The sequence below is a fragment of the Coregonus clupeaformis genome, unplaced genomic scaffold (genome assembly GCF_020615455.1).
Source record: "Coregonus clupeaformis isolate EN_2021a unplaced genomic scaffold, ASM2061545v1 scaf0085, whole genome shotgun sequence".
Lineage (NCBI taxonomy): Eukaryota > Metazoa > Chordata > Actinopteri > Salmoniformes > Salmonidae > Coregonus > Coregonus clupeaformis.
Window position 1 is genome coordinate 278,311 of NW_025533540.1, and position 60,948 is coordinate 339,258.

A 60,948-nucleotide genomic window follows, 5' to 3' on the forward strand; every position below is an offset into this window, starting at 1 on the left:
TTGTCCTGTTGTAGGAGGAAATTGGCTCCATTCAAGCGCCGTCCACAGGGTATGGCATGGCGTTGCGAAATGGAGTGATAGCCTTCCTTCTTCAAGATCCCTTTTACCCTGTACAAATCTCCCACTTTACCACCACCAAAGCACCCCCAGACCATCACATTGCCTCCACCATGCTTGACAGATGGCATCAAGCACTCCTCCAGCATCTTTTCATTTGGTCTGTGTCTCACAAATGTTCTTTGTTATCCGAACACCTCAAACTTCGATTCGTCTGTCCATAACACTTTTTTCCAATCTTCCTCTGTCCAGTGTCTGTGTTCTGTTGCCCATCTTAATCTTTTCTTTTTATTGGCCAGTCTGCGATATGGCTTTTTCTTTGCAACTCTGCCTAGAAGGTCAGCATCCCGGAGTCGCCTCTTCACTGTTGACGTTGAGACTGGTGTTTTGCGGGTACTATTTAATGAAGCTGCCAGTTGAGGACCTGTGAGGCGCCTGTTTCTCAAACTAGACACTCTAATGTATTTGTCCTCTTGCTCAGTTGTGCACCGGGTCCTCCCACTCCTCTTTCTATTCTGGTTAGAGCCAGTTTGCGCTGTTCTGTGAAGGGAGTAGTACACAGCGTTGTACGAGATCTTCAGGTTCTTGGCAATTTCTCACATGGAATAGCCTTCATTTCTCAGAACAAGAATAGACTGACGAGTTTCAGAAGAAAGTTCTTTGTTTCTGGCCATTTTGAGCCTGTAATCGAACCCACAATTGCTGATGCTCCAGATACTCAACTAGTCTCAAGAAGGCCAGTTTTATTGCTTCTTTAATCAGCACAACAGTTTTCAGCTGTGCTAACATAATTGCAAAAGGGTTTTCTAATGATCACTTAGCCTTTTAAAATGATAAACTTGGATTAGCAAACACAACGTGCCATTGGAACACAGGACTGATGGTTGCTGATAATGGGCCTCTGTACGCCTATGTAGATATTCCATTAACAATCAGCCGTTTCCAGCTACAATAGCCATTTACAACATTAACAATGTCTACGCTGTATTTCTCATAAATTTGATGTTATTTTAATGGGAAAAAATGCTTTTCTTTCAAACAAGGACATTTCTAAGTGACCCCAAACTTTTGAACGGTAGTGTATATAAATGTATCTTCAAGTATAGCCTAAAAATAATATTTTCTTTCTTTCTTTTTTTTATGCGTGATTCACAAGAGATTTTCAGCAAACTTAACATGTGTAAATATTTGTATGAACATAAGATTCAAGAACTGAGACATAAACTGAACAAGTTCCACAGACATGTGACTAACAGAAATTCAATAATGTGTCCCTTAACAAAGGGGGGGGGTCAAAATCAAAAGTAACAGTCAGTATCTGGTGTGGCCACCAGCTGCATTAAGTACTGCAGTGCATCTCCTCCTCATGGACTGCACCAGGTTTGCCAGTTCTTGCTGTGAGATGTTACCCCACTCTTCCACCAATGCACCTGCAAGTTCCTGGACATTTCTGGGGGGAATGGCCTAGCCCTCACCCTCCGATCCAACAGGTCCCAGACGCGCTCAATGGGATTGAGATCCGGGCTCTTCGCTGGCCATGGCAGAACACTGACATTCCTGTCTTGCAGGAAATCATGCACAGAACGAGCAGTATGGCTGGTGGCATTGTCATGCTGGTGGGTCATGTGAGGATGAGCCTGCAGGAAGGGTACCACATGAGGGAGGAGGATGTCTTCCCTGTAACGCACAGCGTTGAGATTGAGATTGCCTGCAATGACAACAAGCTCAGTCCGATGATGCTGTGACACACCGCCCCAGACCATGACGGACCCTCCACCTCCAAATCGATCCCGCTCCAGAGTACAGGCCTCGATGTAACGCTCATTCCTTTGACGATCAACGCGAATCCGACCATCACCCCTGGTGAGACAAAACCGCGACTCGTCAGTGAAGAGCACTTTTTGCCAGTCCTGTCTGGTCCAGCGACGGTGGGTTTGTGCCCATAGGCAACGTTGTTGCCGGTGATGTCTGGTGAGGACCTGCCTTACAACAGGCCTACAAGCCCTCAGTCCAGCCTCTCTCAGCCTATTGCGGACAGTCTGAGCACTGATGGAGGGATTGTGCGTTCCTGGTGTAACTCGGGCAGTTGTTGTTGCCATCCTGTACCTGTCCCGCAGGTGTGATGTTCGGATGTACCGATCCTGTGCAGGTGTTGTTACACGTGGTCTGCCACTGCGAGGACGATCAGCTGTCCATCCTGTCTCCCTGTAGCGCTGTCTTAGGTGTCTCACAGTACAGACATTGCAATTTATTTCCCTGGCCACATCTGCAGTCCTCCTGCCTCCTTGCAGCATGCCTAAGGCACATTCACACAGATGAGCAGGGACCCTGGGTATCTTTCTTTTGGTGTTTTTCAGAGTCAGTAGAAAGGCCTCTTTAGTGTCCTAAGTTTTCATAACTGTGACCTTAACTGCCTACCGTCTGTAAGCTGTTAGTGTCTTAACGACCGTTCCATAGGTGCATGTTCATTAATTGTTTATGGTTCATTGAACAAGCATGGGAAACAGTGTTTAAACCCTTTACAAAGAAGATCTGTGAAGTTATTTAGATTTTTACGAATTATCTTTGAAAGCCAGTGTCCTGAAAAAGGGACGTTTCTTTTTGTGCTGAGTTTATATATACTGTATATATATCGTGAATCTCTGGTGCACAAGAGGTTTAGAACCTTATCAGTCAAACTAACACGTCTTCGTGTCTCTGCCAAGGTTCACAGCCTGATCCCGCGCCATTAATGGTTCTCCACAAGCGGTAATCAGTCTGGTAATTGCGAGGCTACTCGTCACGTGGATGGATCACCTAACCATCTCTGTTGCCCTCATTTAAATAGGGTGCACAGATCCTTCTGCTTCTGTTTGCCACGAAGTGGTGTGTTGTAGGCCTGATGTTGAACCCAGTCAGTTATATTAGTGCCGTGATCTGTTTATGAGGACAAATGGGGGTGAAATGTAACCGAGGTGGTTCCATGAACCTTTGCTGGAGGCTTGAAGACTTGCGTTACCTTCCTGAACTAATCCCTATGGGATGTATGTAAGTGGGCCAACACAGTCTTGTGACATGCAGGAGACCTGGTTCGAACCCAGTCAGTCACAAGAGCAATATTAAATAGGGAGTAGAAAGGCTATCCTTAGAAGGGCATTTCAACTATATTTTTATGGGGGCCAAATTTCAGTTTGTGACATTCCCTTCTAACGTGGCCTGTGATCATCACAGAGGGGAATAGAAAGCACATCCGTGCTCCAAAGAGTCTTACCTTTTAGGATTGTGGTCATAATAGCTTAGAACCAAAGCGCTTCAAACTTTTCAATTTTTGCATTAAACATGAAAACATGAACAAATATTACATTCAAATTCAATGTCCTTATACAAATTCAGAATTATGAAATTCTAATACAATTTCTGTTGGCACTGAAATCACTCCAAACCGCTTGCTGTGTGGTTGCAGAGAGAACAGTCTATGACTTGGGTGGCTGGAGTCTTTGACCATTTTTATGGCCTTCCTCTGACAGCCTGGTATAGAGGTCCTGGATGGCAGGAAGCTCGGCCCCAGTGATGTACTGGGCCGTACGCACTACCCTCTGTAGCGCCTTGCGGTCGGATGCCGAGCAGTTGCCATACCAGGCGGTGATGCAGCCAGTCAAGATGCTCTCGGTGGTGCAGCTGTAGAACCTTGAGGATCTGAGGGCCCATGCCAAATAGGGGGAATAGGTGTGGTCGTGCCCTCTTCAGAACTGTGTTGGTGTGTTTGGATCATGATTGCTCCTTAGTGATGTGGACCTCACCTCGTGTTTGGATCATGATTGCTCCTTAGTGATGTGGACCTCACCTCGTGTTTCAGCATGATCATGCACAGCCCCATGTCGCAAGGGTCTGTACGCAATTCCTGAAAATGTCCCAGTTCTTCCATGGCATGCATACTCACCAGACATGTCATCCCAAACATGCTCGATGGGTGCTCTGGATCGACGTGTACGACAGCGTGTTCCGGTTCCCACCAATTTCCAGCAACTTCACACAGCCATTTAAGAGTGGGACAACATTCCACAGGCCAAAATCAACAGCCTGATCAACTCTATGTGAAGGAGATGTGTCAAGCTGCATGAGGCAAATGGTGGTCACACCAGATACTGACTGGTTTTCTGATCCACGCCCCTACCTTTAAAAAAAAAAAAGGTACACTACATGACCAGTAGTATGTGTGGACACTTACTGGTCAAATGTCTCATTCCAAAATCATGGCCATTAATATGGAGTTGGTCCCCTCTTTGCTGCTATAACAGCCTCCACTCTTCTGGGAAGGCTTTCCACTAGATGTTGGAACATTGCTACGGGGACTTGCTTCCATTCAGCCACAGGAGCATTAGTGAGGTCGGGCACTGATGTTGGGCGATTAGGCCTGGCTCGCAGTCGGCTTTCCAATTTATCCAAAAGGTGTTAGATGGGGTTGAGGTCAGGGCTCAGTGCAGGCCAGTCAATTTATTCTACAGCGATCTCGACAAAACATTTCTATTTTTCAATTGACTGATTTCCTGAACTGTAACTTTGAAAGATTGTTGAAATGGTTGCGTTTTTATATTTTTGTTCAGTGTTTCCACTCATGTTGTGTCGCGTTTGTCTGTGTATGGCTGAGGGGGTCCAACACTTCCTCTGCAGACACCCTTAGCCCAGGGTGTGAATCCTTTCAGGAAGTGTGTGTGACGTGAAGGTGTGTGGAAGATCTCAATTGTTCTCTCTCGTCCCCTTCTCAAAACCCATTGGATTAGAAAGCCGGAGGCCTCTCCCCTCTGACCTTCTCCTCCAATGGGTTTTGAGGGGACGTGAAGACTGTAATTGAGATCGTCCCTGTGTGTGTAACAGGAGCATTCTGGGAAACCAAACGTGTTGAGAGGTGCAGTGCCTCCAGAAAGTATTCAGACCCCTTGACTTATTCCACATTTTGTGTTACAGCCTGAATTTAAAATGGATTCAATTGATTTTTTTTGTCTCACCCAGCTACACACAATACCCCATATAACAAATTGAAAACATGTTTTTAGTAATTTTTGCAAATGTATTGAAAAATGAAATGCAGAAATATCTCATTTACATAGGTATTCACACCCCATAGTCAATACTTTGTAGAGGCACCTTTGACATAGATTACAACTGTGAGTCTTTCTGGGTAAATCTCGACAAGCTTTCCACACCTGGATTGTGCAACATTTGCCCATTCTTTTCAAAATTCTTTAAGCTCTGTCAAATTGGTTGTTGATCATTGCTAGTCAACCATTTTCAGGTCTTGCCATAGATTTACAAGCCTATTTAAGTCAAAACTGTAACTCGGCCACTCAGGAACATTCACTGTCGTCTTGGTAAGCAACTCCAGTGTATATTTGGCCTTGTGTTTTAGGTTATTGTCCTGCTGAAAAGTGAATTAATCTCCCAGTGTCTGGTGGAAAAAAGACTGAACCAGGTTTTCTTCTAGGATTTTGCCTGTGCTTAGCTTCATTTTAAGTTTTCTATCCTGAAAAATTCCATAGTCCTTAATGATTACAAGCGTACCCATAACTATGCTTGAAAATATGGAGAGTGGTACTTAGCGATGTATTGGATTTGCCCCAAACATAACACTTTGTATTCAGGACAGGATGAGGTAGTCTTTAAAAATTCATGTTGAACACTATTATTGCGCACAGTGAATCCATGCAGCTTTATTATGTGACTTGTTAAGCAAATGTTTACTCCTGAACTTATTTAGGCTTGCCATAACAACAAAGGGGTTGAATACTTACTGACGCAAGACATTTTAAACTTTTCATTTCTAATTAATTTGTAAACATTTCTAAGAGCATCATCCACTTTGACATTATGTGTGTAGGCCAGTGTCTCAATCTCAATTGAATCCTTTTTAAATTCAGGCAGTAACACAACAAAATGTGTAAGTCAAGGAGTGTGAATGCTTTCTGAAGGTTCTGTAACTAGCATGTAGCATTATCAACATGAGAGATCGAGAGGGAGCTAGCTGGCAGACGTAGCTAGCATGTAGCACGTTTCATCTCCCTCCAGCTGTTTCATTGATCACCTGGTTTATGGGATCCGTAAAGAGGACAACTCTGAAGTTATTTGTCGTCCTGAGAATTGCTGGATGGACTACCAGGCTAAGGGTAGGTGCCTCTATCTACTCAGAGTGTAGAGTGAGCCTCAGTCTTCTTTGGCTACTGTGGACGCCAGAGGTTTACCTAAAGAGGCTATGGTTGTGAAGAATGGCTGTTCTGAGGAACGTTGGGAAGGCGTTGGAGGAGAGGAGCTGTGCCAGAATCTAAGTTGTCTAAACAAGACTTGATCATCTGCATCATAAATGATTGAGTGTGTGCCCCCCTACTCCACAGGTCTCCTACTAGGCTGTGTACCCCCCTACTCCACAGTGATCCTGTCACCACAGGTCTCCTACTAGGCTGTGTGTGTGCCCCTACTCCACAGTGATCCTGTCACCACAGGTCTCCTACTAGGCTGTGTGTGTGCCCCCTACTCCACAGTGATCCTGTCACCACAGGTCTCCTACTAGGCTGTGTGTGCCCCCTACTCCACAGTGATCCTGTCACCACAGGTCTCCTACTAGGCTGTGTGTGCCCCCCTACTCCACAGTGATCCTGTCACCACAGGTCTCCTACTAGGCTGTGTGTGTGTGTGCCCCTACTCCACAGTGATCCTGTCACCACAGGTCTCCTACTAGGCTGTGTGTGTGCCCCCCTACTCCACAGTGATCCTGTCACCACAGGTCTCCTACTAGGCTGTGTGTGCCCCCCTACTCCACAGTGATCCTGTCACCACAGGTCTCCTACTAGGCTGTGTGTGCCCCCCTACTCCACAGTGATCCTGTCACCACAGGTCTCCTACTAGGCTGTGTGCCCCCCTACTCCACAGTGATCCTGTCACCACAGGTCTCCTACTAGGCTGTGTGTGTGCCCCCCTACTCCACAGTGATCCTGTCACCACAGGTCTCCTACTAGGCTGTGTGTGTGTCCCCCTACTCCACAGTGATCCTGTCACCACAGGTCTCCTACTAGGCTGTGTGTGTGCCCCCCTACTCCACAGTGATCCTGTCACCACAGGTCTCCTACTAGGCTGTGTGTGCCCCCTACTCCACAGTGATCCTGTCACCACAGGTCTCCTACTAGGCTGTGTGTGTGTGTGCCCCTACTCCACAGTGATCCTGTCACCACAGGTCTCCTACTAGGCTGTGTGTGCCCCCCTACTCCACAGTGATCCTGTCACCACAGGTCTCCTACTAGGCTGTGTGTGCCCCCTACTCCACAGTGATCCTGTCACCACAGGTCTCCTACTAGGCTGTGTGTGCCCCCCTACTCCACAGTGATCCTGTCACACAGGTCTCCTACTAGGCTGTGTGTGCCCCCCTACTCCACAGTGATCCTGTCACCACAGGTCTCCTACTAGGCTGTGTGTGCCCCCCTACTCCACAGTGATCCTGTCACCACAGGTCTCCTACTAGGCTGTGTGTGTGCCCCCTACTCCACAGTGATCCTGTCACCACAGGTCTCCTACTAGGCTGTGTGTGCCCCCTACTCCACAGTGATCCTGTCACCACAGGTCTCCTACTAGGCTGTGTGTGCCCCCTACTCCACAGTGATCCTGTCACCACAGGTCTCCTACTAGGCTGTGTGTGCCCCCCTACTCCACAGTGATCCTGTCACCACAGGTCTCCTACTAGGCTGTGTGTGCCCCCTACTCCACAGTGATCCTGTCACCACAGGTCTCCTACTAGGCTGTGTGTGTGCCCCCTACTCCACAGTGATCCTGTCACCACAGGTCTCCTACTAGGCTGTGTGTGTGCCCCTACTCCACAGTGATCCTGTCACCACAGGTCTCCTACTAGGCTGTGTGTGCCCCCTACTCCACAGTGATCCTGTCACCACAGGTCTCCTACTAGGCTGTGTGTGCCCCCCTACTCCACAGTGATCCTGTCACCACAGGTCTCCTACTAGGCTGTGTGTGTGCCCCCCTACTCCACAGTGATCCTGTCACCACAGGTCTCCTACTAGGCTGTGTGTGCCCCCCTACTCCACAGTGATCCTGTCACCACAGGTCTCCTACTAGGCTGTGTGTGTGTGCCCCTACTCCACAGTGATCCTGTCACCACAGGTCTCCTACTAGGCTGTGTGTGTGTCCCCCTACTCCACAGTGATCCTGTCACCACAGGTCTCCTACTAGGCTGTGTGTGTGCCCCTACTCCACAGTGATCCTGTCACCACAGGTCTCCTACTAGGCTGTGTGTGCCCCCCTACTCCACAGTGATCCTGTCACCACAGGTCTCCTACTAGGCTGTGTGTGTGCCCCCCTACTCCACAGTGATCCTGTCACCACAGGTCTCCTACTAGGCTGTGTGTGTCTGCCCCCCTACTCCACAGTGATCCTGTCACCACAGGTCTCCTACTAGGCTGTGTGTGTGTGCCCCCCTACTCCACAGTGATCCTGTCACCACAGGTCTCCTACTAGGCTGTGTGTGTCCCCCTACTCCACAGTGATCCTGTCACCACAGGTCTCCTACTAGGCTGTGTGTGTGTCCCCCTACTCCACAGTGATCCTGTCACCACAGGTCTCCTACTAGGCTGTGTGTGTGCCCCTACTCCACAGTGATCCTGTCACCACAGGTCTCCTACTAGGCTGTGTGTGTGCCCCCCTACTCCACAGTGATCCTGTCACCACAGGTCTCCTACTAGGCTGTGTGTGCCCCCCTACTCCACAGGTCTCCTACTAGGCTGTGTGTGTCTGCCCCCTACTCCACAGTGATCCTGTCACCACAGGTCTCCTACTAGGCTGTGTGCCCCTACTCCACAGTGATCCTGTCACCACAGGTCTCCTACTAGGCAGCAGCGGGACACAGACTGTGTTTTATATACTGGATTGTACAGATATCTGATCTATCTAGCCTCCAGCCCAGCCCAGCGGGGATGTCAGTGTTGTGTGTTCCCTCCTCACCAGAGATCAGCTGAACAAATGACACTAGGCTTACATGTCCTGCCTTCAGATACATGCAGCACCTCTCCTCCCCACTCACTAGGTTGTGTAATCTCTGGTTTGAGAACATTTTAGCATCCAATTAATAAGTCCTCTGTGTCTAACTAACTGAAGTCCCCTCTATCTAAAACTGTGGGGAAGAAAAGTAATGTTGTCCTTGTCTCTCCATCCCACTCCCTTTATCAGTGTGTCTCAAACGGTGTGGAGGAGGAATATCACGTTGTCCTCTGAGTGGCCTGAAGACACTGCAGTACTGTTGTGGACGGACACTCCCCTTAACATACTCTAACTCTCCCTGCAGTCATTTATCAGACACTGGGCTCTCTGAAACAGACGCCTGCCAGCAGAAATCTCCTAATCAGGAGAGAACTGCTTCTCAGCTAAAACAGTCTTTTTTAGTTTAGAATCAAGTTACATTTGATCACACGCTTGGTAAATGTAATGATGTCATGTCATAGTATCGTGGGGACGAGGTTAGAGTTACGAGATAATTGTCTTGGTTCCACGGAGTCTACGTTCCGTTATGTCAAAGGAGATTACTGATGTTGATGATAGCATGATGGATGGACGGGATACTGACGTGGGGTAAAGGGGAATAACATCAGAATGGGAGTGCCCATTGACGATGGCCAGATGGGGTTGAAGAAATGTGTAACCAAGAGTATAAAAGATGTGAGATTTGTGTGTGTGTGTGGGCAGTTCAACTGACAATGGGGCAAGGCTATGTCCGTTTGTTAGATGAACCCACGAGCTCGTGATCAAATAAATACTTGGTATAAAATCTCCACAGAATGTCTAAGTAAATTCTTGCATCCTCACTTCTCAATACCAGAAACTCATCATAACAGTAAACAACAGGGGCTTCCTGACGGGCCGTTCCCAACCACGGAGAGAACAGGAGAAATAATAGAAAGATAATTACATGAGGAATAAATACACAATGAGTGACTAGTACAGAATGCACCAAAACTAGTACTAGTACAGGGTCAATGTTCTGTAGTTCCATATCTCATTTAGTGTTCTGTAGTTCCATATCTCATATAGTGTTCTGTAGTCCCATATCTCATATAGTGTTCTGTAGTTCCATATCTCATTTAGTGTTCTGTAGTTCAATATCTCATAGTGTTCTGTAGTTCCATATCTCATAGTGTTCTGCAGTTCCATAGTGTTCTGTAGTTCCATATCTCATATAGTGTTCTGTAGTTCCATATCTCATAGTGTTCTGCAGTTCCATATCTCATAGTGTTCTGTAGTTCCATATCTCATAGTGTTCTGTAGTTCCATATCTCATAGTGTTCTGTAGTTCCATAGTGTTCTGTAGTTCCATATCTCATAGTGTTCTGTAGTTCCATATCTCATAGTGTTCTGCAGTTCCATATCTCATAGTGTTCTGTAGTTCCATAGTGTTCTGTAGTTCCATATCTCATAGTGTTCTGTAGTTCCATAGTGTTCTGTAGTTCCATAGTGTTCTGTAGTTCCATAGTGTTCTGTAGTTCCATATAATAATAATAATAATATGCCATTTAGCAGACGCTTTTATCCAAAGCGACTTACAGTTATGCGTGCATACATATTTTTTTGTGTATGGGTGGTCCCGGGGATCGAACCCACTACCTTGGCGTTACAAGCGCCGTGCTCTACCAGTTGAGCTACAGAGGACCACACATATCTCATATAGTGTTCTGTAGTCCCATATCTCATAGTGTTCTGTAGTTCCATATCTCATATAGTGTTCTGTAGTTCCATAGTGTTCTGTAGTTCCATATCTCATAGTGTTCTGTAGTTCCATATCTCATAGTGTTCTGTAGTTCCATAGTGTTCTGTAGTTCCATATCTCATAGTGTTCTGTAGTCCCATATCTCATATAGTGTTCTGTAGTTCCATAGTGTTCTGTAGTCCCATATCTCATAGTGTTCTGTAGTCCCATATCTCATATAGTGTTCTGTAGTTCCATAGTGTTCTGTAGTTCCATATCTCATAGTGTTCTGTAGTTCCATATCTCATAGTGTTCTGTAGTTCCATAGTGTTCTGTAGTTCCATAGTGTTCTGTAGTTCCATATCTCATAGTGTTCTGTAGTCCCATATCTCATAGTGTTCTGTAGTCCCATATCTCATATAGTGTTCTGTAGTTCCATATCTCATATAGTGTTCTGTAGTTCCATAGTGTTCTGTAGTCCCATATCTCATAGTGTTCTGTAGTCCCATATCTCATAGTGTTCTGTAGTCCCATATCTCATATAGTGTTCTGTAGTTCCATAGTGTTCTGTAGTCCCATATCTCATAGTGTTCTGTAGTCCCATATCTCATATAGTGTTCTGTAGTTCCATAGTGTTCTGTAGTCCCATATCTCATAGTGTTCTGTAGTCCCATATCTCATATAGTGTTCTGTAGTTCCATAGTGTTCTGTAGTTCCATATCTCATAGTGTTCTGTAGTCCCATATCTCATATAGTGTTCTGTAGTTCCATAGTGTTCTGTAGTTCCATAGTGTTCTGTAGTCCCATATCTCATATAGTGTTCTGTAGTTCCATAGTGTTCTGTAGTTCCATATCTCATAGTGTTCTGTAGTCCCATATCTCATATAGTGTTCTGTAGTTCCATAGTGTTCTGTAGTTCCATAGTGTTCTGTAGTCCCATATCTCATATAGTGTTCTGTAGTTCCATAGTGTTCTGTAGTTCCATATCTCATAGTGTTCTGTAGTCCCATATCTCATATAGTGTTCTGTAGTTCCATAGTGTTCTGTAGTTCCATAGTGTTCTGTAGTTCCATATCTCATAGTGTTCTGTAGTCCCATATCTCATAGTGTTCTGTAGTCCCATATCTCATAGTGTTCTGTAGTCCCATATCTCATATAGTGTTCTGTAGTTCCATAGTGTTCTGTAGTTCCATATCTCATAGTGTTCTGTAGTCCCATATCTCATATAGTGTTCTGTAGTTCCATAGTGTTCTGTAGTTCCATAGTGTTCTGTAGTCCCATATCTCATATAGTGTTCTGTAGTTCCATAGTGTTCTGTAGTTCCATATCTCATAGTGTTCTGTAGTTCCATATCTCATAGTGTTCTGTAGTCCCATATCTCATATAGTGTTCTGTAGTTCCATAGTGTTCTGTAGTCCCATATCTCATAGTGTTCTGTAGTCCCATATCTCATATAGTGTTCTGTAGTTCCATAGTGTTCTGTAGTTCCATATCTCATAGTGTTCTGTAGTCCCATATCTCATAGTGTTCTGTAGTTCCATAGTGTTCTGTAGTCCCATATCTCATAGTGTTCTGTAGTCCCATATCTCATATAGTGTTCTGTAGTTCCATAGTGTTCTGTAGTTCCATATCTCATAGTGTTCTGTAGTCCCATATCTCATATAGTGTTCTGTAGTTCCATAGTGTTCTGTAGTTCCATAGTGTTCTGTAGTCCCATATCTCATATAGTGTTCTGTAGTTCCATAGTGTTCTGTAGTTCCATATCTCATAGTGTTCTGTAGTCCCATATCTCATAGTGTTCTGTAGTTCCATAGTGTTCTGTAGTCCCATATCTCATAGTGTTCTGTAGTCCCATATCTCATATAGTGTTCTGTAGTTCCATAGTGTTCTGTAGTTCCATATCTCATAGTGTTCTGTAGTCCCATATCTCATATAGTGTTCTGTAGTTCCATAGTGTTCTGTAGTTCCATAGTGTTCTGTAGTCCCATATCTCATATAGTGTTCTGTAGTTCCATAGTGTTCTGTAGTTCCATATCTCATAGTGTTCTGTAGTCCCATATCTCATAGTGTTCTGTAGTCCCATATCTCATAGTGTTCTGTAGTTCCATATCTCATATAGTGTTCTGTAGTTCCATATCTCATATAGTGTTCTTTAGTTCCATAGTGTTCTGTAGTCCCATATCTCATATAGTGTTCTGTAGTTCCATAGTGTTCTGTAGTTCCATAGTGTTCTGTAGTCCCATATCTCATATAGTGTTCTGTAGTTCCATAGTGTTCTGTAGTTCCATATCTCATAGTGTTCTGTAGTCCCATATCTCATAGTGTTCTGTAGTCCCATATCTCATAGTGTTCTGTAGTCCCATATCTCATAGTGTTCTGTAGTTCCATATCTCATATAGTGTTCTGTAGTTCCATAGTGTTCTGTAGTCCCATATCTCATAGTGTTCTGTAGTCCCATATCTCATAGTGTTCTGTAGTCCCATATCTCATATAGTGTTCTGTAGTTCCATAGTGTTCTGTAGTTCCATATCTCATAGTGTTCTGTAGTTCCATATCTCATAGTGTTCTGTAGTTCCATAGTGTTCTGTAGTTCCATAGTGTTCTGTAGTTCCATATCTCATAGTGTTCTGTAGTCCCATATCTCATAGTGTTCTGTAGTCCCATATCTCATAGTGTTCTGTAGTCCCATATCTCATATAGTGTTCTGTAGTTCCATAGTGTTCTGTAGTCCCATATCTCATAGTGTTCTGTAGTTCCATATCTCATAGTGTTCTGTAGTTCCATAGTGTTCTGTAGTTCCATATCTCATAGTGTTCTGTAGTTCCATAGTGTTCTGTAGTCCCATATCTCATAGTGTTCTGTAGTCCCATATCTCATAGTGTTCTGTAGTCCCATATCTCATAGTGTTCTGTAGTCCCATATCTCATAGTGTTCTGTAGTCCCATATCTCATAGTGTTCTGTAGTCCCATATCTCATAGTGTTCTGTAGTTCCATAGTGTTCTGTAGTTCCATATCTCATAGTGTTCTGTAGTTCCATATCTCATAGTGTTCTGTAGTTCCATAGTGTTCTGTAGTTCCATAGTGTTCTGTAGTCCCATATCTCATAGTGTTCTGTAGTCCCATATCTCATAGTGTTCTGTAGTTCCATATCTCATAGTGTTCTGTAGTCCCATATCTCATAGTGTTCTGTAGTCCCATATCTCATAGTGTTCTGTAGTTCCATAGTGTTCTGTAGTTCCATATCTCATAGTGTTCTGTAGTTCCATATCTCATAGTGTTCTGTAGTCCCATATCTCATAGTGTTCTGTAGTCCCATATCTCATAGTGTTCTGTAGTTCCATATCTCATAGTGTTCTGTAGTTCCATATCTCATAGTGTTCTGTAGTTCCATATCTCATATAGTGTTCTGTAGTTCCATATCTCATATAGTGTTCTGTAGTCCCATATCTCATAGTGTTCTGTAGTTCCATAGTGTTCTGTAGTTCCATATCTCATAGTGTTCTGTAGTCCCATATCTCATAGTGTTCTGTAGTTCCATAGTGTTCTGTAGTCCCATATCTCATAGTGTTCTTTAGTCCCATATCTCATAGTGTTCTGTAGTTCCATATCTCATAGTGTTCTGTAGTCCCATATCTCATATAGTGTTCTGTAGTTCCATAGTGTTCTGTAGTCCCATATCTCATAGTGTTCTGTAGTCCCATATCTCACGAGAATAGTGTTCTGTAGTCCATAGGTCTGTAGTCCCATATCTCATAGTTCATAGTGTTCTGTAGTCCCATATCTCATGATAGTGTTCCTGTAGTTCCATATCTCATAGTGTTCTGATTCCATAGTGTTCTTTAGTTCCATAGTGTTCTGTAGTCCCATATCTCATATAGTGTTCTGTAGTTCCATAGTGTTCTGTAGTTCCATAGTGTTCTGTAGTCCCATATCTCATATAGTGTTCTGTAGTTCCATAGTGTTCTGTAGTTCCATATCTCATAGTGTTCTGTAGTCCCATATCTCATAGTGTTCTGTAGTCCCATATCTCATAGTGTTCTGTAGTCCCATATCTCATAGTGTTCTGTAGTTCCATATCTCATATAGTGTTCTGTAGTTCCATAGTGTTCTGTAGTTCCATATCTCATAGTGTTCTGTAGTCCCATATCTCATATAGTGTTCTGTAGTCCCATATCTCATAGTGTTCTGTAGTCCCATATCTCATAGTGTTCTGTAGTCCCATATCTCATATAGTGTTCTGTAGTTCCATATCTCATATAGTGTTCTGTAGTTCCATAGTGTTCTGTAGTCCCATATCTCATATAGTGTTCTGTAGTCCCATATCTCATAGTGTTCTGTAGTCCCATATCTCATAGTGTTCTGTAGTCCCATATCTCATATAGTGTTCTGTAGTTCCATAGTGTTCTGTAGTTCCATATCTCATAGTGTTCTGTAGTTCCATATCTCATAGTGTTCTGTAGTTCCATAGTGTTCTGTAGTTCCATAGTGTTCTGTAGTTCCATATCTCATAGTGTTCTGTAGTCCCATATCTCATAGTGTTCTGTAGTCCCATATCTCATAGTGTTCTGTAGTCCCATATCTCATATAGTGTTCTGTAGTTCCATAGTGTTCTGTAGTCCCATATCTCATAGTGTTCTGTAGTTCCATATCTCATAGTGTTCTGTAGTTCCATAGTGTTCTGTAGTCCCATATCTCATAGTGTTCTGTAGTCCCATATCTCATAGTGTTCTGTAGTTCCATATCTCATAGTGTTCTGTAGTTCCATAGTGTTCTGTAGTCCCATATCTCATAGTGTTCTGTAGTCCCATATCTCATAGTGTTCTGTAGTTCCATATCTCATAGTGTTCTGTAGTTCCATATCTCATAGTGTTCTGTAGTTCCATATCTCATAGTGTTCTGTAGTCCCATATCTCATAGTGTTCTGTAGTCCCATATCTCATAGTGTTCTGTAGTTCCATATCTCATAGTGTTCTGTAGTTCCATATCTCATAGTGTTCTGTAGTTCCATATCTCATATAGTGTTCTGTAGTTCCATATCTCATATAGTGTTCTGTAGTCCCATATCTCATAGTGTTCTGTAGTTCCATAGTGTTCTGTAGTTCCATATCTCATAGTGTTCTGTAGTCCCATATCTCATAGTGTTCTGTAGTTCCATGGTGTTCTGTAGTCCCATATCTCATAGTGTTCTGTAGTCCCATATCTCATAGTGTTCTGTAGTTCCATATCTCATAGTGTTCTGTAGTTCCATATCTCATAGTGTTCTGTAGTTCCATATCTCATAGTGTTCTGCAGTTCCATATCTCATATAGTGTTCTGTAGTCCCATATCTCATAGTGTTCTGTAGTTCCATATCTCATAGTGTTCTGTAGTTCCATATCTCATAGTGTTCTGTAGTTCCATATCTCATAGTGTTCTGCAGTTCCATATCTCATATAGTGTTCTGTAGTCCCATATCTCATAGTGTTCTGTAGTTCCATATCTCATAGTGTTCTGTAGTTCCATATCTCATAGTGTTCTGTAGTTCCATATCTCATAGTGTTCTGCAGTTCCATATCTCATATAGTGTTCTGTAGTTCCATAGTGTTCTGTAGTTCCATATCTCATAGTGTTCTGTAGTTCCATAGTGTTCTGTAGTTCCATATCTCATAGTGTTCTGTAGTTCCATATCTCAGTGTTCTGTAGTTCCATAGTGTTCTGTAGTTCCATATCTCATAGTGTTCTGTAGTTCCATATCTCATTTAGTGTTCTGTAGTTCCATAGTGTTCTGTAGTCCCATATCTCATAGTGTTCTGTAGTTCCATATCTCATAGTGTTCTGCAGTTCCATATCTCATAGTGTTCTGTAGTCCCATATCTCATAGTGTTCTGTAGTTCCATATCTCATAGTGTTCTGTAGTTCCATATCTCATAGTGTTCTGTAGTTCCATATCTCATAGTGTTCTGTAGTTCCATATCTCATAGTGTTCTGTAGTTCCATATCTCATAGTGTTCTGTAGTTCCATATCTCATAGTGTTCTGTAGTCCCATATCTCATAGTGTTCTGTAGTCCCATATCTCATAGTGTTCTGTAGTCCCATATCTCATAGTGTTCTGTAGTTCCATATCTCATAGTGTTCTGTAGTCCCATATCTCATAGTGTTCTGTAGTCCCATATCTCATAGTGTTCTGTAGTCCCATATCTCAGTGTTCTGTAGTCCCATATCTCATAGTGTTCTGTAGTTCCATATCTCATAGTGTTCTGTAGTTCCATATCTCATAGTGTTCTGTAGTTCCATATCTCATAGTGTTCTGTAGTTCCATAGTGTTCTGTAGTCCCATAGTGTTCTGTAGTTCCATAGTGTTCTGTAGTTCCATAGTGTTCTGTAGTCCCATATCTCATAGTGTTCTGTAGTCCCATATCTCATAGTGTTCTGTAGTTCCATATCTCATAGTGTTCTGTAGTTCCATATCTCATAGTGTTCTGTAGTTCCATAGTGTTCTGTAGTCCCATATCTCATAGTGTTCTGTAGTCCCATATCTCATAGTGTTCTGTAGTCCCATATCTCATAGTGTTCTGTAGTTCCATATCTCATAGTGTTCTGTAGTTCCATAGTGTTCTGTAGTCCCATATCTCATAGTGTTCTGTAGTCCCATATCTCATAGTGTTCTGTAGTTCCATATCTCATAGTGTTCTGTAGTCCCATATCTCATAGTGTTCTGTAGTCCCATATCTCATAGTGTTCTGTAGTTCCATATCTCATAGTGTTCTGTAGTTCCATATCTCATAGTGTTCTGTAGTTCCATATCTCATATAGTGTTCTGTAGTCCCATATCTCATAGTGTTCTGTAGTTCCATAGTGTTCTGTAGTTCCATATCTCATAGTGTTCTGTAGTCCCATATCTCATAGTGTTCTGTAGTTCCATAGTGTTCTGTAGTCCCATATCTCATAGTGTTCTGTAGTCCCATATCTCATAGTGTTCTGTAGTTCCATATCTCATAGTGTTCTGTAGTTCCATATCTCATAGTGTTCTGTAGTTCCATATCTCATAGTGTTCTGCAGTTCCATATCTCATAGTGTTCTGTAGTTCCATAGTGTTCTGTAGTTCCATATCTCATAGTGTTCTGTAGTTCCATAGTGTTCTGTAGTTCCATATCTCATAGTGTTCTGTAGTTCCATATCTCAGTGTTCTGTAGTTCCATAGTGTTCTGTAGTTCCATATCTCATAGTGTTCTGTAGTCCCATATCTCATTTAGTGTTCTGTAGTTCCATAGTGTTCTGTAGTCCCATATCTCATAGTGTTCTGTAGTTCCATATCTCATAGTGTTCTGCAGTTCCATATCTCATAGTGTTCTGTAGTTCCATAGTGTTCTGTAGTTCCATATCTCATAGTGTTCTGTAGTTCCATATCTCAGTGTTCTGTAGTTCCATAGTGTTCTGTAGTTCCATATCTCATAGTGTTCTGTAGTCCCATATCTCATTTAGTGTTCTGTAGTTCCATAGTGTTCTGTAGTCCCATATCTCATAGTGTTCTGTAGTTCCATATCTCATAGTGTTCTGCAGTTCCATATCTCATAGTGTTCTGTAGTTCCATAGTGTTCTGTAGTTCCATATCTCATAGTGTTCTGTAGTTCCATATCTCAGTGTTCTGTAGTTCCATAGTGTTCTGTAGTTCCATATCTCATAGTGTTCTGTAGTTCCATATCTCATTTAGTGTTCTGTAGTTCCATAGTGTTCTGTAGTCCCATATCTCATAGTGTTCTGTAGTTCCATATCTCATAGTGTTCTGCAGTTCCATATCTCATAGTGTTCTGTAGTTCCATAGTGTTCTGTAGTTCCATATCTCATAGTGTTCTGTAGTTCCATAGTGTTCTGTAGTTCCATATCTCATAGTGTTCTGTAGTTCCATATCTCAGTGTTCTGTAGTTCCATAGTGTTCTGTAGTTCCATATCTCATAGTGTTCTGTAGTTCCATATCTCATAGTGTTCTGTAGTTCCATAGTGTTCTGTAGTTCCATATCTCATAGTGTTCTGTAGTTCCATATCTCATAGTGTTCTGTAGTTCCATAGTTCCATATCTCATATAGTGTTCTGTAGTTCCATATCTCCCATTGTTCTGTAGTTCCATAGTGTTCTGTAGTTCCATATCTCATATAGTGTTCTGTAGTTCCATATCTCTCAGTGTTCTGTAGTTCCATATCTCATATAGTGTTCTGTAGTTCCATATCTCATAGTGTTCTGTAGTTCCATAGTGTTCTGTAGTTCCATAGTTCCATATCTCATAGTGTTCTGTAGTTCCATATCTCATAGTGTTCTGTAGTCCCATATCTCATATAGTGTTCTGTAGTTCCATATCTCTCAGTGTTCTGTAGTTCCATAGTGTTCTGTAGTTCCATATCTCATATAGTGTTCTGTAGTTCCATATCTCATAGTGTTCTGCAGTTCCATATCTCATATAGTGTTCTGTAGTTCCATATCTCAGTGTTCTGTAGTTCCATAGTGTTCTGCTGTTCCATATCTCATATAGTGTTCTGTAGTTCCATATCTCATAGTGTTCTGCAGTTCCATATCTCATAGTGTTCTGTAGTCCCATATCTCATATAGTGTTCTGTAGTTCCATATCTCTCAGTGTTCTGTAGTTCCATAGTGTTCTGTAGTTCCATATCTCATATAGTGTTCTGTAGTTCCATATCTCATAGTGTTCTGGAGTTCCATATCTCATATAGTGTTCTGTAGTTCCATATCTCATAGTGTTCTGCGGTAGCGTATCTTGATGTGATTACTGGTACTGCAGCTTTGACTTGCTCTTTGATGAACACAACACGCAAGTGTCAGCTTGTTTCACCATGAAGTAATATAGTTATCTTGCTTCAGTGCTCTAATACTCCTTACTGTATATATTTGTCACCACCCACGTAGATGTTCCATGACATTAACTAGCCTATGTCCCAGAACACTTTTGTAAACTGTTTAGGTTTTTTCCATTGTTGTACGTTTTCTGTACAAAAGGAGGAAATGTCTTCTCTAACTGAAACAGTGAGCACACTTCCTTTGACCTACACAAGTGTCCAGTCTGTCCCTTACCCTGTCTCTGTTTGTCCAGTCTGTCCCTTACCCTGTCTCTGTTTGTCCAGTCTGTCTCTGTGTGTTCAGTCTCTGACCCACTCCCTCTCTCTTTCCAGGTAGTGTGTGGTGTCCAGAACCGATCCAGCCCTGTGGGCCATACGAGACCAGACCTGGAGAGCAGGCCCGGGCCGCCACCAGAGACCACCACCATGCCTTAACAGCCTGCGCCTGCTCCTCAACACCCTGTCCCCCCAGCCCCTCTCACCGTCCCCCTCCCTCCCTGTGGATGCCCCCCTGCCTGGTGGTGGTGGCGGAGGAGCCTCCTCTGGTGGGGAGATGAGAGGGGAGCGGGGGGGTTCTGGGTCTGAGAGGGACCTCCACTCAGCAGCCTCATCCATCAGCCTGCCCTCCATCAGGAAAACCCCCAAGAAGAGACGCCTCTCCCTGCGCTCGCTGTTCAGCCGGCGCCACCGTGGGGACCGAGACCCCAAGAGGAAATCCCAGGACTTACAGTGTGGCGGTGTGGACGGGATCGCCAGCGTGGAGAGCATCCATTCAGAGATATGTCATGGAGACAAGACCTCGACGCTCTCCGCCCCCGTTGTGGCCTCTTCCTCCTCTGAGCTCCTGGAGTGTCCTCTCTGTCTCCTCCGCCACGCCAGAGACCGTTTCCCAGACATCATGACCTGCCACCACCGCTCCTGTGCGGACTGCCTGCGCCAGTACTTGCGGATAGAGATCAGTGAGTCGCGCGTCAACATCAGCTGTCCAGAGTGCTCTGAGCGGTTCAACCCCCACGACATCCACATCATCCTGGGAGACCAGCCCCTCATGGAGAAGTATGAGGAGTTCATGTTGAGGCGGTGGCTGGTGGCTGACCCTGACTGCCGCTGGTGCCCCGCCCCCGACTGCGGGTAAGAGACACACCCCTCAGGGGAATAGGCAGTTTATACAGTTTAAAAAACATTACAATACATTCACAGATTTCACAACACACTGTGTGCCCTCAGGCCCCTACTCCACTACCACATATCTACAGTACAAAATCCATGTGTGCGTGTGTGTAGAGGACGTGTCTTATCATGTGTTTGTGTGTCTGTGCCTGTGTGTGTCTCTTCACAGTCCCCGCTGTTCCATAAGGTGTATTTTTATCTTTTTTTAAAAATGTGATTCTACTGCTTGCATCAGTTACCTGATGTGGAATAGAGTTCCATGTAGTCATGGCTCTATGCAGTACTGTGCGCCTCCCATAGTGTGTTCTGGACTTGGGGACTGTGAAGAGACCTCTGGTGGCATGTCTTGTGGGGTATGCATGGGTGACCGAGCTGTGCGCCAGTAGTTCAAACAGACAGCTTGGTGCATTCACCATGTCAATATCTCTCACAAATACAAGTAGTGATGAAGTCAATCTCTCCTTCACTTTGAGCCATTAGAGATTGACAACTAAATCTTGTTATAAATAATGTGGAAATTGAGCAAGTTGAGGTGACTAAACTGCTTGGCGTAACCCTAGATTAATGTTTACTCTCGGTGTACATCCAAGGGCCAGCCGTGCTGCCCTGTTCTGAGCCAACTGCAATTTTCCCAAGTCCCTCTTTGTGGCACCTGACCTCACGACTGAACAGTAGTCCCTCTTTGTGGCACCTGACCTCACGACTGAACAGTAGTCCCTCTTTGTGGCACCTGACCACACGACTGAACAGTAGTCCCTCTTTGTGGCACCTGACCACACTACTGAACAGTAGTCCAGGTGCGACAAAACTAGAGCCTGTTGGACCTGCCTTGATAGTGTTGTTAAGAAGGCAGAGCAGTTCTTTATTATGGACAGACTTCTCCCCATCTTAGCTACTGTTGTATCAATGTTTTGACCATGACAGTTTACAATCCAGGGTTACTCCAAGCAATTTAATCTCCTCAACTTGCTCAATTTCCACATTATTCATTACAAGATTTAGTTGAGGTTTAGTGAATGATTTGTCCCAAATACAATGCTTTTAGTTTTTGAAATATTTAGGACTAACTTATTCCTTGCCACCCATTCTGAAACTAACTGCAGCTCTTTGTTAAGTGTTGCAGTCATTTCAGTCACTGTAGTAGCTGGCGTGTATAGTGTTGAGTCATCCGCATACATAGACACACAGGCTTTACTCAAAGCCAGTGGCATGTCATTAGTAAAGATGGAAAAAAGTAAGGGGCCTAGACAGCTGCCCTGGGGAATTCCTGATTCTACCTGGATTATGTTGGAGAGGCTTCCATTAAAGAACACCCTCTGTGTTCTGTTAGACAGGTAACTCTTTATCCACAATATAGCAGGGGGTGTAAAGCCATAACACATACGTTTTTCCAGCAGCAGACTATGATCGATAATGTCAAATGCCGCACTGAAGTCTAACAAAACAGCCCCCACAATCTTTTTATCATCAATTTCTCTCAGCCAATTATCAGTCATTTGTGTAAGTGCTGTGCTTGTTGAATGTCCTTCTCTATAATCATGCTGAAAGTCTGTCAGTTTGTTTACTGTGAAATAGCATTGTATCTGGTCAAACACCATTGTTTCCAATAGTTTACTAAGGGTTGGTAACAGGCTGATTGGTCGGCTATTTGAGCCAGTAAAGGGGACTTTACTATTCCTAGGTAGTGGAATGACTTTTGCTTCCCTCCAAGCCTGGGGGCCACACTTTCTAGTAGGCTTCAATTGAAGTGGCAATATCGTCCACTATTATCCCCAGTCATTTTCCATCCAAGTTGCTAGACCCCGGTGGCTTGTCATTGTTGATAGACAACAATCATTTTTACACCTCTTCCACACTCACTTTACGGAATTCAAAATGACAATTCTTGTGTATTGGCCACATGCGCTGAATACAACAGGTGCAGACATTACAGTGAAATGCTTACTTACAGCCCTTAACCAACAGTGCATTTACTTGGATGTGTAGTGTCAGTGTTTGTTGCTAATTTTGCCAATGAAAAAATCATGAAAGTAGTTGGCAATATCAGTGGGTTTTGTGATGAATGAGCCACCTGATTCAATGAATGATGGAGCTGAGTTTGCCTTTTCCCCCAAAATGTCATTTAAGGTGCTCCAAAGCTTTTTACTATCATTCTTTATGTAATTTATCCTTGTTTCATAGTGTAGTTTCTTCTTCTTTTTATTCAGTTTAGTCACATGATTTCTCAATTTGCAGTACGTTTGCCAATCGGTTGTGCAGCCAGACTTATTTGCCATCTCTTTTGCCTCATCCCTCTCAACCATACCATTTTTCAGCTCCTCATTACACAACACAGACCAACAAATATTCTTCACATCAACAACATAGGAATCACTACAAAACGTATTGTATGACCTCCTATACACTATATTAGGCCCAGCCTTTGGAACTTTGGTTTTCCTAGATATGGCTACTATATTGTGAGCACTATACAGTTGAAGTCGGAAGTTTACATACACCATAGCCAAATACATTTAAACTCTGTTTTTCACAATTCCTGACATTTAATCCTAGTAGAAATTCCCTGTCTTAGGTCAGTTAGGATCACCACTTTATTTTAAGAATGGGAAATGTCAGAATAATAGTAGAGAGAATGATTTATTTCAGATTTTATTTCTTTCATCACATTCCCAATGGGTCAGAAGTTTACATACACTCAATTAGTATTTGGTAGCATTGCCTTTAAATTGTTTAACTTGGGTCAAACGTTTCGGGTAGCCTTCCACAAGCTTCCCACAATAAGTTAGGTGAATTTTGGCCCATTCCTTCTGACAGAGCTGGTGTAACTGAGTCAGGTTTGTAGGCCTCCTTGCTTGCACACGCTTTTTCAGTTCTGCCCACAAATGTTCTATAGGATTGAGGTCAGGGCTTTGTGATGGCCACTCAAATACCTTGACTTTGTTGTCCTTAAGCCATTTTGCCACATCTTTGGAAGTATGCTTGGGATCATTGTCCATTTGGAAGACCCATTTGCGACCAAGCTTTAACTTTTGACTGATGTCTTGAGATGTTGCTTCAATATATCCACATAATTTTCCTTCCTCGTGATGCCATCTATTTTGTGAAGTGCACCAGTCCCTCCTGCAGCAAAGCACCCCCACAGCATGATGCTGCCATCCCCGTTCTTCACGGTTGGGATGGTGTTCTTCAGCTTGCAAGCTTTCCCCTTTTTCCTCCAAACATAACGATGGTCATTATGGCCAAACAGTTCTATTTCTGTACAATCAGACAAAAAGTACGATCTTTGTCCCCATGTGCAGTTGCAAACCGTAGTCTGTCTTTTTTATGGCGGTTTTGGAGCAGTGGCTTCTTCCTTGCTGAGCGGCCTTTCAGGTTATGTCGATATAGGACTCGTTTTACTGTGGATATAGATACTTTTGTACCTGTTTCCTCCAGCATTTTCATAAGGTCCTTTGCTGTTGTTCTGGGATTGATTTGCACTTTTTGCACCAAAGTACGTTCATCTCTAGGAGACAGAACGCGTCTCCTTCCTGAGCGGTATGACGGCTGCGTGGTCCCATGGTGTTTATACTTGCGTACTATTGTTTGTACAGGTGAACGTGGTACCTTCAGGCATTTGGAAATTGCTCCAAAGGATGAACCAGACTTGTGGAGGTCTACAACTTATTTTTCTGAGGTCTTAGCTGATTCCTTTTGATTTTCCCATGATGTCAAGCAAAGAGGCACTGAATTTGAAGGTAGGCCTTGAAATACATCCACAGGTACACCTCCAATTGACTCAAATGATGTCAATTAGCCTATCAGAAGCTTCTAAAGCATGACATCATTTTCTGGAATTTTCCAAGCTGTTTAAAGGCACAGTCAACTTAGTGTATGTAAACTTCTGACACACTGGAAATGTGATCTGTCTGTAAACAATTGTTGGAAAAATTACTTGTCATGCACAAAGTAGATGTCCTAACCGACTTGCCAAAACTTTAGTTTAACAAGAAATGTGTGGAGTGGTTGAAAAACGAATTTTAATGACTCCGATTTCAACTGTATCCAATGGATGTTGTCATCTCCCGTCTGGATTACTGCAACTCGCTGTTGGCTGGGCTCCCTGTCTGTGCCATTAAACCCCTACAACTCATCCAGAACGCTGCAGCCCGTCTGGTGTTCAACCTTCCCAAGTTCTCTCACGTCACCCCGCTCCTCCGCACACTCCACTGGCTTCCAGTTGAAGCTCGTATCTGCTACAAGACCATGGTGCTTGCCTATGGAGCTGTGAGGGGAACGGCACCTCCTTACCTTCAGGTTCTGATCAGTCCCTACACCCAAACGAGGGCATTGCGTTCTTCCACCTCTGGCCTGCTGGTCCCCCTACCTCTGCGGAAGCACAGTTCCCGCTCAGCCCATATTAGTGTACTGCCTGCCCAGCCCTATCCTATCAGACGGTAGGCCAGGTCTAGTTAGTCTGCCCAGCCCTATCCTATCAGACGGTAGGCCAGGTCTGCCCAGCCCTATCCTGTCAGACGGTAGGCCAGGTCTGCCCAGCCCTATCCTATCAGACGGTAGGCCAGGTCTAGTTAGTCTGCCCAGCCCTATCCTATCAGACGGTAGGCCAGGTCTGCCCAGCCCTATCCTATCAGACGGTAGGCCAGGTGTAGTTAGTCTGCCCAGCCCTATCCCGTCAGACGCTACTCCCATGTTATCACTGAGTTTCTAAACCCAGAGGCGCAACATCGCGAGACTTCCGCGAATGCCTGTGAAACAGACCGAGCAGGACCAGGCTAGGGTTTGAGAAGTCATTGAGAGAAGTGAAAAATTATTTGTTGTTGATTTTCTCGAAGTCTAAAGGCACAACCTAGATTCGAGCCAATGTCTTAAAGCTGCAATATGTCACTTTTTAGGCGACCCGAACAAATTCATCTAGAAATGGCAGTTATACACTGAGTGTACAAAACTATTTCCATGGCATAGACTGACCAGGTGAATCCAGGTGAAAGCTATGATCCCTTATTGATGTCACTTGTTAAATCTACTTCAATTAGTGTTGATGCTGAGGAGACAAGTTAAAGAAGGATTTGTAAGTCTTGAGAAAATTGAGACATGGATTGTGTATGTGTGCCATTCAGCGGGTGAATGGGCAAGACAAAATATTTAAGTGCCTTTTGAAGGTGTTATGGTAGTAGGTGAAAGGCGCACCGGTGTGTCAAGAACGGCAACGCTGCTGGATTTTTTACGCTTAACAGTTTCCCGTGTGTATCAAGAATGGTCCACCACCCCACAGGACAGGCAGCCAACTTGACACAACTGTGGGAAGCATTGGAGTCCACATGGACCAGCATCCCTGTGGAGCGCGTTTCAACACCTTGTTGAGTCCATGCCCCGACGATTTGAGGCTGTTCTGAGGGCAAAAGGGGGTGTCACTCAATATTAGGAAGGTTGAAAGCAAGTCTAAGAAGCGGTAGATCTGTTCTGTGTGCTATTTCTATGCTTCCCGTTCTTAAGTTTAGTTTTTGCATCTTTTAGGTTTTGTACACCAGCTGAAAATACAATATTTTTTGTTATGGAAAAGCTATTTCACAGCGGTTTAGATGGTACACTGATTCTCTAAACTATACTTGCTTGTTTTGTCACATAAACTGAAATTAGGGTAACTATTCCAATTTTAGCAGCCAGGAAATGGAGCGATTTCTACATATTGCACGTTAGAGCAGATGATATTGTTAGATATTACTGCACTGTCGGAGCTAGAAGCACAAGCATTTCGCTACACCCGCTATAACATCTGCTAAACACGTGTATGTGACAAATAAAATTAGATTTAATTTGACATGTTTTTACTCCAACCTCATGAAAGTGACAAACTGACACATTTTCATTTTCGTCAAAGTCAACTTTATATGGAAGGAGTGCATTTGATTTGACTGCCTGCACATGCACAGTTCGGCTCGAGACGACCGTTCGACCCGATGATGTGTTTCTGGGCATGAGCTTAGCTAGCCACTGTCGCCATGTCATCGCCTACAAGCGTGATCTGGGATTTTTATTGGAGAAGCAGTCTCTGCCTATATTCATACTGTACTGTCTATTGGAGAAGCAGTCTCTGCCTATATTCATACTGTACTGTCTATTGGAGAAGCAGTCTCTGCCTATATTCATACTGTAGTGTCTATTGGAGAAGCAGTCTCTGCCTATATTCATACTGTACTGTCTATTGGAGAAGCAGTCTCTGCCTATATTCATACTGTAGTGTCTATTGGAGAAGCAGTCTCTGCCTATATTCATACTGTAGTGTCTATTGGAGAAGCAGTCTCTGCCTATATTCATACTGTACTGTCTATTGGAGAAGCAGTCTCTGCCTATATTCATACTGTAGTGTCTATTGGAGAAGCAGTCTCTGCCTATATTCATACTGTACTGTCTATTGGAGAAGCAGTCTCTGCCTATATTCATACTGTAGTGTCTATTGGAGAAGCAGTCTCTGCCTATATTCATACTGTAGTGTCTATTGGAGAAGCAGTCTCTGCCTATATTCATACTGTACTGTCTATTGGAGAAGCAGTCTCTGCCTATATTCATACTGTAGTGTCTATTGGAGAAGCAGTCTCTGCCTATATTCATACTGTAGTGTCTATTGGAGAAGCAGTCTCTGCCTATATTCATACTGTAGTGTCTATTGGAGAAGCAGTCTCTGCCTATATTCATACTGTAGTGTCTATTGGAGAAGCAGTCTCTGCCTATATTCATACTGTACTGTCTATTGGAGAAGCAGTCTCTGCCTATATTCATACTGTAGTGTCTATTGGAGAAGCAGTCTCTGCCTATATTCATACTGTAGTGTCTATTGGAGAAGCAGTCTCTGCCTATATTCATACTGTAGTGTCTATTGGAGAAGCAGTCTCTGCCTATATTCATACTGTACTGTCTATTGGAGAAGCAGTCTCTGCCTATATTCATACTGTAGTGTCTATTGGAGAAGCAGTCTCTGCCTATATTCATACTGTACTGTCTATTGGAGAAGCAGTCTCTGCCTATATTCATACTGTAGTGTCTATTGGAGAAGCAGTCTCTGCCTATATTCATACTGTAGTGTCTATTGGAGAAGCAGTCTCTGCCTATATTCATACTGTACTGTCTATTGGAGAAGCAGTCTCTGCCTATATTCATACTGTAGTGTCTATTGGAGAAGCAGTCTCTGCCTATATTCATACTGTACTGTCTTATTGGAGAAGCAGTCTCTGCCTATATTCATACTGTAGTGTCTATTGGAGAAGCAGTCTCTGCCTATATTCATACTGTAGTGTCTATTGGAGAAGCAGTCTCTGCCTATATTCATACTGTAGTGTCTATTGGAGAAGCAGTCTCTGCCTATATTCATACTGTAGTGTCTATTGGAGAAGCAGTCTCTGCCTATATTCATACTGTAGTGTCTATTGGAGAAGCAGTCTCTGCCTATATTCATACTGTAGTGTCTATTGGAGAAGCAGTCTCTGCCTATATTCATACTGTAGTGTCTATTGGAGAAGCAGTCTCTGCCTATATTCATACTGTAGTGTCTATTGGAGAAGCAGTCTCTGCCTATATTCATACTGTAGTGTCTATTGGAGAAGCAGTCTCTGCCTATATTCATACTGTAGTGTCTTTGATGTTATTGTTTAAGCTTTGTGCTACATCCCTCCCTGGGCCTCAACTCTCACCTGTGTGTGGCTGGACTAGGGTTGGGGCGATTTTACGATTGGATCGTCTGTCGACAATGTTTGACAGCCATCGTCGATAGTGACCACATCGTGATGTCACAATGGTTTAGCATATTTGAAATGGACTGCTCTGCCGGAGTCAACGGTGCACACAGCAGGGCGACATGCCACATGGCCTATTCCCTATTGGCCTACATGTTCAATCAAATCAAATCAAATGTTATTGGCCACATGCGCCGAATACAACAGGTGCAGACATTACAGTGAAATGCTTACTTACAGACCTTAACCAACAGTGCATTTATTTTTAATAAAAAAGTAGAATAAAACAAAAAAGTGTTGAGAAAAAAAGAGCAGCAGTAAAATAAAATAACAGTAGAGAGGCTATATACAGGGGGGTACCGGTACAGAGTCAATGGGAAATAACAGTAGGGAGGCTATATATACAGGGGGGTACCGGGGCAGAGTCAATGGGAAATAACAGTAGGGAGGCTATATACAGGGGGGTACCGGGCAGAGTCAATGGGAAATAACAGTAGGGAGGCTATATATACAGGGGGGGTACGGGGCAGAGTCAATGGGAAATAACAGTAGGGAGGCTATATATACAGGGGGTACGGGGCAGAGTCAATGGTAAATAACAGTAGGGAGGCTATATATACAGGGGGTACCGGGGCAGAGTCAATGGGAAATAACAGTAGGGAGGCTATATATACAGGGGGTACTGGGGCAGAGTCAATGGGAAATAACAGTAGGGAGGCATATATACAGGGGGGTACGGGGCAGAGTCAATGGGAAATAACAGTAGGGAGGCTATATATACAGGGGGGTACCGGTGCAGAGTCAATGGGAAATAACAGTAGGGAGGCTATATATACAGGGGGTACCGTGCAGAGTCAATGGGAAATAACAGTAGGGAGGCTATATATACAGGGGGGTACCGGTGCAGTCAATGGGAAATAACAGTAGGGAGGCTATATATACAGGGGGGTACCGGGGCAGAGTCAATGGGAAATAACAGTAGGGAGGCTATATATACAGGGGGGTACCGGTGCAGAGTCAATGTGCGGGGGCACCGGGTAGTTGAGGTAGTTGAAGTAATATGTACATGTGGGTAGAGTTAAAGTGACTATGCATAAATAATTAACAGAGTAGCAGCAGCGTAAAAAGATATGGTGGGGGGGGCAGTGCAAATAGTCCGGGTAGCCATGATTAGCTGTTCAGGAGTCTTATGGCTTGGGGGTAGAAGCTGTTGAGAAGTCTTTTGGACCTAGACTTGGCACTCCGGTACCGCTTGCCGTGCGGTAGCAGAGAGAACAGTCTATGACTAGGGTGGCTGGAGTCTTTGACAATTTTGAGGGCCTTCCTCTGACACTGCCTGGTATAGAGGTCCTGGATGGCAGGAAGCTTGGCCCCAGTGATGTACTGGGTCGTACGCACTACCCTCTGTAGTGCCTTGCAGTCGGAGGCCAAGCAGTTGCCATACCAGGCGGTGATGCAACCAGTCAGAATGCTCTCTCTGGTGCAGCTGTATAATATTTTGAGGATCTGAGGACCCATGCCAAATCTTTTCAGTCTCCTGAGGGGGAATAGGCTTTGTCATGCCCTCTTCACGACTGTCTTGGTGTGTTTGGACCATGATAGTTTGTTGGTGATTTGGACACCAAGGAACTTGAAGCTCTCAACCTGTTCCACTACAGCCCCGTCGAAGAGAATGGGGACGTGCTCAGTCGTCTTTTTTTTCCTGTAGTCCACAATCATCTCCTTTGTCTTGGTCACATTGAGGGAGAGGTTGTTATCCTGGCACCACATGGCCAGGTCTCTGACCTCCTCCCTATAGGCTGTCTCATCGTTGTCGGTGATCAGGCCTACCACTGTTGTGTCGTCGGCAAACTTAATGATGGTGTTGGAGTCGTGCCTGGCCATGCAGTCATGGGTGAACAGGGAGTACAGGAGGGGACTGAGCACGCACCCCTGAGGGGCCCCCGTGTTGAGGATCAGCGTGGCAGATGTGTTGTTACCTACCCTTACCACCTGGGGGCGGCCCGTCAGGAAGTCCAGGATCCAGTTGCAGAGGGAGGTGTTTAGTCCCAGGGTCCTTAGCTTAGCGATGAGCTTTGAGGGCACTATGGTGTTGAACGCTGAGCTGTAGTCAATTAACAGAATTCTCATGTACTTACGGTGTTCCTTTTGCCCAGGTGGGAAAGGGCAGTTTGAATTGCAATAGAGATTATGGGGATCTTCTTGAAACATGTAGGTATTACAGACTGGGTCAGGAAGAGGTTGAAAATGTCAGTGAAGACACTTGCCAGTTGGTCAGCGCATGCTCTGAGAACACGTCCTGGTAATCCGTCTGGGCCTGCGGCCTTGTGAATGTTAACCTGTTTAAAGGTCTTACTCATGTTGGCTACGGAGAGCGTAATCACACAGTTGTCCGGAACAGCCGGTGCTCTCATGCATAGTTCAGTGTTGCCAACCTCGAAGCGCGCATAGAAGGTATTTAGCTCGTTTGGTAGGCTCGTGTCACTGGGTAGGTCCCTTTTGTCATCTGTGATAGTTTGCCTGCCACATCCGACAAGTGTTAGAGCCGGTGTAGTAATCTTGGTCCTGTATTGACGCTTTGCCGGTTTGATGGTTCGTTGGAGGGCGTAGCGGGAGTTCTTTGAAAGCGGCAGCTCTACCCTTTAAGATTAGTGTCTCGCTCCTTGAATGTAGCAGCTCTACCCTTTAGCTCAGTGCGGATGTTGCCTGTAATCCATGGCTTCTGGTTGGGATATGTACGTACGGCCACTGTGGGGACGACATCATCGATGCACTTATTAATGAAGCTGGGGACTGATGTGGTAAACTCCTCAATGTTATCAGATGACTACCGGAAACGTATTCAGTCTGTGCTAGAGAAACAATCCCGTAGTTTAGCATTCGCTTCATCGAACCACATCCATATTGAGCGTGTCACTGATACTTCCTTTTTTAGTTTTTGCTTGTAAGCTGGAATCAGGAGGATAGAGTTATGGTCAGATTTGCTGAATGGAGGGCGAGGGAGAGCTTTGTATACTTCTCTGTGTGTGGAGTAAAGGTGGTCTAGAGTTTTTTTCACCTCTAGTTGCCTAGGTGACATGCTGGTAGAAATTAGGTAAAACGGATTTCAGTTTTCCTGCTTTAAAATCACCGGCCACTAGGAGTGCCGCCTCTAGGTGAGCATTGTCTTGTTTGCTTATGGCCCTGTACAGCTCGCTGAGTGCGGTCTTAGTGCCAGCATAGGTTTGTAGTGGAAAATGGACATCTACGAAACACATTGATGAAAACTCGCTCAGGAAATCCCAGGACATATTTGCAATAATACTTTAATAAGCTCACATAGTCGCTGTCACAAACAATTTCCCAGTGAGCAATCAATTTTTGTACTTACAGCATTCATAAAATGTATTAATTCATCAGGTTTTTGACATTTGTGACCGACCGCCTCGATTCGGTCTTATGTAGCAATATTTGAAATGGTGTTTTTTACATTAGATAAAAGTAGAGACTCAGAGCTAGAAAATGATATATCATACACTGCAGTTGAGGAACAATGGGAAAGTAATTCTGCTTTGAACGTTTTTAAACTTGTAACCCCACTTTTGAGAAAATGGCCCTTGAATGTTTTGGTACCTACTGGAGAGCTCTTCTTTGTCTACATCCATTCAGTCGTTCTCGATGGCTAACGTTATATCTTTCAAAAATGGCGCGGTAGAAAGGACTGTCTACACATACTGAACGGATCACGTTATAGACAGAAGCACGCTACATGGCAGACCGATCCAAACTTCCAGCCCATCCATTATCTCAGCTAATCATGGCTAGCGGGAAGGTTCCTGTCTTTTTCTGTTGCTAAACCAACTAGGCTCGTAATTTATTTATTAGTCTTTATGGATGGAATACAAGTTTGTTATTAAGGCACATAAAAGTTCACATTAAATGGATTATGCAGAGAGGGAAAATCGAGCTATTTAGTAACTAATCACTGTGTGACTGCAATACACACACCACTCGAGAGCCCTCTCATCCAGTGCCATAAAACGCTGATCCGGTCAGATCTGTGGGTGATGGTGATGTTATGGAGGATGGCATGGAGGATGGCATGGAGGATGGCATGGTCACTACTCAGACCCAGTTATAACCCTCCTTTAAATAATGATCATATCTATGCAAATTCAGACATTCATCAGAAATTCAGACATTCACGCCTAAGTGGCGTGCTGGCAGAATAGCAACGGAAGATGAACTGCTAAGTATTGAACTCATCATGGGTGTCTCTCAAATGGCAGAACAAAAGCCTGCACATACATACAGTAGCTTTCTGGTTCCACACCTATCTAAACCGCTCAGATCTCTAGTAGCTTTCTGGTTCCACACCTATCTAAACCGCTCAGATCTCCAGTAGCTTTCTGGTTCCACACCTATCTAAACCGCTCAGATCTCTAGTAGCTTTCTGGTTCCACACCTATCTAAACCGCTCAGATCTCTAGTAGCTTTCTGATTCCACACCTATCTAAACCGCTCAGATCTCTAGTAGCTTTCTGGTTCCACACCTATCTAAACCGCTCAGATCTCTAGTAGCTTTCTGGTTCCACACCTATCCAAACCGCTCAGATCTCTAGTAGCTTTCTGGTTCCACACCTATCTAAACCGCTCAGATCTCTAGTAGCTTTCTGGTTCCACACCTATCTAAACCGCTCAGATCTCTAGTAGCTTTCTGGTTCCACACCTATCTAAACCACTCAGATCTCTAGTAGCTTTCTGGTTCCACACCTATCTAAACCGCTCAGATCTCTAGTAGCTTTCTGGTTCCACACCTATCTAAACCGCTCAGATCTCTAGTAGCTTTCTGGTTCCACACCTATCTAAACCGCTCAGATCTCTAGTAGCTTTCTGGTTCCACACCTATCTAAACCGCTCAGATCTCTAGTAGCTTTCTGGTTCCACACCTATCTAAACCGCTCAGATCTCTAGTAGCTTTCTGGTTCCACAACTATCTAAACCGCTCAGATCTCTAGTAGCTTTCTGGTTCCACACCTATCCAAACCGCTCAGATCTCTAGTAGCTTTCTGGTTCCACACCTATCTAAACCGCTCAGATCTCTAGTAGCTTTCTGGTTCCACACCTATCTAAACCGCTCAGATCTCTAGTAGCTTTCTGGTTCCACACCTATCTAAACCGCTCAGATCTCTAGTAGCTTTCTGGTTCCACACCTATCTAAACCGGCTCAGATCTCTAGTAGCTTTCTGGTTCCACACCTATCTAAACCGCTCAGATCTCTAGTAGCTTTCTGGTTCCACACCTATCTAAACCGCTCAGATCTCTAGTAGCTTTCTGGTTCCACACCTATCTAAACCGCTCAGATCTCTAGTAGCTTTCTGGTTCCACACCTATCTAAACCGCTCAGATCTCTAGTAGCTTTCTGGTTCCACACCTATCTAAACCGCTCAGATCTCTAGTAGCTTTCTGGTTCCACACCTATCTAAACCGCTCAGATCTCTAGTAGCTTTCTGGTTCCACACCTATCTAAACCGCTCAGATCTCTAGTAGCTTTCTGGTTCCACACCTATCCAAACCGCTCAGATCTCTAGTAGCTTTCTGGTTCCACACCTATCCAAACCGCTCAGATCTCTAGTAGCTTTCTGGTTCCACACCTATCTAAACCGCTCAGATCTCTAGTAGCTTTCTGGTTCCACACCTATCCAAACCGCTCAGATCTCTAGTAGCTTTCTGGTTCCACACCTATCCAAACCGCTCAGATCTCTAGTAGCTTTCTGGTTCCACACCTATCCAAACCGCTCAGATCTCTAGTAGCTTTCTGGTTCCACACCTATCTAAACCGCTCAGATCTCTAGTAGCTTTCTGGTTCCACACCTATCTAAACCGCTCAGATCTCTAGTAGCTTTCTGGTTCCACACCTATCTAAACCGCTCAGATCTCTAGTAGCTTTCTGGTTCCACACCTATCTAAACCGCTCAGATCTCTAGTAGCTTTCTGGTTCCACACCTATCTAAACCGCTCAGATCTCTAGTAGCTTTCTGGTTCCACACCTATCTAAACCGCTCAGATCTCTAGTAGCTTTCTGGTTCCACACCTATCTAAACCGCTCAGATCTCTAGTAGCTTTCTGGTTCCACACCTATCTAAACCGCTCAGATCTCTAGTAGCTTTCTGGTTCCACACCTATCTAAACCGCTCAGATCTCTAGTAGCTTTCTGGTTCCACACCTATCTAAACCGCTCAGATCTCTAGTAGCTTTCTGGTTCCACACCTATCTAAACCGCTCAGATCTCTAGTAGCTTTCTGGTTCCACACCTATCTAAACCGCTCAGATCTCTAGTAGCTTTCTGGTTCCACACCTATCCAAACCGCTCAGATCTCTAGTAGCTTTCTGGTTCCACACCTATCCAAACCGCTCAGATCTCTAGTAGCTTTCTGGTTCCACACCTATCCAAACCGCTCAGATCTCTAGTAGCTTTCTGGTTCCACACCTATCCAAACCGCTCAGATCTCTAGTAGCTTTCTGGTTCCACACCTATCTAAACCGCTCAGATCTCTAGTAGCTTTCTGGTTCCACACCTATCTAAACCGCTCAGATCTCTAGTAGCTTTCTGGTTCCACACCTATCTAAACCGCTCAGATCTCTAGTAGCTTTCTGGTTCCACACCTATCTAAACCGCTCAGATCTCTAGTAGCTTTCTGGTTCCACACCTATCTAAACCGCTCAGATCTCTAGTAGCTTTCTGGTTCCACACCTATCTAAACCGCTCAGATCTCTAGTAGCTTTCTGGTTCCACACCTATCTAAACCGCTCAGATCTCTAGTAGCTTTCTGGTTCCACACCTATCTAAACCGCTCAGATCTCCACAAGTGTGTAGGGCTTGACGTGTTATTGGCTGTGGGTGTGATGAGCATGTCTGACCATTCAGGGGGATTTCTTCCTCTACTTGTGCTTCCATAGAGCTTCCATTTTGTCCATTGCCCCCTGGTGTCCTTCTGTAGTACTGCTTCCAACGGGGACTAACGGCAGCCATTTTTGTTTTTTGTTCACCTTTCCCCAGGTATGCAGTCATTGCCTTTGGCTGTGCCAGCTGTCCTAAGATCACGTGTGGGCGTGAGGGGTGCGGCACAGAGTTCTGCTACCACTGTAAGCAGCTGTGGCACCCCAACCAGACGTGTGACGCCGCCCGGCAGCAGAGAGCCCAGAGCCTGAGGCTGCGCACCTTCCGCTCCTCGTCTCTCAACTACAGCCAGGAGAGTGGCGCTGCAGGTAACACTCAGTCACTCACGGCTCCATCTGTTCATCAGTTCACACAGAGGAGGATGAATCTGATCTGTCCGTTCCTTCTCTCTCACCGTCACCAGCTGATGACATCAAGCCGTGTCCGCGCTGTGCTGCTTACATCATCAAGATGAACGACGGTAGCTGTAACCACATGACCTGTGCTGTGTGCGGCTGTGAGTTCTGCTGGCTCTGCATGAAGGAGATCTCTGACCTGCACTACCTGAGGTGAGAAAACAAACCCCTTACTGTTCTTCTTGTCTTTCTTTAACTAACACTGTCTTGTTTTACTTCTACTGATTGAGGAACGTTTTACTTGTAATGACTGTAGTGACTGTGGTTGTCTTACCTACCTTAGTTGACTGTGATATGTGGTTGTCTTACCTACCTTAGTTGACTGTAAGTCACTCTGGATCAGAGCGTTTGATAAATCAAATCAAATCAAATGTTATTTGTCACATGCGCCGAATACAACAGGTGTAGACCTTAAAGTGAAATGCTTACTTACAAGCCCTTAACCAACAATGCAGTTTTAAGTAAAAAATAATTAAAGAGCAGCAGTAAAATAACAGTAGCGAGGCTATATACAGGGGGTACCGGTACAGAGTCAATGTGCGGGGGCACCGGCTAGTTGAGGTAATATGTACATGTGGGTAGAGTTAAAGTGACCATGCATAAATCATTAACAGAGTAGCAGCAGCGTAAAAGGATGGGGTGGGGGGGGCAGTGCAAATAGTCCGGGTAGCCATGATTAGCTGTTCAGGAGTCTTATGGCTTGGAGGTAGAAGCTGTTAAGAAGCCTTTTGGACCTAGACTTGGCGCTCCGGTACCGCTTGCCATGCGGTAGCAGAGAGATCAGTCTATGACTAGGGTGGCTGGAGTCTTTGACAATTTTTAGTGCCTTCCTCTGACACCGCCTGGTATAGAGGTCCTGGATGATCAGCGTGGCAGATGTGTTGTTACCTACCCTTACCACCTGGGGGCGGCCCGTCAGGAAGTCCAGGATCCAGTTGCAGAGGGAGGTGTTTAGTCCCAGGATCCTTAGCTTAGTGATGAGCTTAGAGGGCACTATGGTGTTGAATGCTGAGCTGTAGTCAATGAATAGCATTCTCACGTAGGTGTTCCTCTTGTCCAGGTGGGAAAGGGCAGTGTGGAGTGCAATAGAGATTGCATCATCTGTGGATCTGTTGGGGCGGTATGCAAATTGGAGTGGGTCTAGGGTTTCTGGGATAATGGTGTTGATGTGAGCCATAACCAGCCTTTCAAAGCACTTCATGGCTACAGACGTGAGTGCTATGGGTCGGTAGTCATTTAGGCAGGTTATCTTAGTGTTCTTGGGCACAGGGACTATGGTGGTCTGCTTGAAACATGTTGGTATTACAGACTCAGTCAGGGACATGTTGAAAATGTCAGTGAAGACACTTGCCAGTTGGTCAGCACATGCTCGGAGTACACGTCCTGGTAATCCGTCTGGCCCTGCGGACTTGTGAATGTTGACTTGCTGAAAAGTCTTACTCACATCGGCTACAGAGAGCGTGATCACATAGTCATCCAGAACAGCTGATGCTCTCATGCGTGCTTCAGTGTTGCTTGCCTCGAAGCGAGCATAGAAGTGGTTTAGCTCGTCTGGTAGGCTCGTGTCACTGGGCAGCTCGCGGCTGTGCTTCCCTTTGTAGTCTGTAATAGTTTTGAAACCCTGCCACATCCGACGAGCGTCGGAGCCGGTGTAGTAGGATTCCATCTTAGTCCTGTATTGACTCTTTGCCTGTTTGATGGTTCATCGGAGGGCATAGCGGGATTTCTTATAAGCGTCCGGGTTAGAGTCCCGCTCCTTGAAAGCGGCAGCTCTACCCTTTAGCTGAGCGCGGATGTTGCCTGTAATCCATGGCTTCTGGTTGGGGTATGTACGTACGGTCACTGTGGGGACGACATCATCGATGCACTTATTGATGAAGCCAGTGACTGATGTGGTGTACTCCTCAATGCTATCTGAAGAATCCCTGAACATATTCCTGTCTGTGCTAGCAAAACAGTCCTGTAGCTTAGCATCTGCTTCATCTGACCACTTCCTTATTGACCGAGTCACTGGTGCTTCCTGCTTTATGACCAATGTTAAAGAGCCACTGAACACAACGATTGGCACGTATGCTTTTCTGTTGCTCATTAGAAAAAACAGATTTCAGTCTTGGAGGTGTGTTTCCTGACCGATTCTGTGTTTGGTTAATGGTGTTTGGTTAATGATGTTTGGCCCCATGACACTGAACCCGTTTTACTTCCTCAAAATCCCCAGAATGAATCTAAGATGACTGAAGAAATCTGTAAGAAATGTTGACGTTTTTGTCGGATGTTTTAGTTGAGTAGTTTGACATCTAACTAAGGTGTTTGATGCAGTATTTCTCAACATGTTGTCTTCTGGAAACAAAGATCTGCTCACTGGCTGCTATTGGATAGAGAGCAATCACAGCAGCTGTTCGCCCTATGTTAGTGGGCAAATGGACATTGTCAAATCAAAACCCAACCTTCATTGACCTATTGTGACGCAGGGATCTTCCAAACTCAGCTTTAGACCAGACCGACTTTATGACCCAAAATTATCCGATTTACATTTTGGAGTCAGTTTTGACACTAGACTGTTTCTGTCTCATATCGATGCCACAAAGGGATTCATTACTTTTTAAAGGCAGTCGCTCTTTAATGTAAATACATAAAACACATTGCTTTTTTCATTGAGGGTAAGGGGTTATGATTGGTTTGCACACATTGCTTTTCTAATCTGCTCTGACAGTGAAAGTGAAGTAACAAAATCTCTCCCCTCCAGCCCATCAGGCTGCACCTTCTGGGGTAAGAAGCCGTGGAGCAGGAAGAAGAAGATCCTGTGGCAGCTGGGCACGCTGGTGGGCGCTCCGGTGGGCATCGCTCTGATCGCTGGCATCGCCATCCCCGCCATGATCATAGGCATCCCTGTCTACGTGGGGAGAAAGGTGAGGTAACCCTAACACAGGACGCAGGAAACCACTGACACACACAGCTCCAAACGGTTAAATGAATCTGCTTGTACTAGAAGCACATAGAAAACAGAGGGAAACAGGGAGGTATTTCATACAGCCACTGCTGTTGCTGCCAATGCTACTGCTGCTTTAAAGATACATTATTGGACTTATAAATTAATTATATACAGTGCCTTCAGAAAGTATTCACACCCCTTAACCTTTTGTTGTTGTTACAGCCTGGATTAAATAGATGTTTTTGTCTCATCCATCTACACACAATACCCCATAATGGCAACGTGAAAACATGTTTTTAGAATTTTTTTGCCAATTATATTGAAAATTAAAATACATAAGTATTTACTCCTCTAGAATGACCTTTGGCAGTGATTTATAGATGTGAATCTTTCTGGGTAAGTCTATAAGAGCTTTGTAGGCCTTATTTATAAATATTGCGTAATACTACTTAAGAAAGGAATTTAAAATGGCCGTATGCATAGAAAAAGTGTCCTAGGAGCGTCATAGACACACCGGTAGGAGATAACCATACACACACCGGGAGGAGATAACCATACACACACCGGTAGGAGATAACCATACACACACCGGGAGGAGATAACCATACACACACCGGGAGGAGATAACCATACACACACCGGGGGGAGATAACCATACACACACCGGGGGGAGATAACCATACACACACCGGGGGGAGATAACCATACACACACCGGGAGGAGATAACCATACACACACCGGGAGGAGATAACCATACACACACCGGGAGGAGATAACCATACACACACCGGGAGGGAGATAACCATACACACACCGGGAGGAGATAACCATACACACACCGGGAGGAGATAACCATACACACACCGGGAGGAGATAACCATACACACACCGGGAGGAGATAACCATACACACACCGGGAGGAGATAACCATACACACACCGGGAGGAGAGAACCATAGACACACCGGGAGGAGAGAACCATAGACACACCGGGAGGAGAGAACCATACACACACCGGGAGGAGATAGCCATACACACACCGGGAGGAGGTAACCATACACACACCGGGAGGAGATAACCATACACACACCGGGAGGAGATAACCATACACACACCGGGAGGAGAGAACCATACACACACCGGGAGGAGAGAACCATACACACACCGGGAGGAGAGAACCATACACACACCGGGAGGAGAGAACCATACACACACCGGGGGGAGATAACCATACACACACCGGGAGGAGAGAACCATACACACACCGGGAGGAGATAACCATACACACACCGGGGGGAGATAACCATACACACACCGGGGGGAGATAACCATACACACACCGGGAGGAGATAACCATACACACACCGGGAGGAGATAACCATACACACACCGGGAGGAGATAACCATTGAAATACCAGTTGTTCTCAGTGCTCATGCACGACCTTGGCTATTTGCATTTCGAAACGCCCCTAATTAACTATATATGGTCAAAATCACCCTTTAAATCCCGTTGGGATTACCATTACCATACCATTAAATACAAAAAAAGCAAAGACTTCTTTATTTTAAAAAAATAAACTGAAATAAAGGTGCTAGTGTCAGAAACCAAAATATTTTATTTGTCTCGCTCAGTTGTGGTTTGACCAGTAAAAATAAAACCAAAGCTACAGAGAGAGGACCATTAGGACAATTCAAGTTGCTTTAACAATGAGAAATATACTTCAAATGAGTAGACAACTCACCAATAAGCCATCCATCCTCAACAGCTCCCCCTGTAGGACAACATGATGTTCTGCAGAATGAACGAGTCGTGACCTGGTCGCCCGAGTCGTGACCTGGTTGCCAACTGGTCGCCCGAGTCGTGACCTGGTCGCCACCTGGTCGCCCGAGTCGTGACCTGGTCGCCACCTGGTCGCCACCTGGTCACAACATGCAGCAGTGTTTTGATCATCAGACAACCTATCACCTGCACATTAAGAGCCTTTTCTGTTCACATAGTTGAACTTGTTTTGGGATGGTGCTTTTATGGTGATGTGGGTGCCGTCTGTTGCTCCGTTTATGTTTGGGAACCCATTGATGACATGGCAAAGAAACCCCTCTTGACTTCAACCTGTTGTGCGATGGTTTATGGAAATTGTATGTTAGTTTGTTTTACTGATGATTGCATCCAAAACATTGGCTCATCGAGGGCTGTGAGATGCCAGTCGGCAAGCTCCCGTTGAAAAGTGCTCGTTGCCGAAAACCCGAGGGTTGATAGCACTTGGATGTGCACCGGAATGGCATGCGTTTGCCTTTTTTAAAGTAGGTCTCAAATCCTCGCAAAGAGCCTATAAGATTGGTTTTTGGGAAACGATATCTAATGATATCGTTCTGCAAAAAAAAAAAAACACCTGTCTCTAAAAACGTGCTCTCTGCGAAATGCAGCGTGTGCCAAATTTTCCAACCGAGCAAGATCAGCCATCTCTCATTGGATTTCCCACCATCTCGGTCTTTTATAGTATTTACCTCTTAATTTAACAAAGTACTTTCTATGGATTATTATTTTAACAACTGATGTGGTCAAATTCTGTCAAGAGACTGTAGGCTGCATGAACTCACAAGGGAAATCCAATGAAATAGAACAATTATTCAATTACTCTCACAATTTCAGAAATGTCTAACATATTTCCCCCGTTCTATGCTTGACAAGCAGTTCCCTGATTCCGCTACTCTGTGCAGATGCATGGTCATGGCTATATAAAGTTACTCTCATATTGAGAAATATCAAACTTTGCGTGGAAATGATCCCCCAGATGTGTGCTGGTTGATGAATGAGGCCCCTGGATTGTATTTGCACGTCTTCCTCCCTATTTTAAAATTCTTCAAGCTCTGTCAAGTTGGTTGTTGATCATTACTAGACAGCCATTTTCAAACCGATTTTAAGTCAAAACTGTAACTAGGCCACGCAGGAACACTCAATGTCGTCTTGGTCAGCAACTCCAGTGTAGATTTGGCGTTGTGTTTTAGGTTATTGTCCTGCTGAAAGGTGAATTCATCTCCCAGTGTCTGGTGGAAAGTAGACTGAACCAGGTTTTCCTTTAGGATTTTGCCTGTGCTCAGCTCCATTCCGTTTCTTTTTTATCCTGAAAAACTCCCCAGTCCTTAACAATTACAATTACAAGCATACTCATAACGTGATGCAGCCACCACCATGCTTGAAAATATGGAGAGTGGTACTCAGTGATGCGTTGTATTGGATTTGCCTCAAACATAACGCTTTTTGAACTCAGGACAAAAAGTGAATTGCTTTGCCACATTTCTTGCAGTATTACTTTAGTGCCTTGTTGCAAACAGGATGCATGTTTTTGAATATTTGTATTCTGTACGGGCTTCCTTCTTTTCACTCTGTCATTTAGGTTCGTATTGTGGAGTAACTACAATGTTGTTGATCCATCCTCAGTTTTCTCCTATCACAGCCATTAAACTCTGTAACTGTTTTAAAGTCACCATTGGCCTCATGGTGAAATCCCTGATTCGTTTCCTTCCTCTCCGGCAACTGAGTTAGGAAGGACGCCTGTATCTTTGTAGTGACTGGGTGTATTGATACACCATCCAATGTGTAATAACTTCACTATGCTCAAAGGGATATTCAATGGCAGCCTTTTTATTTATTTTACCCATCTACCAATAGGTGCCCTTTGCAAAGCATTGGAAAATCTCCCTGGTCTTTGTGGTTGAATCCGTTTGAAAATAAGCAAAGAGAAACGACAGTCCATCATTACTTTAAGACATCAAGGCCAGTCAATACGGAACATTTCAAGAACTTTGAAAGTTTCTTCAAGTGCAGTCGCAAAAACCATCAAGCGCTATGATGAAACTGGCTCTAATGAGGACCGCCACAGGAATGGAAGACCCAGAGTTACCTCTGCTGTGGAGTATAAGTTCATTAGAGTTACCAGCCTCAGAAATTGCAGCCCAAATAAATGCTTCAGAGTTCAAGTAACAGACACATCTCAACATCAACTGTTCAGAGGAGACTGTGTGAATCAGGCCTTCATGGTCGAATTGCTGCAAAGAAACCACTACTAAAGGACACCAATAATAAGAAGAGACTTGCTTGGGCCAAGAAACACAAGCAATGGACATTAAACTGGTGTCCAAATTGGAGATTTTTGGTTCCAACCGCTGTGTCTTTGTGAGACGCAGAGTAGGTGAACGGAAGATCTCTGCATGTGTGGTTCCCACCGTGAAGCATGGAGGAGGAGGTGTGATGGTGCTATGCTGGTGACACTGTCAATGATTTATTTAGAATTCAAGGCACTCTTAACCAGCATGGCTACCACAGCATTCTGCAGCGATACGCCATCCCATCTGGTTCTGGCTTAGTGGGACTATCATTTGTTTTTCAACAGGACAATGACACAATACACACCTCCAGGCTGTGTAAGGCTATTTTACAAAGAAGTAGAATTATGGAGTGCTGCATCAGATGACCTGGCCTCCACAATCCCCCGACCTCAATCAAATTGAGATGGTTTGGGATGAATCGGACCACAGAGTGAAGGAAAAGCAGCCAACAAGTGCTCAGCATATGTGGGAACTCCTTCAAGACTGTTGGAAAAGCATTCCAGGTGAAGCTGGTTGAGAGAATGCCAAGAGTGTGCAAATCTGTCATCAAGGCAAAGGGTGGCTATTTGAAGAATCTCAAATATAAAATATATTTTTTGATTTGTTTAACACTTTTTTGGTTACTACATGATTCCATATGTGTTATTTCATAGTTTTGATGTCTTCACTATTATTCTACAATGTAGACTAAAGAAAAACCCTGGAATGTGTTCTAAAACATTTGACCGGTAGTGTATGTTGATCTTTTGACCGGTAGTGTATGTTGATCTTTTGACCGGTAGTGTATGTTGATCTTTTGACCGGTAGTGTATGTTGATCTTTTGACCGGTAGTGTGTGTTGATCTTTTGACCGGTAGTGTATGTTGATCTTTTGACCGGTAGTGTATGTTGATCTTTTGACCGGTAGTGTATGTTGATCTTGCCTTCTGTTGGGAAGTCAAAACTGCTCATCAGCCTCGCTACGTTGTCCTCATGAAGGCGTGATCTGGAGGCAGTCTTTACTCTGTTTTGGAGAAAGAATCCCCTCTCGGAGGGCACACTGGAAACGGATAATCAACACAATCTTACCCAGTCGGGGAACACTTAGCTGAAGTCTTTTATGAAGTCCTCCCCTCTTTAACGTGAGTAAAAATAGAAACACAACACTAATGTCCAGCAGCTTGAGGATTTAATATCATATTCTCACCCAACAATAATGTCCAGCAGCTTGAGGATTTATCATATGAAGAATATTTCACTTTGAAGTTGGAGCACATCACTGCTATTTCATCAATGAATAAAAAGCCTTATTTTGCATTGGGTTTCTTTTTCTGACAGTTTGGCCGGCAACAATTGTATTTATCAGCGAAAAAACTGCATTTACCAGCTAACAAAACCCTGCAACCAACATGGATGCATGACATGTTGGCAACATATGATTAGATAGAATTACCATCCACTGTCTAACTTCAGCTGTTTGAGCACTAGTTCCTAGCCGTTACTTGGAAGTAGGAACTTAGTTGTTCAGTAAAATCAGGGTCATCCTTAATGAGGCTTGGAGTTTGGTTTGTGTATCTGGGGGCTACAGCAGTCTGTAATCTCCCTGTGTTAAAGTCTGTAATCTCCCTGTGTTAAAGTCTGTAATCTCCCTGTGTTAAAGTCTGTAATCTCCCTGTGTTAAAGTCTGTAATCTCCCTGTGTTAAAGTCTGTAATCTCCCTGTGTTAAAGTCTGTAATCTCCCTGTGTTAAAGTCTGTAATCTCCCTGTGTTAAAGTCTGTAATCTCCCTGTGTTAAAGTCTGTAATCTCCCTGTGTTAAAGTCTGTAATCTCCCTGTGTTAAAGTCTGTAATCTCCCTGTGTTAAAGTCTGTAATCTCCCTGTGTTAAAGTCTGTAATCTCCCTGTGTTAAAGTCTGTAATCTCCCTGTGTTAAAGTCTGTAATCTCCCTGTGTTAAAGTCTGTAATCTCCCTGTGTTCAAGTCTGTAATCTCCCTGTGTTAAAGTCTGTAATCTCCCTGTGTTCAAGTCTGTAATCTCCCTGTGTTAAAGTCTGTAATCTCCCTGTGTTAAAGTCTGTAATCTCCTGTGTTAAAGTCTGTAATCTCCTGTGTTAAAGTCTGTAATCTCCCTGTGTTAAAGTCTGTAATCTCCCTGTGTTAAAGTCTGTAATCTCCCTGTGTTAAAGTCTGTAATCTCCCTGTGTTAAAGTCTGTAATCTCCCTGTGTTAAAGTCTGTAATCTCCCTGTGTTAAAGTCTGTGACATCTCTGTTACTAACATCCCTCTCCTCTTCCCTCCCTCCCTCCCTCCCTCCCTCCCTCCCTCCCTCCCTCCCTCCCTCCCTCCCTCCCTCTCCTCTCCTCTCCTCTCCTCTCCCTCCCTCCCTCCCTCCCCTCTCCTCTCCTCTCCCTCCCTCCCTCCCTCCTCTCCCTCCCTCCCTCCCTCTCCTCTTCCTCTTACTCTTCCCTCTCCTCCTCTTCCTTCCTCCTCCTCTTCCTCCCCCCTCTTCTCTCAGATTCACAATCGCTATGAAGGAAAGGACATGTCCAAACACAAGAGGAACTTGGTGATAGCGGGCGGCGTGACCTTGTCTGTCATTGTCTCCCCCGTGGTAGCGGCAGTTACTGTTGGTAAGTCCCTCCCCCTAGTTCACTTATCATATCTAGAGGTTAGTTGGGTAGTTGATTAGTGAGTTAGTTACAACAAGACAAGCCATCTTCCATATCCTCTGTCACCCCCAGGGGGAAGTTCTATGATGTTCTTGTCACAATGACTGTTTTAGAAATGCTTTGTCCAATTTATTTAATACTTCATTCAGATCCACCATTAGCAGTTACTATAGCAGCATCTTCTTCTGTGGTTTTTCTGATTGTGTGTCTGTCTCCAGGCATCGGCGTGCCCATCATGCTGGCGTACGTCTACGGGGTGGTGCCCATCTCTCTGTGTCGCAGCGGGGGGTGTGGCGTCTCCGCCGGTAACGGGAAAGGGGTCCGCATCGAGTTTGATGATGAGAATGAGATGACCGTTGGGAGTGTGGCGGCTGCAACCGGTGAGTCATCATCATCATCAACACTCCTCTGTCTGAAACCTCTGCACTAGCCTGGTGACACATCTGTTTGTGCTGTAGAGCCAACTGGTCATGTACTGTATGCTCTTTGTCATGTCTGGCAAAACGGCACAAACAGATCTGGCACCAGGCAACCTCGTCATCTCCTGACTGTCCTGTCTGTTGTTGAGCTGGGTTGACTCCATCTGGCACCAGGCAACCTCGTCATCTCCTGACTGTCCTGTCTGTTGTTGAGCTGGGTTGACTCCATCTGGCACCAGGCAACCTCGTCATCTCCTGACTGTCCTGTCTGTTGTTGAGCTGGGTTGACTCCATCTGGCACCAGGCAACCTCGTCATCTCCTGACTGTCCTGTCTGTTGTTGAGCTGGGTTGACTCCATCTGGCCCACTGACTCACACACACCTGCCTTACTCTTCCCCTGTGTCTAGGCTAACAGCTGACTGATTGGCTTGTGTCGACTCCTCTCTCTCTCTCTCTCTCTCTCTCTCTCTCTCTCTCTCTCTCTGTCTCTGTCTCTGTCTCTGTCTCTGTCTCTCTCTCTCTCTCTCTCTCTCTCTCTCTCTGTCTCTGTCTCTGTCTCTGTCTCTGTCTCTCTCTCTCTCTCTCTCTCTCTCTCTCTCTCTCTCTCTCTCTCTCTCTCTGTCTCTGTCTCTGTCTCTGTCTCTGTCTCTGTCTCTGTCTCTGTCTCTGTCTCTGTCTCTCTCTCTCTCTCTGTCTCTGTCTCTGTCTCTGTCTCTGTCTCTGTCTCTGTCTCTCTCTCTGCATTTCTGCCAACACCATGGGACTGTTCTATTTGTCATTTTACACAATCTCCTCCACCACTCATCTCCACCACTCTCTTCCTCCTCCACCTCCACCTCCACTCTCCTCCACCACCACTCTCCTCCACCTCCACCACCACTCTCCTCCACCTCCACCACCACTCTCCTCCACCTCCACTCTCCTCCTCCTCCTCCACCACCACTCTCCTCCACCTCCACCTCCACTCTCCTCCTCCTCCACCACTCTCCTCCACCTCCACTCTCCTCCACCTCCACTTTCCTCCACCTCCACTCTCCTCCACCTCCACTCTCCTCCTCCTCCTCCACCACTCTCCTCCACCTCCACTCTCCTCCACCTCCACTCTCCTCCACCTCCACTCTCCTCCTCCTCCACCACTCTCCTCCACCTCCACTCTCCTCCACCTCCACTCTCCTCCACCTCCACTCTCCTCCACCTCCACTTTCCTCCACCTCCACTCTCCTCCACCACCACTCTCCTCCACCACCACCTCCACCACCACTTTCCTCCACCACCACTCTCCTCCACCTCCACTCTCCTCCACCTCCACCACCACTCTCCTCCACCACCACCACTCTCCTCCGCCTCCACTCTCCTCCACTCTCCTCCACCTCCACTCTCCTCCACTCTCCTCCACTCACCTCCACTCTCCTCCTCCTCCACTCTCCTCCACCACCACTCTCCTCCTCCTCCTCCACTCTCCTCCTCCTCCTCCACTCTCCTCCACTCTCCTCCACTCTCCTCCACTCTCCTCCACTCTCCTCCACCTCCACTCATCTCCACCACCACTCTCCTCCTCCTCCACCACCACTCTCCTCCTCCTCCACCACCACTCTCCTCCTCCTCCACCACCACTCTCCTCCTCCTCCTCCACCACCACTCTCCTCCTCCTCCACCACCACTCTCCTCCTCCTCCACCACCACTCTCCTCCTCCTCCACCACCACTCTCCTCCTCCTCCACCACCACTCTCCTCCACCTCCTCTACCACCACTCTCCTCCACCTCCTCCACCACCACTCTCCTCCTCCTCCACCACCACTCTCCTCCTCCTCCTCCTCCTCCACCACCACTCTCCTCCTCCTCCTCCACCACCACTCTCCTCCTCCTCCTCCACCACCACCTCCTCCTCCTCCTCCACCACCACTCTCCTCCTCCTCCACCACCACTCTCCTCCTCCTCCACCACCACTCTCCTCCTCCTCCACCACCACTCTCCTCCTCCTCCACCACCACTCTCCTCCTCCTCCACCACCACTCTCCTCCACCTCCTCTACCACCACTCTCCTCCACCTCCTCCACCACCACTCTCCTCCTCCTCCACCACCACTCTCCTCCACCTCCTCCACCACTCTCCTCCTCCTCCTCCCCACCACTCTCCTCCTCCTCCTCCACCACCACTCTCCTCCTCCTCCACCACCACCACTCTCCTCCTCCTCCACCACCACTCTCCTCCTCCTCCACCACCACCACTCTCCTCCTCCTCCACCACCACTCTCCTCCTCCTCCTCCACCACCACTCTCCACCTCCTCCACCACCACTCTCCTCCTCCTCCACCACCACTCTCCTCCACCTCCTCCACCACCACTCTCCTCCACCTCCTCCACCACCACTCTCCTCATCCTCCACCACCACTCTCCTCATCCTCCACCACCACTCTCCTCCACCTCCTCCACCACCACTCTCCTCCACCTCCTCCACCACCACTCTCCTCCTCCTCCACCACCACTCTCCTCCACCTCCTCCACCACTCTCCTCCTCCTCCTCCACCACCACTCTCCTCCTCCTCCACCACCACTCTCCTCCTCCTCCTCCACCACCACTCTCCTCCTCCTCCACCACCACCACTCTCCTCCTCCTCCTCCACCACCACTCTCCTCCACCTCCTCCACCACCACCACTCTCCTCCTCCTCCTCCACCACCACTCTCCTCCACCTCCTCCACCACCACTCTCCTCCACCTCCTCCACCACCACTCTCCTCCACCTCCTCCACCACCACTCTCCTCCTCCACCACCACCACTCTCCTCCTCCTCCTCCACCACCACTCTCCTCCTCCTCCTCCACCACCACCACTCTCCTCCTCCTCCACCACCACCACTCTCCTCCTCCTCCGCCACCACTCTCCTCCTCCTCCACCACCACTCTCCTCCTCCTCCTCCACCACCACCACTCTCCTCCACCTCCTCCACCACCACTCTCCTCCTCCTCCACCACCACTCTCCTCCACCTCCTCCGCCACCACTCTCCTCCTCCTCCACCACCACTCTCCTCCTCCTCCTCCACCACCACCACTCTCCTCCACCTCCTCCACCACCACTCTCCTCCACCTCCTCCACCACCACTCTCCTCATCCTCCACCACCACTCTCCTCATCCTCCACCACCACTCTCCTCCACCTCCTCCACCACCACTCTCCTCCACCTCCTCCACCACCACTCTCCTCCACCTCCTCCACCACCACTCTCCTCCACCTCCTCCACCACCACTCTCCTCCACCTCCTCCACCACCACTCTCCTCCTCCTCCTCCACCACCACTCTCCTCCTCCTCCTCCACCACCACTCTCCTCCTCCTCCTCCACCACCACTCTCCTCCTCCTCCACCACCACCACTCTCCTCCTCCTCCTCCACCACCACTCTCCTCCACCTCCTCCACCACCACTCTCCTCCACCTCCTCCACCACCACTCTCCTCCACCTCCTCCACCACCACTCTCCTCCTCCACCACCACCACTCTCCTCCTCCTCCTCCACCACCACTCTCCTCCTCCTCCTCCACCACCACCACTCTCCTCCTCCTCCACCACCACCACTCTCCTCCTCCTCCGCCACCACTCTCCTCCTCCTCCACCACCACTCTCCTCCTCCTCCTCCACCACCACTCCTCCTCCTCCACCACCACTCTCCTCCTCCTCCACCACCACTCTCCTCCTCCTCCTCCACCACCACCACTCTCCTCCTCCTCCTCCACCACCACTCTCCTCCTCCTCCTCCACCACCACCACTCTCCTCCTCCTCCACCACCACCACTCTCCTCCTCCTCCGCCACCACTCTCCTCCTCCTCCGCCACCACTCTCCTCCTCCTCCACCACCACTCTCCTCCTCCTCCTCCGCCACCACTCTCCTCCTCCTCCACCACCACTCTCCTCCTCCTCCACCACCACCACTCTCCTCCTCCTCCGCCACCACTCTCCTCCACCTCCTCCACCACTCATGTTCTGTGTTCTGTGTTCCTCAGGTCCTGTTCTGTGTTCTTCAGGTCCTGTTCTCTGTTCTGTTCCTCAGGTACTAAAGTATCTTAAATGACATGTATTCTGTTATTCTCCTCAGACACCACATCAGTGGCAGAGACCAGACACAACCCCAGCATCGGAGAGGGCAGCGTGGGAGGTATGACTGGCAGTCTGAGTGCCAGCGGGAGCCACATGGACCGGATGGGCGCCATGAGGGACAACCTGAGTGAGAACGCCTCCACCATGGCGCTGGCTGGGGCCAGCATCACCGGCTCTCTGTCTGGCAGCGCCATGGTCAACTGCTATAACAGGTAGGGTGTCTGTCTGTCTGTCTGTCTGCCTGCCTGCCTGCCTGCCTGCCTGCCTGCCGGTCGGTCGTCACTTTAACTTACTGTTTAGAATCATTTAGGGTTCTTTAGAATTGTTTCTTTGATTCGATAGGACGTTATGGTCCTTTAGGTATACAGTGCATTCAGAAAGTATTCAGACCCCTTGACTTTTTCCACATTTTTTTAGGTTACAGCTTTATTCTAAATTGGATTAAATTGTTTTTTACCCTCATCAATCTACACACAATACCACATAATGACAAAGCAAAAACAGGTTTTTAGAAATGTTTGCAAATGTATAAAGAAAAAAAAAAGGGATATAACATTTACATAAGTATTCAGACCCTTTACTCAGTACTTTGTTGAAGCACCTTTGGCAGCGATTACAGTCTCTAGTCTTCTTGGGTATGACACTACAAGCTTGGCACACCTGTATTTGGGGAGTTTCTCCCATTCTTCTCTGCAGATCCTCTCAAGCTCTGTCAGGTTGGATGGGGAGCGTCGCTGCACAGCTATTTTCAGGTCTCTCCAGAGATGTTCAATCGGGTTCAAGTCCGGGCTCTGGCTGGGCCACTCAAGGACATTCAGAGACTTGTCCCGAAGCCACTCCTGCGTTGTCTTGGCTGTGTGCTTAGGGTCGTTGTCCTGTTGGAAGGTGACCCTTAACCCCAGTCTGAGGTCTTGAGCGCTCTGGAGCAGGTTTTCATCAAGGATCTCTCTTTACTTTGCTCCGTTCAGCTTTCCCTCAATCCTGACTAGTCTCCAGTCCCTGCCGCTGAAAAACATCCCCACAGCATGATGCCCCATGCTTCACCCCATGCTTCACCGTATAGATGGTGCCAGGTTTCCTCCAGACGTGACGTTTGGCATTCAGGCCAAAGAGTTCAATCTTGGTTTCATCAGAACAGATAATCTTGTTTCTCATGGTCTGAGTCCTTTAGGTTTATTTTGGCAAACTCCAAGCGGGCTGTCATGTGCCTTTTACTGAGGAGTGGCTTCCGTCTGGCCGCTCTACCATAAAGGCCTGATTGGTGGAGTGCTGCAGAGATGATTGTCCTTCTGGAAGGTTCTCCCATCTCCACAGAGGAACTCTGGAGCTCTGTCAGAGTGACTATCGGGTTCTTGGTCACCTCCCTGACCAAGGCCCTTCTCTAGGAAGAGTCTTGGTGGTTCCAGACTTTTCCATTTATGAATGACATTTTTTTGGTACCCTTCCCCAGATCTGTGCCTCGACACAATCCTGTCTCGGAGCTCTACGGACAATTCCTTCGTCCTCATGGCTTGGTTTTTGCTCTGACATGCACTGTCAACTGTGGGACTTTATATAGACAAATCATGTTCAATCAAATGAATTTACAACAGGTGGACTCCAATCAAGTTGTACAAACATCTCAAGGATGATCAATGGAAACAGGATGCAACTGAGCTCAATTTCAAGTTTCATAGCAAAGGGTTTGAAGATTTAAGTGCCAGTCAAAAGTTTGGACACACCTACTCATTCTATGGTTTTTCTTTATTTTTACTATTTTCTACATTGTAGAATAATAGTGAAGACATCAAAACTATGAAATAACACACATGGAATCATGTAGTAACCAAAAAAGTGTTAAAACAAATAAAAAATAAAAAATATTTGAGATTCTTCAAATAGCCACCCTTCATACTGTTCTCTCTGCTACCGCACGGCAAGCGGTACCGGAGCGCCAGGTCTAGGTCCAAAAGGCTTCTTAACAGCTTCTACCCCCAAGCCATAAGACTCCTGAACAGCTAATCAAATGGCTACCCGGACTATTTGCATTGCAAATTTGCAATAAAACTGGCCTTCTTGAGACTAGTTGAGTATCTGGAGCGTCAGCAATTGTGGGTTCGATTACAGGCTCAAAATGGCCAGAAACAAAGAAGCTCGTCAGTCTATTCTTGTTCTGAGAAATGAAGGCTATTCCATGCGAGAAATTGCCAAGAAACTGAAGATCTCGTACAACGCTGTGTACTACTCCCTTCACAGAACAGCGCAAACTGGCTCTAACCAGAATAGAAAGAGTGGGAGGACCCGGTGCACAACTGAGCAAGAGGACAAATACATTCGTGTCTAGTTTGAGAAACAGATGCCTCACAGGTCCTCAACTGGCAGCTTCATTAAATAGTACCCGCAAAACACCAGTCTCAACGTCAACAGTGAAGAGGCGACTCCGGGATGCTGACCTTCTAGGCAGAGTTGCAAAGAAAAAGTAATATCTCAGACTGGCCAATAAAAAGAAAAGATTAAGATGGGCAACAGAACACAGACACTGGACAGAGGAAGATTGGAAAAAAGTGTTATGGACAGACGAATCGAAGTTTGAGGTGTTCGGATCACAAAGAAAATATTTGTGAGACGCAGACCAAATGAAAAGATGCTGGAGGAGTGCTTGATGCCATCTGTCAAGCATGGTGGAGGCAATGTGATGGTCTGGGGGTGCTTTGGTGGTGGTAAAGTGGGAGATTTGTACAGGGTAAAAGGGATCTTGAAGAAGGAAGGCTATCACTCCATTTTGCAACGCCATGCCATTCCTCCTCACAAAACTGTATATCTCTGTCTATATTCTTCCTCCTCACAACACTGTATATCTCTATACCATGTAGCTCAGTTGGTAGAGCATGGCGCTTGCAGCGCTAGGGTTGTGGGTTCGTTTCCCACGGGGGGCCAGTATGAAAAAAGTATGAAAATGTATGCACTCACTAACTGTAAGTCGCTCTGGATAAGAGCGTCTGCTAAATGACTAAAATGTAAATGTAATATCTGTCTATAATCTTCCTCCTCTACCCAGGTTGGAGGTGCAGGCTGACGTTCAGAAGGAGCAGGGTAGTCTAAGTGGGGAGTCAGCCAACGTCAGCTTGGGGACAATCAGTGACAACACTAGCACCAAAGCAATGGCTGGATCCATTCTCCACTACGTGCCTCTGGACAGGTCAGCACTGGTCCAGTTGTTGTCGTCTTCACCACTAGAGGGTTTTGCGTGGTCATTTGAAATGGCCACCAAATACTCCGGTCCCTATTATCATCACCAATAATAACCTGTTAGCATGTCTTGTTGTCATGGTTAGAGAGAACAGTCTGGAGGGGGTGTTAACATGTCTTGTTGTCATGGTTACAGAGAACAGTCTGGAGGTGGTGTTATCATGTCTTGTTGTTATGGTTACAGAGAACAGTCTGGAGGGGGTGTTAACATGTCTTGTTGTTATGGTTACAGAGAACAGTCTGGGGTGGTGTTATCATGTCTTGTTGTTATGGTTACAGAGAGAACAGTCAGGAGAGGGTGTTAACATGTCTTGTTATGGTTACAGAGAACAGTCTGGAGGGGGTGTTAACATGTCTTGTTGTCATGGTTACAGAGAACAGTCTGGAGGTGGTGTTATCGTGTCTTGTTGTTATGGTTACAGAGAGAACAGTCTGGAGGGGGTGTTAACATGTCTTGTTGTTATGGTTACAGGGAGAACAGTCTGGAGGGGGTGTTAACATGTCTTGTTGTTATGGTTACAGAGAACAGTCTGGAGGGGGTGTTAACATGTCTTGTTGTCATGGTTACAGAGAACAGTCTGGAGGTGGTGTTATCATGTCTTGTTGTTATGGTTACAGAGAACAGTCTGGAGGGGGTGTTAACATGTCTTGTTGTTATGGTTACAGAGAACAGTCTGGAGGGGGTGTTAACATGTCTTGTTGTCATGGTTACAGAGAACAGTCTGGGTGGTGTTATCATGTCTTGTTGTTATGGTTACAGAGAACAGTCTGGAGGGGGTGTTAACATGTCTTGTTGTTATGGTTACAGAGAACAGTCTGGGTGGTGTTATCATGTCTTGTTGTTATGGTTACAGAGAACAGTCTGGAGGGGGTGTTAACATGTCTTGTTGTCATGGTTACAGAGAACAGTCTGGAGGTGGTGTTATCGTGTCTTGTTGTTATGGTTACAGAGAGAACAGTCTGGAGGGGGTGTTAACATGTCTTGTTGTTATGGTTACAGGGAGAACAGTCTGGAGGGGGTGTTAACATGTCTTGTTGTTATGGTTACAGAGAACAGTCTGGAGGGGGTGTTAACATGTCTTGTTGTCATGGTTACAGAGAACAGTCTGGAGGTGGTGTTATCATGTCTTGTTGTTATGGTTACAGAGAACAGTCTGGAGGGGGTGTTAACATGTCTTGTTGTTATGGTTACAGAGAACAGTCTGGAGGGGGTGTTAACATGTCTTGTTGTTATGGTTACAGAGAACAGTCTGGGGTGGTGTTAACATGTCTTGTTGTTATGGTTACAGAGAGAACAGTCTGGAGGTGGACATGGAGGGGAAGCAGGAGAAGAAGCTCCATCACCATAGCAACAGCAGCAGCCTGGACGACGCCAGCGGCGAGGGGCGAGGGGTGGGGGTGTGTCCCTCCGGCTGCCCCCATGAGTCTCGGTCCTGCTCCTCCAAATGGGCGAAGGACCCCTCCTCCTCGGGGGGTAAGAAGAGCAAGGGCAAGCTGAGGAGTAAGAAGACCAGCGGAGGAACGAAGATCCAGGAGACCCGCGAGGACATCGATGCTCAGCTCCTGGAGCAGCGCAGCACCAACTCCTCAGAGTTCGACTCTCCCTCCCTCAGCGGCTCCCTGCCCTCCGTAGCAGACTCCCACTGCAGCCACCTCTCTGAGTTCAGCTGCTCTGATCCTGAGACCTCCAGACCTCCACCTCTCACCCCCTGCTGCATCGACCTCCACCCCCAGCGCCCCCTCACCTCCCTGGGGACAGACCTGGTCACCGTCACCCCCTTGCCGGAGGTGGAGAACGACCGTCTGGAGAACTGTCCCGCTGCATCCCCTTCCTCCTCGGCCCCCGTCTACCCAATAGGAGGGTCAGGGTTAGGAGGAGGTACGCTGCTCTACATCGCGGAGGAGAGCTTAGGGCTGATGAGGACGACGCAGGAGGAGCTGGACTCCCTGGCGGTGGAGGAGGAAGAGCAGGAGGTCCTGAAGGAGACCAATAACAACATGTTGGACGGAGGTGTCGTCCCCCAGCAGCCTTCCAGCCCTGTGAGGAGTGGCTGCATTCAGACTGCGATATAAACTATCCTGACTGGCTGACTGGCTGGCTGGCTGGCTGACTGGCTGACTGGCTGACTGGCTGGCTGGCTGGCTGGCTGGCTGGCTGGCTGGCTGGCTGGCTGGCTGACTCCAGGGATACTACTACAGACTGCCCTAATGTTTATGCTAGCTTTCTTCACAGCTAACCTCAAAGCCACGTCTGTCTGAGTGGTTCCAGCTCGCTTTAAAGAAGAGAAAGGACAGCAGAGGAGAGGAGGTGTCTGTCTGCTGTTTGTCTGTTTGGGTCTAATGATTGTGTTTTATCAATGTTGGCTAATATGGAAGATAACAGGATAGTGATACGGGTGGATGAATAAGGTAGACGGGATAGTGATACGGGTGGATGAATAAGGTAGACAGGATAGTGATACGGGTGGATGAATAAGGTAGACGGGATAGTGATACGGGTGGATGAATAAGGTAGACGGGATAGTGATACGGGTGGATGAATAAGGTAGACAGGATAGTGATACGGGTGGATGAATAAGGTAGACGGGATAGTGATACGGGTGGATGAATAAGGTAGACGGGATAGTGATACGGGTGGATGAATAAGGTAGACGGGATAGTGATACGGGTGGATGAATAAGGTAGACAGGATAGTGATACGGGTGGATGAATAAGGTAGACGGGATAGTGATACGGGTGGATGAATAAGGTAGACGGGATAGTGATACGGGTGGATGAATAAGGTAGACGGGATAGTGATACGGGTGGATGAATAAGGTAGACGGGATAGTGATACGGGTGGATGAATAAGGTAGACGGGATAGTGATACGGGTGGATGAATAAGGTAGACGGGATAGTGATACGGGTGGATGAATAAGGTAGATGGGATAGTGATACGGGTGGATGAATAAGGTAGACGGGATAGTGATACGGGTGGATGAATAAGGTAGACGGGATAGTGATACGGGTGGATGAATAAGGTAGACGGGATAGTGATACGGGTGGATGAATAAGGTAGACGGGATAGTGATACGGGTGGATGAATAAGGTAGACGGGATAGTGATACGGGTGGATGAATAAGGTAGACGGGATAGTGATACGGGTGGATGAATAAGGTAGACGGGATAGTGAGGTTATAGGGAGGTTGAAAGCTGTCCTTTCTTGGCAGTCTGAATGGGAGGTCTTGATCCAGAGGGTTTTTTGTCGGTGGTAACATTCGATGGACCAAGGCCCATGGAAAGTTCCAGTTAAATGTATGAGGACAGAGAAGGAAGTGTATGGCAGGTTTATCAGTGGGATGATTATGTAGCAGTGATCTATACAAACCTCCAGTTGGGGGACAGAAACGGATCTTCACGAGTCTCCAGAGGTCCAGGAGACTGTCCATCCAGGAGGCTTCTATGGATCAGACCCAAAACAAACCCTGGCTGGGTCTCAAATGGCTCCCTATTCACCGTGTGGAGGCACTAGATAGGGAATAGGGTTCCATTAGAGACGCAGTAATGCTATCTGTTTCTGGGGTGAACCATCCTCCTCAGTCAGTCAGTGGCATCACACCACAGTGTAAAGGATTGTCTAGCTTCAGTTATATAATATAAACCTGTCTAGCTTCAGTTATAATATAAACCTGTCTAGCTTCAGTTATAATATAAACCTGTCAAGCTTCTGTTATAATATAAACCTGTCAAGCTTCTGTTATAATATAAACCTGTCAATGAAAATATCTAACTGACCTAAGAGGGACCAGTCGATAATTCTTTTTTCTTTTTTCCATGACGATTCTATAAAAAATGATTATTACTTTTGTGAAGATGTTGATTCTTCTTTTTGTTCTATAGTTTAGTATTTTATTTTCCATGTTGAGGCCTGTTTTAGGGGAGGTCTGAGGTGGGCAGAGAGGAGTCGTCGTCGACCAACTGAACCCTTTTTATTGTCCTCTTAAACAACACAGATTTGAACTGTCAGTATTGGACTTCCAAAATGAGTACATATTACAGGATGAAAACGGGTCATGTTTGGTGGAAGGGAACAATAGGAGGTGGACTCTTCATTCTGTTATAAAAGTAGAATCACGTTCAATTAAAAGGCTACGGTGATTAAGCCTGAGTTCATGATCCGTGCTGTCTTTTCAACTGGTATGTCATTGTCACCAATTGGAGTGGGCAAGACGGCACAAACCGCTCTGGGAGAAAGGCTAACGGTGATTCATGTATTCAGGTTGTTTCAAACACCTCTCCATTGAAACGATACAAATGCTGATTTTTTTTGTACCTATGTTGACTCATGGTGCCTTTTGGAAAAAAATGCTTGCTTCTGTTTGCACCTCATCCGGTGTCTTCAAAAGATAAATGCGTGTCCCAAATGGTTCCCTGTGAAGTGCACTACTTTGGGACCTGGTTAAAACATAGTGCCCTATATAGGGAATAGGGTGCTCTGGTCTAAAGTAGTGCACTATATAGGGAATAGGGTGCTCTGGTCTAAAGTAGTGCACTATATAGGGAATAGGGTGCCATTTGGGATGAAGCCTAAGAAATTTAGAAAAAAGCATAATGTCTGTAAGTGTTGTGGTTGGTGTCGCTGCAGATGCTAACCATCCTAGAGGAGACGCTAGTGTTGTGGTTGGTGTCGCTGCAGATGCTAACCATCCTAGTGAAGAGACGCTAGTGTTGTGGTTGATGTCGCTGCAGATGCTAACCATCCTAGTGAAGAGACGCTAGTGGACACACCAACCTGGTAACCACCTAGCCTACCAACCTGGTAACCACCTAGCCTACCAACCTGGTAACCACCTAGCCTACCAACCTGGTAACCACCTAGCCTACCAACCTGGTAACCACCTAGCCTACCAACCTGGTAACCACCTAGCCTACCAACCTGGTAACCACCTAGCCTACCAACCTGGTAACCACCTAGCCTACCAACCTGGTAACCACCTAGCCTACCAACCTGGTAACCACCTAGCCTACCAACCTGGTAACCACCTAGCCTACCAACCTGGTAACCACCTAGCCTACCAACCTGGTAACCACCTAGCCTACCAACCTGGTAACCACCTAGCCTACCAACCTGGTAACCACCTAGCCTACCAACCTGGTAACCACCTAGCCGACCAACCTGGTAACCACCTAGCCGACCAACCTGGTAACCACCTAGCCGACCAACCTGGTAACCACCTAGCCTACCAACCTGGTAACCACCTAGCCGACCAACCTGGTAACCACCTAGCCTACCAACCTGGTAACCACCTAGCCGACCAACCTGGTAACCACCTAGCCGACCAACCTGGTAACCACCTAGCCTACCAACCTGGTAACCACCTAGCCTACCAACCTGGTAACCACCTAGCCGACCAAAGACAGAACAGCACTCAGGCTACTGTGGTCGAACCCTCCTCACTCCTGAGGACCCTTGATGAGGACTGTAGTGTTCCCTTTATAGTGCACCATTTAAGACACACAGGAGGGTGCCTCAACCCTTCGTCCAAGCGGTCCATGATCATATTAAAGAGAAACATTCACGCACAGCTTAGTGTTTATTTTAAAGCAGGATTTACAGCTGTAACGTTCCCTTTCACTTCACTCTAACAAAGAGTTTGTCTTGGGTACAGTGAAGTGGTTCAATGTCTAAGAAAGGCTATGGTTTCATCAACAGGAATAAGACAAGAGAAGACCTCTTCAGAGAGGGAAAACCTCTTCTTTGAAGTCTTAGTACATGTTAAACGAAACAATTCAGTATCTTTGAACACGTAAAGCGGAACAGTTTCGTTAGGATCAAGGCTACGTTCATGTACCTACAATCCTCAAAGCGCATGGATGCATGTTCTGGACCAGGGGTACTCAACTCTGACCCTACGAGGGCCGGAGCCTGCTGGTTTTCTGTTCTACCTGATAATGAATTGCACCACCTGGTGTCCCGGGTCTAAATCAGATTAGAGGGGAACAATGACAAAATAGAGTGGAACTTGGAGGTCCAGAGTTGAATTTTAGGCCTCAACTAAAGGTTGACCCCTGAACTGTAAATGGATCTGCTCAACTATCAGTCTGGCTTGAAAACATGCTGCCCCCCTTTTCCCACTTCCTGTGATTCTGTAACGATACTGTGAAGACTAGTGTCAGGTCTCATGTCTACTTTGTGTAGAGAGATTGGAGCTTATGGTATTTCTATATTTGTTTCCTAATTTGCTTCATATGCGTGTAAATGCAGATCTCAGAATAAAACCATATATCCAGTTCTAAGTGAACAATGGAGATTTCCTTTTTCAGTTTTCAGTGGTTAGCCTGGTCAAACTAAACTGGTTAGCCTGGTCAAACTAAACTGGTTAGCCTGGTCAAACTAACCTGGTTAGCCTGGTCAAACTAACCTGGTTAGCCTGGTCAAACTAACCTGGTTAGCCTGGTCAAACTAACCTGGCTAGCCTGGTCAAACTAACCTGGCTAGCCTGGTCAAACTAAACTGGTTGGCATGACGATGAGTTGTTATCCTGGTCAAACTAAACTGGTTGGCATGACGATGAGTTGTTAGCCTGGTCAAACTAAACTGTTTGGCATGACGATGAGTTGTTAGCCTGGTAAAACTAAACTGGTTGGCATGACGATGAGTGGTTAGCCTGGTCAAACTAAACTGGTTAGCCTGGTCAAACTAAACTGTTTGGCATGACGATGAGTGGTTAGCCTGGTCAAACTAAACTGGTTGGCATGACGATGAGTTGTTAGCCTGGTCAAACTAAACTGTTTGGCATGACGATGAGTTGTTAGCCTGGTCAAACTAAACTGGTTGGCATGACGATGAGTGGTTAGCCTGGTCAAACTAAACTGTTTGGCATGACGATGAGTGGTTAGCCTGGTCAAACTAAACTGGTTAGCCTGGTCAAACTAAACTGGTTGGCATGACGATGAGTTGTTAGCCTGGTCAAACTAAACTGGTTGGCATGACGATGAGTTGTTAGCCTGGTCAAACTAAACTGTTTGGCATGACGATGAGTTGTTAGCCTGGTCAAACTAAACTGTTTGGCATGATGATGAGTTGTTAGCCTGGTCAAACTAAACTGTTTGGCATGATGATGAGTTGTTAGCCTGGTCAAACTAAACTGTTTGGCATGACGATGAGTTGTTATCCTGGTCAAACTAAACTGGTTGGCATGACGATGAGTGACGAGGAGTTGGCTTGATAGCTATAACAGACTGGCACTCAGGGGCTTGATAGCTATAACAGACTGGCACTCAGGGGCTTGATAGCTATAACAGACTGGCACTCAGGGGCTTGATAGCTATAACAGACTGGCACTCAGGGGCTTGATAGCTATAACAGACTGGCACTCAGGGGCTTGATAGCTATAACAGACTGGCACTCAGGGGCTTGATAGCTCAAACAGACTGGCACTCAGGGGCTTGATAGCTATAACAGACTGGCACTCAGGGGCTTGATAGCTATAACAGACTGGCACTCAGGGGCTTGATAGCTATAACAGACTGGCACTCAGGGGCTTGATAGCTCAAACAGACTGGCACTCAGGGGCTTGATAGCTATAACAGACTGGCACTCAGGGGCTTGATAGCTATAACAGACTGGCACTCAGGGGCTTGATAGCTCAAACAGACTGGCACTCAGGGGCTTGATAGCTATAACAGACTGGCACTCAGGGGCTTGATAGCTATAACA

General features: G+C 45.9%; 1 protein-coding gene across 1 annotated transcript; it reads left to right on the forward strand.

Annotated features, from left to right (window-relative positions):
* Nucleotides 1-9,675: 9,675 nt before the first annotated feature.
* Nucleotides 9,676-57,090, forward strand: LOC121555503 (E3 ubiquitin-protein ligase RNF19A). Its single transcript, XM_045213175.1, has 10 exons — nucleotides 9,676-9,741; nucleotides 19,930-20,723; nucleotides 35,529-35,737; nucleotides 35,833-35,977; nucleotides 38,568-38,730; nucleotides 45,356-45,470; nucleotides 45,728-45,889; nucleotides 50,019-50,232; nucleotides 53,058-53,198; nucleotides 54,538-57,090. Exons 1-10 carry the CDS (start codon nucleotides 9,676-9,678, stop codon nucleotides 55,319-55,321), a joined length of 2,793 nt encoding a protein of 930 aa, XP_045069110.1. The 3' UTR covers nucleotides 55,322-57,090.
* Nucleotides 57,091-60,948: the final 3,858 nt, after the last annotated feature.

Bases quoted from the DNA above. Each gene is read 5' to 3' on its own strand.
- LOC121555503 (XM_045213175.1), top strand. From the start codon at position 9,676: ATGGGAGTGCCCATTGACGATGGCCAGATGGGGTTGAAGAAATGTGTA. The intron at 45,471-45,727 runs GTAAGTCCCTCC...GTCTGTCTCCAG, and splicing joins GGTAGCGGCAGTTACTGTTG to GCATCGGCGTGCCCATCATG. The intron at 53,199-54,537 runs GTCAGCACTGGT...TTATGGTTACAG, and splicing joins CACTACGTGCCTCTGGACAG to AGAGAACAGTCTGGAGGTGG.